The sequence below is a fragment of the Balaenoptera musculus genome, chromosome 15 (assembly GCF_009873245.2).
Source record: "Balaenoptera musculus isolate JJ_BM4_2016_0621 chromosome 15, mBalMus1.pri.v3, whole genome shotgun sequence".
Classification (NCBI taxonomy): Eukaryota; Metazoa; Chordata; class Mammalia; order Artiodactyla; family Balaenopteridae; genus Balaenoptera; species Balaenoptera musculus.
In genome coordinates, this window is record NC_045799.1 from 4,649,325 (window position 1) to 4,701,675 (window position 52,351).

At 43.8% G+C, this 52,351-nt stretch overlaps 1 protein-coding gene across 1 annotated transcript; it reads right to left on the reverse strand.

The window, feature by feature from the left end:
• Window positions 1–1,185: 1,185 nt before the first annotated feature.
• Window positions 1,186–51,118, reverse strand: VAPB (VAMP associated protein B and C). The gene is made up of 6 exons (XM_036826345.1): window positions 50,805–51,118; window positions 23,742–23,894; window positions 10,733–10,836; window positions 7,087–7,167; window positions 4,937–5,113; window positions 1,186–2,662 (listed from the first exon to the last, which is right to left on the reverse strand). The coding sequence occupies exons 1-6, from the start codon at window positions 50,860–50,862 to the stop codon at window positions 2,504–2,506; spliced, it is 732 nt and encodes a 243-aa protein (XP_036682240.1). The 5' UTR covers window positions 50,863–51,118; the 3' UTR covers window positions 1,186–2,503.
• Window positions 51,119–52,351: the final 1,233 nt, after the last annotated feature.

The following is a 52,351-nucleotide window of genomic DNA, read 5'->3' on the forward strand; positions in this document are numbered from 1 at the left end:
TAGAGAAGCCACCGCAATGAGAAGCAGCACACGCACCGCAACGAAGAGTAGCCCCCGCTCGCCGCAACTAAAAAAAGCCCGCGCGTAGCAACGAAGACCCAAAACATTCAAAAATAAATAAGTAAAATAAATAAAATTAAAAAAAAAACAAAAACGTGCATGCTTCTCCAGGTTCGAGATCTTGAGTGTTTATGGCTCTTAAAATGGTCCCTGAACCAGAGCGGCCCCTGCTCCACACACATTCTCCTCTCCTGGCACACTCTTCACTGACCAGGGTCACTGGCATGGTGTCCGGTCTTCCCATCACCACCCTCCTCCTCTCCCTGGGGCAAGGGGGAGATGTTCCCTTCTTCCACTCAGTCAAAAAGTTCAACAGGTGCTCACCAAGTCCTAGCCCCTAAAACAGAAAGAGGTTTCACAGGATGATTAGTTTTAAGAGACAACTTTGGATTTTAGATTTTGATTTTTAGCTACACACAAAATGACACCATCCTCGGAGAAGCTGAATTCCTTCTAGATGTACACGAAACACTAAGTCACTTCCAAAGACCTAAAACACAAGTGTCCCAGGTACTCTTTTTGAGAACTTAGTCACTCGACTACAGGCGCCAGCAAACTCCAGTCTCACGGGCCAAATCCCAGCAGCTGTTCTTGTGAATAAAGTTTTAATGGCACACACAGCAACATCCTTTAAGAAAACGTTTACCAACTCCTGTTCTAGAGGAATGGGACTGTACTGCACCCCCAGGCACTATTTGAGGCGCCCCCCCCCCAATCACTCTCCTTTCAAGATCATGAGGTATTAGAAGCCACATAAAGAGTAATTTGTTGCAACTCCTACACTCAGATAGATTTTACTCCACTTAGAGAAAACGGCAGAAAGCACATGCTTCCCAGCTCAGTCTTCTCAACTCCCTGTCCTAAGTACCTGGGTCCACACGGAATAGAGGCTGGAGACTAATTTACAACCGGGCAGCCGGCCTTCCACAGCTTCACGCCATGGGTGTGTGGTCGAGAACTAGGTCTGTTCAACATTCACCGTGAGTTCTCAGGATGTACAGTAAACATGTTATTTCTCTTCGATAGGGTTCATTTTTAAATCAACCTTCCAATGACAAAATAATAATGATAAACATAATGTCTCCCTCCCCCCGCCATTTAGCAAAAGTGACAAAATGACAAAAGAACTCTTAATTTGGGGGCTTTATTTTAATTTTTTTTTCTTTTTAAGATGCTACATAGTCAAACAGAATTGGATTGGTCTTTTATGGCATAAAATTAATTCACAAACTCTCAATCACTACTTGATGGATTATCTGACGTTTCTCTCCCAGCCCCTCCCAACCCCCCCGAGCCGGTTCCCTGTCTCCTCACCCCTCCGCCGCCTGACTCACCTGCCCTGGTCCCCAGCTAAGGCCACACGGGGAAGGTCAGGGCCACACTGGGGCACGTGTGCGGAAGCGTGAGTGGTGGCTGGGGAGCAGAGAAGGAAGAACAGCACAGAGACCGGCTACCCTTCCCCACAGAAAGCGTAACCTAGAGTTGACTGCCACTACGAAGCACGTCCCTCCCTATGAGAGCTGTTATTTATTTGCACAGAAAACCACTTCCTGGCAGCTGTTCTCCAACATTCCAATGAGCCGCACCTCCATATGTGTGTACAGCCCAGAACCTCCAGCAGCAATGCCAGCTTCACCCAGCAGTGTTAGGTAGCACAGGTGATTTTAGGCCACAGAGTTAATTATAATCTTGTGACAAGAAAACATGAGATGAAATACATTAAATAAGTTAAATATGCATTAAACATCTCTGAATAACAATTCAATCTCACGACATGAACCAATGGTTATCTAGCTTGGTCCCTTTAAGAGAACAAAGCCTTCACTGACTTTTATTTCCAGAGTATTGGGTCACTCAGGCAACATACACCTCCCACAAGTGACGAGCAAAGCCGATGCTGCCACAGCGCCGTTCTTCTCGGCCTCAGACTCTGTCCATCAGTCCCAGGGAACTGACGGCCGGGGTGGACATGGAGGAGCAGCCCGGAGGGAGTGAGCCGCGTGGGGAGGACGCCTTGGGGGGGACGCACTCCCCACCGCGCTGGGCTCCAGCTCCCCGAGGGCCAGCACCAACAGGCAAGGAAGAGTGTCGTGTTGGAAGAGAGGTGATCGGCAACGTGGACCAAGGCTACAAGTGTTTAAAATGACATGTACAACATGCCAGTCTCGTTTAATCACGGTTTCCCTTGTCATTAATAAGGATCATTCTTTTCCCCCAATCATTTACTATACGTGTTAAACTTTCTAAAAGATTGTTATTTTATGTTCTATGTGTGTGTGTGCACGCGTGCGGCAGCACACACGCGCAGGGAGGGGTAATTTAAAGGCAAGACCTGTGAGATGTCATCATACATTGACTTCTTTTTACACACGGTTATGATACATTTAAATCCCATGATATGGCGGAGCCATCAATCCAATTTACCATCCTTTGCCTGCTGCCTCTACAAGGCGATCTTCCCTATGATTACACCAACGATAAAGAACAAAACCACCAGCGCGAGTAGCCGGGTGCTGAGGCCCTCCTCCTTCCCAGCCGTGGCTAACGCAGGAACGGGGCTGTTGCTCTGAGCTGCCTTTCTCATCCGAAGTCCATCTTCTTCCTATGGGAGCAAACACACGTTTCAAAGACAGTCCAAGGCACCAGAGCAGCAGTCAACTGTACAGCTTGGGGGATGTGGGGGGGGGGGGGAGGGGGGCGGTGATGCCCAGACTCGATCACGTGATAAGGTCCAACCTCCTCATTTTGCAAATGGAGAAACAAGCCTACAGAGAAGAAGAGACTGGCTTGAAGCCACCAGGAAAATACTGCCAGGAGCCCCTCTTTTCTCCCATCCATCCTACACAATGCTGCTGGGTACCATTTTATACCACACATCTAAGCAGGGGACTCCCTGGTTCCCCATGATTTACAGAAAAAAACTCTTAAGAGAAAAGAATCACAAGAAACGACCAAGTGGGGGACCTGGAAGCTTTCGAAGATAGAGCTCTGTACATAGCTGAAATCTGATGAGTTACAGGTAGACTGCTGATCAAAACTGTGATGTATGTAATATCAAGATGTAACTGAGCTTGATACATGCATCTCAAATATTTTCTACTTAACGCATGGAATTCCCACCAAAGAAGTGACGCTCTTTCTCATACACAGGAAGATAACGTGGCCATTTTCCCCCGCCCACACAGACCTGTAAGAACAGAAACTTTTTCTTTCTCCACGTCCCCAAACGGGGCGCACACCAAGGCCTTCCTACTCCGGCTAGTCACCCCTCGACTCATCCCTGATGCCCGCACAGCAGCTGCACTTTCTCTTCTTCTCCTTCAGTTCGTTCACATTCACCAAGTGCCTAGCAGGTCTTGAAGACAACAGGCATCCCACCCATCGAGCAGACTTTCCGTGACACTCATGGCCATCTCGGTGGCACCACTCATCACACTGGTTATCAGTACTCGTGTCGGGGCCTCCCCGGATACCCTGGTTAACAGGAAGCTTATCTTAAGGGCAGGGACTGCCTGTGTCTGTAGCCACAGAGTGGGGTACGCGGTAGGGCCTCAGGAAATGTGCTGGCCAAACGGAAGGATGAAACAACACAAAACAAGAAATCAGCGTTTGGCAAGATAAAGAATCTTCTAATGTCAAGATTGGTCTGATAATATTTTAAAGACACTCTGCTCATGGGGCGTGGCCACTACGACTGCACGGTGATAAATGACTGGTGCTATTCGATTAACTTCAAAAAAAAAAAATGGGCACAGCAATACAGCATTTATTTTATTGGGTTTATATACAAGCTATTTCTACCTATTTATCACTTTAAATGGCACAGAAGTCTGTTTCTGAAGAGCAATACATTCAAGGAGAAGCTTTAGGCGTATCTTAGATTTTTAGCCAAAAAGTAGTGTGTCAGCTTCATAATTTACTCCTTACTAAAAGAAGTCACTGAATGAGGCAAATCAAGATTACTGCAAAGAAAGAAGATGATGCCATTTCCCAAACTCTGTCAGCCCTCCTGTATCTACTACCTTGTCAGAATTAAGAGAAGGAAAAGTCAACTGCCACGAATTTATGACGTGTACCTGGTGCTATGCAGTGAAAGAGTGAAAAAGCCTATCATGTGGTTGGGGGACATGATCACAATGAAGAGAACAGATCGGCCTCGAGATTTAAGCTGCAACAAAAGACCCTATGATCAGACGTTCAGAAATGCTCTCTTTAATACTGTGTATGAAACAGACATACTTTTAACACTGGAAGGGGCCTTAAAGTGGTTTTATGAACAGAGGCCTGGGAGCCACCGTGACTAACAAAGATTCACAGCGAGTCCAAGTTTGGCTGGTCGTTTCCACAACACCGCAGGCCTCCAAGGCCAAGAGAAGTGCACCTGCCTCCCTCCAGTGCCAATGCCAACCGCCGGGTCAATGGCCACAAGCTGGAGACTCTGGTTCCCGGCAATTTCCACCCATGTACGGCGACAGCTTCCCATCTCCAGTCTCCTCACCGCGTTAACAGCAGGATAAGACCCTACTGCCTAGACCTATTTAGGATCCTCATGAATCAGAATTATGCCTGTGTTAAAACACAGTACAGGTCAGTATTTATCCACTTAAAAAAGATTCCCATCCAGTGGGGATGGAGTGGGGTTTGAACATGTGAATTCAAGATAACCACTGCTGTTTTATTTTTAGTCTCAGAACTGAATTTCAATTTACACTAATGGATTGTTTGTTTGTTGTTTTTTTTTACGAGGTGACAAGAGTTTATATTGTGCAAATATAAAACAGCTCTACAAATTCAGGGGTCCATCAACTTCCCCACCCAAGATCCCAGTGAAAAAGCCCCTGTTCCCTGTAGATGATCAGAAATAAAACGCTGTTACCTTGAACTGCTTGTTCTCTTCCCGCAGCCTCTGAACTTCACTCTGCAGCCGCTTACATTCTTCCATCACCTTCTTAACTTCAGTGTCATCCAAAGAAGAACTCAGAGCTTTAGACACTGTTGGTGTTTCTGTCTTTGATGCAGTTGTGGATATAATTTTATTTATTTCTACATCATGCTGTTCAGAAATAAATGAAAGCCCAAGTGTCACCAACTATGTAATAAAGGACTTTTTTATGCAAAGTAAAGTAGTTCTCAGCAAACACCACACGTGGTAGCATTTCATCCACACTGTAAAATGTGACATTTACTTTTAAAATGGATCACTTTATCTAGTATCTTAATAATCTAAAGCAACTGCGCTCCAGAAATTATGGATAAGGGCAAATAATGAAGTTCAGCTGACACTAACACTTCAAAGAAAGAGAGAAGGGGCCGTGCATACTGCACTAGCAAATTCCTGCCGTGCAAAAATTAGCATACTGTAACTGTGCAAGCTCAGGAATTATCAGCCACAAATTACTGTCACCACGAAGACCTGAACACCCCCAGGACTGGCTGAGCGGGGGTGGAAGAAGGCCAGAGGGGACGTAACACAGAGGGCGATTTATTTCATGAACTTAGAAAACTTTGAAGATGGAATGAAGGTGCAGTAAGCTCAGTGTCTACAATATTTCAGTCTGGGGAAGCACCACATTCCTCCATTTCCTCGGCCAAGACTGTGCTGTGACGCACTCTGGAGACCGGCTGGGGATGAATCAGTAAGTGGGGGGAGGGCATGGAAGCACTCAGGTGTGTCGGGAAAATAAAATAACTGGGATCGTTGCCCTGGGGGTTCCATGCAGCAAACTGAAAACTAGGAGCTCTACCCTTCGTCTCCCACGTGAGAAGAGCGAGGCCCGGAAAGGCAAGGCCCCAACATACAGAGCTGATCACCTAGCACAGAGCTAGGACCAGAATACAGATCTCACAGCGTCCACAACTGACCATCCCAGGACAGAACGTGTGATGGGAAGGGGGAAGGAAAAAAAGAAAAAAAGACCAGTGCCATTCAAACCAACAGGATAATGATAGTGGTCAATTATTGAGTAGAAAGAAAATGCTACGTGGTTCTGACACAAAGCATCAGCATTCCTGGAGATGGCTATGGATAATGTTGAGAAGGTGAGCATTTCTATTTCCCACCTCCAGCTGTTAACAGCCAGGGTGGCTGAATGTTCTGCATGTGTTTTAAACTGTGTTTTTAATACAATTTATTGTAAGTTTTTTGACTAGGTTGAAGGGAGGTCCACGTTAGCATTACAGATACAGTCTTCTCTCTCCAACTGGTCACAAGCCAGGGCCACGACAGGCTTATCCCTTGGGTTTCACACAGAGAAAAGTGAGCTGACAGCTTGGAGGAAGTCGCTCCTTGCCCCCACCAGCTCGGAAAGCAAAGGGGGTGATTCTCAACAGGGGATGATTTTGCCCCAGCAAGGGCACATTTGTCAATATCCGGAGACATTTTTGGTTGTCACAACTAGGGGGTGCTACTGGTATCTAGTGGGCAGAGGTCAAGGATACCGCTACACATCCTACATGGCACAGGACTGCCCCCACAGCAAAGAATTATCCCGCCCAAGCCCAAGTGTTAACAGTGCTGAGGTTGAGAAATCCTAATCTAAAAGCATATTTTGACTGAAGAGGTGGGTGGGGTTCAAGGGGTAGAGAGGTGGTGCTGAGGGAAAGTGTAGACGGGGAAGCCTACAGGCGGCACTTTGTGAAACAACAGAACCTCAGAGCTCACCACCACCTGCCCACCAAGCACCCTGATAAACGGCAAATTATTCCGTTTTGGTCTTATCCACTGTTAAATAGCAACCTGTAACTTTGCCAAGTCAAAGAAGCTCTTTGGAATTTATGACATTTCAACAGCCAACAGGTTGCACTCTTCAAAGGGAAAAAATGTTTCAATTAGCTGTCTTTCTGCAAGTCTCTCAAAGGCAGATTTCATGAAGGCCCACTTATTTGTTAACTTCAGCTTATTTTTTTCTTCATACATCAGAAGAAGGAAAATAATTTGCCAACTTAAATCTTGGTTTTGCGGGAGATGGTATGCAAATAAGCATCAGCTTGCAACATTCAATTACTGTTAACTATAAACATACTTACTGGTTTATCATTTTCTGCTGGCAATTCAAACACACATCTAAGTTTTGAATCCATAAGGTCTTCCGGTTTTGCCTCCTTCCACTAAAACAATTTAAATTTAATAATCAGGATATTATAAAGCTGCTGGAAGAATAATTTTCTTCCTATAACTGACAATTCCAGAAAAATACTCTTAATGAGAAAGCCCTGATGTATATCAAATAAAGAACTTAAGTCTGCTGAGATTTCACTATTTTTAACATGACAAGATTAAATACACTAGCTCTCCCGAATACTTATCACTCTTCACAAACCCCCGTCCTGCCGCCTGACTCCTCAAAGTCCACCAGGGCTCCTCCTGTCGCCCGTCTACGGACAGCACGCGGGACAGAGAAGACCACCTCTGAACCAAGAGGAGTCTTCTAAACTGCAACTGGATGGCCTAAGGACATCTGGGCTCTCCTTAAGAAAACACAACTTACTCCGCAGGGCACATCCTTCTTAAGAGAGAGTAAGCACGCGCTATCTGGGAGTGGTTTTAGAACACTGCCAACTACCAACAGGGCACAAGAACTGGCAGGCCACTCTCTGTGATCACCGCTGTCTGGGCTGACCCCCACTGCCCCAGCCTGCTGGTAGTAACATCTTCCTGACTAAATCCATGTTCTGGGATGACGCACTTCCGGCTTACTCCTCCTCCCCTTGGCAGGGGAGGACAGGAATTCCAGGTGTTCTGATAATTACAGACCAGCAGAGCAGGAAGGCTGCAATACAGAAAAAGGAACGAACTCCCCCACCCTCACCCCAGAACCATGCAGGAGGCAGAGAGAGCGACACAGTACCAAGAGCCAAAAATGGGAAACAGTCTTTACGTCGAACAACAGGGAGCCACCAAATAAACCATGGCAGGTACAGTCAATGGAATAGCATGCCATTCAAGGGACACTGAGGAGGGTTTAATGACATGGGGAAAATTCGCAGGATATTAAGTGAAGAAACTACAAGCAATATTTTAAGTCTGTTCCTCTGCGTGCGCGTGCGCGCGCGCACACACACACACACACACACGGTGTACTGTGTGCCTGCGTGCGTGTGTCAAAAGAACATCGGGCAAGGATCATCTCTGGGCGCCAAAAATCACCACGTGAAAGACTGCTTGCCGGCAAGCAGGATGTTCATGTGGTCTCCCAGTATCTGATTCCTCTGAGTATCACAGATTACCTATTAACCCACAAGGGGAAAATGTGCTTTGACACTGGGGAGAGTTGGCATTCACCATCTTAACCAAGTAATCAAACTTAGTGTCACCAAAAGAGGGACAACACAGCATTAAATGCCTTCTGATATGATGCAGCATACATGACACCACCTAGGGAATATTCTTGCCAAAAAAAAAAGAAACAAAACCATTTAACCTGAATTTAATCATGAGGAAATAACTGGACAAACCCAGAATGTGGGATATTCTACACGTCAACTGGCCTGGACTGTAAAAAGGCTGAGGGTGCTCTAGCAGAAGAAAAACTAAAGGCCGTTTTTGGAACAACTGGAAAATGGTGAACATGGGTATGGGTTTCTCGATTAAACATTACTGAATTAACGTTAAGCTTCTTATCTGTGATAATAGGACTGCGGCTATGTAAGAGACTGTCCTTGCCTGAAGCAGTTAGGTGGTGAAGTGTCATGAAGTCTGTGTCTTACAGTCAAGTAGTTCAGCAAAAAAGGAAGTTTATGACAGCAACGAAGCAAACGTGGCAAAATGTTAAACGGTGCATCTTAGTAAAGGTTAGGTGAGTAGGCACTACTATTTTTTCAACTTTCTGTATATCAAAATATAAAGAAAAATATTTTAAAGTAAAGAAAAAGCACAAGGCTCTCATTAACAGTGGTTGGGTTTAGTATAAACAAATTACAGGTCACTTAGTTTTATTTTTGTTCATTTGTATATTTCCAAAATTTCCAACAATGTATGTACATTTCATATAAAAAAATTTTAACTGTTATAAAAGTTATCATGGAAGTAAAATTTGCCTTTATTGTATATAGAGTGCCTGGCCTATAACAGTGCCCAGATAAAACAGCTGCCAGATGCCAGACACTATGCCAAGTGTTCTACACACACAGCACATTTAATCCCACAACAGCCATGTGAACTAGGTTTTCATCCCCATTTTACACGTGACCAAACCCTCAAGAGAGTTAATGAACATCGCCCAAGGCCACAATGTTAGTAAAAGGCAGAACTCAGCTTCACACCCAAGGCACCCAAGCCCATGCTCTTTTCACCAAGCCATGCAGCAAAAGCCAAACAGAATATATTCTTGGATATCCCATATTTTGCATTTGCCATACATTTCCTTGATCACACAAAGTAACATGAAGTGACACATCATGTTCCAGGAAATAAAAGTAGTGAATGTCTCAACAGTCATTCCTATTCAAAGGAATCTTAAAGGAAGACTACTCTCACTGATCTCTCTGAAACCCCCCAATAGCTAGCTTACCCTTCATTTCCTACCCAGAAGTTAAACACGCATGAAGGTGGTCAGTTATGCTTTTCCAAGATGAAAAGCAGCAGCTGTGTGGTGGCACGGGGACGTGAAGGTAGGCTGTGCATGGAACAGCGCTTAGTATAAAACTTCGAAAGGAAAGCAGCAGTACAGTGTGACCCCCAGCTAACTCAAGTTTGCAGGCATATTCCTCGGATGACTTCAGGCTCTTAGTCTCAGTCAGCAAACTGCCAAGTGGTGAAAATGTTGAGGCAGTCCTGGCCTTCTTTTCCAAACTGTGAGGGCTAGACAGTCTGTCCTCACTGGTGCTGTGGATTTTAAGCTTTATCACTATATTGTGATTCACACTCACAGCACCAGGATGCCTGCTGATTTATTCAAGTGAAACCTTGGGGAAGAACTACCATTATAATCTTCTTCTAGAAAAATCAGTACGAGGGATTGATTGCAGGGCCCCGCCCCCATGGCTACCAAAATCTCAAGACCCTCACATAAAATGCTAGGACCGTTGGCCCTCCATATCCACAGATGCAGAACACACAGAAATGAAGGGCCAACTGTAATATATCAATTATTTATTTTATGAAAATGAAGTCATCTTATTTTTACCAAAATTAAGAGACAGAGTTAAACATGTATTTAAGCAGGCGGGGGGGGGGGAAATGAAGGAATCTTGGGGAAAACAACAACAACAAAAAACCCAGAATCATGCTTACCAGAACCAAGCATGAAAAAAAAATGCCTAAAGGGTTGAAGGATATTTAGTATTCAACTCTCTCCCATCCCTCTGGGTTCTGGAGGATGGGGAAGATGTGGTAGGAAGGGTCTCTATAATGAAAACTGTCCTTTTCTGTGGGGGGATGGGAGGGGGCTGAAGGGAGAGAATCCGCAGACCATTCAAGACACAATCCACCAGAACAAGGAACTGCTGAAGGAAACCAGATACAAAAGTCAGAAAAGAAGTGTTCTAAAAAGTTACATGAAATGTTAAAATCAAAGTTTTAGAAAAACCATAAAGGTAGTCAAAGCACAAACCTTGAAGGCACCATTCCCCTTTAAAATCAATTTTGACACATTTTGAAATGCATGCACCCACGATTCTGCACCTAATCATGTCTTTTAATCACTGAAAAAAGTAAGAAGCATTCAGTACTTACTACTGCTTCCATATCAGAAGTGTCAGCTGGAGCAAACATAGACTGAACCATAAACTTGTGTTTACTTTTCTCATTGGGGTCATAATCGAAAGGCTGTAACATCACTGAGAAAGAAAATACTTCATTAGGACGGTCAGAGCTTGGTTACCAGCACCCATTTGTTACGTTATTACTTGTAGTTTGGCTGTAAAGCAGTTTACCAGGATCCTCTCATCTGAGCCTTAAGAAGCCCCAGGTGAAGCGAGCAGGTCAAGATGACCAGCCTCTTCCTCCACTTTGCAGGTCTCAAACCCGAGGTCCAGGAACGTGAAGGGACTTGCCCCAGGTCCGACAGCAGGTCGTGGCAGAGCTAGGACTGGGGCTTAGGACCCAGGTCTTCTGATCCCCAGTCCACTCATCTGCCGCTAGGGCACACCTGACCAGACATCTGCTACGGGCCTTACATCCAGGTCAACCAGGTAGAAACACCTGTGCCTGTTTTGCTCAAGAAGACACATGCAAATGGTCTCTTCAGGAACAAAAACAGAGTAATCCAAGACATCTAAGGAACTGTTTTAGCTTCTCTCTGTCCCATTTCCCACGTCAAGGTCATCAAAGTAATGCTTCAAATGCAATTTTGCCAAGAATGTTAGAGAATTTTCACAACCAGCACCCTCAGAGCATGGAGAAGACACCACCAGCTTATACCCTTTTTCTCCCTAAGAACCTAGGGGAGTCTCACCTAAGGGCCCTCTTGACTGAGCACACCCACTGCGCTGAGGGAGGTGCCGTCCTGTTGCGACCGGCTGCCCTAGGACCTACCGCCCTACCCCATTAAATGACAGCTGCTTTAGAATACAGGTTTTGCTACAAGCCTTTGACTAAACCACACATCTCGTTAAGTTCCCTGAAAACTAACCTTTTCATACACAGGAAAAGCCCGTTGTAGCCCTGACCTTGATAAAGAGCTCCCCGGGACTGACCGTCTCCCTTGGGCCAGGAGCTCAGCCCTGCACTTCAGCTTTCTCATTACCTCAAAGGCAGGTAACGTTGTGGAAGTTATTTTGATGGCTGTTTTTCAGACGAAAAAACTGAAGCACAGAAAGGTTAGCTAACCTGCCCAAGGTCACAATGTGGAGGAGTGGACACTCCGACGCAGGTGGTCTGACTGGAAAGCCAGTGCTCATGGGCACCACGAGGGGCTGGCCCTCTGTCCTCTGACAGTGCAAGTCCTGTCCTTCTCCACCAGCACCTCTGCTGCTGGGCACTCAGCAGCGTTCTCTTGCCCTTGAACACACTTGGAACTTCCCAGGTGCTTAAAGCCTCACAATCAACCACCCCCTGCAGCAGAGGAAGGGCACCTACCCTAAGCCCTAGCTTATAAAGGAATCTGGGACTCGACAAAGTGAAGGGACCTGCTCAAGGTCACTGTGCTGGGAAGCAGCAAAACTTCCACAAGCAGCCACGTGCCGTCAGCACCCCTTCAGCCACCATGGACACTCCAATTCGAGACGGGGTCACATCCCACACCCCAGACCCACCATCACATATCTCACAGAACCACGCATGATGAGGAAGAGAAATACAAACATCCCCCTCCGTCTCAGAGGTGCATGGGTCCTTTCTCTCCTGGGGACAGAGAAAGTCTATCAATATGTTCAGTCTGAGGACCCCAAATCCAAAGTGTGACCATAAGCAGAGAGAACAAAAGGTTGTTTAAAACACAGGACCACTCTACTTGAAATTTTATTCTTGCAGATGTAAAGGCACAGTTCCATCCTGGAAAAGCAGTCCTTGCTGGTGGCCTGGGACCTGGCACAGAGACAACTCTGCCTCTGGCATCACTGAGCTAGCAGGAGCTCTCCTGTGGACAGGCCTGGAACATCACTACACACCTGGGCTTGACATTTAACCTCAGGGACAAATGACCAGATGAGCAGGTCAAAACCATGGACTCTTATTCTGAAGCTAAATTCCCATTGCGTTTTTTCCACCTGCAAGACTGCAGTAAGGAAGAGGCATGTGATAAGAAAGAAGCCAGTGTACCACATGCACTGTGTCCTCCCCGGACAGGAACTGTCACCTTTTTTTGGAGTTGGTCACAGTCTTCAAACTACTATCAGATTAATATTGATTTTAAAAAAATTAAAGTGAATTAGGTTTTAAGGATTTCAGATCTCACCTGGCTGTGACAAAATCACGCTCTAGGATTTTTTAGAATTGGAAAGAAAAGAACTTTGTCCTAGACCACACTTAGATTTTTCAGTAGGGCACAGCTCTAGTAGAAAAACTGCCTCATCCTTGAGGCTCTGCTTTCCCAGCTGTGAAGCATGGAGGGCTCTGAGGCTGAACGAGGATTCTCTGTAAAGAGCCCAATGCCCAGCAGATGAGAGCAATCAGAGACACTGCTAATTTTCAGAGAAGTTGGCTCTTTAGCTCCAATGACACTGGATCACACACAGAGAATGGATGGGTCCAGAGACCCTAACACAACCCCACATAAAGAGCCCCAGGAAGACCTGCTGTTCCCTTTCCACTCTTCTCCCCCTTCCTCCAGGAGGTATAAGCCAGAAAGAAGGGCTTGGGTTGCAGGCACGTCCTAAAGCAAACTGACCCTTCCTTTTTCTCTCTCTACCTCGCCCCAAGCTCCCATCCCCAATGCCATCGCAATGTCCCAAGAAAGGAAAATAACTTTTACTAGGGCCTAGTACAGACTAGGCACCAAAGAAGGAATATTTTCCTTAGTTCTCCCATCAGTCCTCACAACAGTCATAAAGATGGCCATGTCTTTATGTTCTAGATGAGAAGACAGGGCTTGGAAAGGCTAAGTGGCCTCCCTCGGGTCCCACGGACAGCGTATTAACTGATGGAACCAGAGCTCTGCACTGGCTTTGCGTCCACAGTCCAACTTCCACACCACAGGTTCTCGAAGCATTACTCGCAGACCTCGAGACCCACCCCTCAGGTGGTCCATAAAGTCAAAACTGCTCATAATAATACCAAGACGTTACATATTACATGCCTTTTCCACTGCATTGACATTCGAAGTGACGATCGGCACAAAAGCAACGGTGGGTGAAACTGCTAGTGCCTGAGCGCAGACTTTACTAAATTCCAACCCTTGACAATGCATCTTAGCACTCTGTACAATGAAATGACAAGTACACATCAAGCATTTCTGCTGCCTTGGGAGAAGCACCTGTGCAACTGTTCAGGTTGTGAGCTCAACTGGACGCTTTCTCATGGAACCATTTACTTGAAAGAACAACCGACAGAAAAACTATGGTTATTCACACCTGGGTATATGGCAGATATTCTCCTGAAAAATGAATGAAGTGAGCCTGTCACTTTAAGGAAAACAACTTATAGTTGTTGCCAGTGATAAAAACCAGGCATTCAAACAAAAGTTAGAATACTGGAAAACCTCTCTCTGCCACCAAGAGCTTCACAGTTTCCTAAAGATTTAAGGACTTTTCCAATGAGATCAGTGGGAATAGTAATGAATGTACTTTTTTGATACTGTATAATGAAATGCCAACAGTTGGAAGATCTGTATAACTCAGCTAGCATAATATTACCAAAGCCATCAAGTGCAAGAGAAACCAATACATTTTAGTGAAACAAAGTTCAAACGGTTCACTGACAGGGTGTCAGATTCTACACTGTACTAAACTTTAAGAAAGTGTCACTTGTCAAGTTTCGGTATAGTATCAAAGAATAATGTCTATATTACCTGAAAAGGCTATTAAAAATACTCTTTCCTTTTCCAATACATATCTGTGGTAAAGGTGGCTTTACTTCATATATATTCACCAAAACAACACCATTATAACAGACTGAAATGCAAACGCCAATTGAGAGAATCCAGCCTGTCTTCTATTTGGCCAGAAATCAAGGAGATTTGCAAAACATACTGAATAAAGCCATAATTTTTTTGAAAAGTTATTTTCCACTAAAAATGTTACTGTTTGCATAACTGTATTTATTAAAGTTGTTACTAAAGAATACTTTTTAAATTTCTCAGTTTAATTTGCAATACAATAAATATTGATACAACCCACAAATCAAAAAAAGCTCTTTTGGTCATTTATTTCTAAGAGTGTAAAGGGGCCCTGAGACCAAAAGGTCTGACCACCGTTATTCTACATCAAGCTGTCCCGCAGGCCTCTCGAGGAAGAAAATGCTCTGGTTACTCATTCAAGTGAAGGCACTGGTGGCTTTGTGTAGTCCCCTTCTTGCGAGAATGTGCAGTTTGAAAGAGAAAGCAGCCTCACACAAACCAAGTCTTGAGTGCCGTATGTACCCAGGCCTCGGGCGGAGACAGAAGCACACGCGCACGTGCACGTGTCCCTTACAGGGAGGGGACTGGGGTTCCCTGGGCTCCACTAACCAAACCACCCTGCAACCTCTTGCTCCACCTCTGGAGAAGGGCGCTGTCTGAGACCCCCTGCCACCCTTGGACCTTGCAGGTGGCATCAGCCCAACTCCAGGCCTAGAGCACGCTACCTGCCGAGTCGCCAGAGTGCAGAGCTAGAAGACCCTCAAGAGGATGTAACTGACATTTAGACCTCCGAGCTCAACAAGAATGTAAGCACACAAAGAAGTGGGTACTGGTGGTAACTAATCACCTTACAGGAGCACTGGACACAGCAGAGGTGGCAGGTCAAACACCCCTTCTGCAAAGGCAGGGACTCATGAAATAGAAACACAGATGCCCGATGCACTGGTGAGACTGGCAAGGTGAAAACTTTAAGCTGAGTGAAAATGGTGGCCGCTGGTGAACTTCAGGAAGCGCGGGGTGTGAGACGGGTGCTCGGCCCCTCCCCTCTGCAGCAACTCTCCTTCCGCCTAGAGCAGTAGGTGGAAAGAAGGCGTTTGCCACCTACCATCGCTCCTTCCTTGTGGGCTCCCCAATCAGCGTGCAAGAGGGAGGAGGTCAAGTGGCACCGAGACTTTGTGAAATTTCATAAACCGTCGCTGGGCCTCAGCAGCTGCACCCTGCTGAACTAACACAGCCCCCAACTCATGTCCAAAAGTTTGTATTTCTCAGCTACGATCATCTCATGTCGAATTCAATTTGTTATACCCTATTAGCTGGAACTTTACGAGAACATGACAGAACAAATGTTGTTAAACGTTTGTTCTTTCAGCTGCATACATGCAAATTGTGACAGAAATTATGTACTTTTTTCCATGACAGGCTATAAAAGAGTGTCCCATTAACTTAATTTATTTCACTTGAATACCAGAGACACTGATGATAAAACCCTCTTAAATGAACCATCTATCCTACTTTTAAAATGTATTGCTGATACTACACTAAAAAGAAGCCTGTTACCAGGAGACGGCCTGGAGACCAGGTCACCACTCACCAGCGTTAACGCTTTGTGATACAATGTCTGCTATACTGCAGACTGCGAAAGTGAGATCCTGTTAGGAAAGGGCCTTCATGGTCGTAAAACACTGGATCAATAAGATCAGACTTTCTTCAGAAGAAATGCAGAATATATGCCGCTTACCACACACACACACACACACACACACACACACACACACACACACCCCACCTCGGAGAAATGACTTGATTAAATGCGGCATAAAAGCTTATGAGAACCCGAGCAAGTCACAGATCATTTTCATCTGCAGCATAATGGCAACAGAGCAAATGAATAAAAATCTAACAAGCACCTCGACACACACTTTATTATTATTTTTTTATTTTTTATTTTATTTTTATTTTTTTAATCTCAGAATTTTATCTTTAAAATGTCCCTCTCCTTGCTCACGTGACCGCGATCTCAGCTCAGCCCCACCCCCCAACATCTAAGTTTCTCCAGCTAGATGTCCCCGCCTCCTCCCGGTCTCTCTCAGACAAGCTGCCCCGCATCGCCCTGTAACGCTACAGATTTAATCTCCCCCTAAACACCCTACTCACCATCACGATATTCCTCCGACCAAAAACCCGCTACAAAAAAGCCTATTTCCCAAGTGAAAAACAATCAATTCAAGTCCACAGCCTGGTTCTCTCACTTTACTGATATGATCCAACAATAGGCTTCCCTGCTGGTCCAACAGGTGTGCACATGGTGCTGGCCACACCCCCGCACGCAGGTATTCTCCTGTCGTTACCCAAGTCTCCTCTTGTCATGTTGGGCCTAGGAGGCTGGCACATCCCTCTCGGTCCCCCTGCCCTACTCACATCTCAGTATGTCACACCTCCCTGGCTTCCTCTGACTCTGAACCTGCCACTAGTCTGACTCTGTCATGAGGGGGTCTCCAGCTTCAGCGTGCATCAGACCCACCTGGAGTGCTTGTTAAAACACAGGTGGCAGGGTCCCACCTCCAGTTTCTGATTCAACAGGTGGGGCTGAGAACACGTATTTCTAACCTGTTCCCAGCTGCTGCGGCTGGGCCAGGCGCCCTACCTGGAGAACACGTGCTGCACGACGCCTCCTCACGCCGCAGCTCCTACTGGAATGCTATTTCACTCTCTCATTCTTCCTGGGGATCGTATTCTATCAGCGGACACTACTGATACAGAGCTCTCCCCACATGTTCGCCTTTTCTACCCAATTAAGCTGAGACCAGGACTTCATGCTTTGCTACCTCACATTCTGGGAACTAACCTGCAGCTTTCCACTGGTTGAAGAGTATGCCCCTTCTTCCCTTCCAACATTCAAAGCCCTCCAGAATCACGCTCCCTCCAGAAATCTCCCTGGGCAGCACAGAGAGAGGAAACCCTCTTTAATCCTCAACCAGCTGTCTTCTCTTCCGTCCCACTTCCCAGAGCCACTCACTCTTCATCTCGTGGTTTAAGACAGTGGTTTCCAATCCTCTCATCACCACTGCGCTCTCTCACTCTCTGTCTTTGCTTTCATGCCTCTGTCAGAAGACTGTTCTCTACTAAACTGCATTTACAATGCCACTGCTCCACTTTTTTGAAACTAATCAGAGAGAAACCAGAACTCTGCCATCAGCTGATGATAACCAGTATTCCACAGTGAGGTGACAGAATTCTAGCCTAAAGCAAAGCGGACATTTTAGTTAGACTGGGTGCCCTTATCATGAGTAAATTTATTATTTCCTTTAGGATGCTCAAAATGTTGAAAACATGACTACTTTCCTGGACCTCTGCCTATTCAGGGACCCATGGATGGAACTAAGAGTCTAGAGGGTAAATAATTAATTGTATCTATTTATAAATTAGTTGACATTGAATTGTCTTTGTGTTCTCTACAGGATTTTCCAGTTCAGTATAGCCCATCTTAGATAACAAACTCCTCAGAGTCTCATTAATTTATTTGTGCAGAGTTTACAGTACAAATGTACCCCAGTATCACTGGAAAATGAGGTGTGCCATATACAAGCACTGGCCAAAGAACATGGCTGACTCACTCTTTTTTGTAAATATCTTTTAAAATGCACATCTTTTTTCAAAGCTCCAACACACTTTCCTATCTCCATTAACACTTTATACTGGAATACCACACAGCCTTTCCTGAGTACTCTCGTGATTATCAACATCCATTACACGCTACCTTAATATGACCCACAAGCGAGGTCTCTTGGGACTGATCCACTGCCCAGGGAGAATGGTCTGCCCTGAGGCTCAGGCAATTCCAGATCCCTACTGTTCTCTCTCCCGTCCTTGTTCTTTGAGGTGTTCCTGTCCAGGCCTTCACTGTGGCCACCGCTCGCAGCCCTTGCCCTTCACTCTGGCCTGTGATGGGCTGGACATCAGAACAGGGTTAACAGAGAGTCTAAGGTAAGAGTGTAAACAGGAGAGTCAAGACTAGGGAGCCTAAGTGTATAAATGTGCAAGGTGCCGTAACCAGGGAAAGGAACGTGACTTCTGGCTGCTCCGAAGTCACGCTTGGTTTTTGCTCCTCAGCCACGCTGCAGGAGCTGAAGCTACCTTCAGCTGAGTGAGGGGTACTGAATGTTCTTGGATAAGTCCTCTTGCTCATGATCTTTGAAAAATGTAAAGAATAAGGAAATTGTGTTACACTCATAAAAAGTGAAACAAAGGGTTCTCCTTAAGAAACTTAAATATTACAGTAAACTTAAAAAAAAATCTTTAAAAGCACGATTAAGCTTAATTACTGTTGGGAATTTCCCCCTTTTTTTTAAAACCAGAATCTCATCTGGTGAAAAAGATTAAAGACATCTTTTAAGTATGAATGTGAGTTGTTCTTATCTGAGAGTCATAAAGCTGGTTCATGAAAACCACTTATAAAAAGGTTCTGTTTATCAGAGACTTCCAAAGCAAACGATCAAACGAAGAAGAATGTGGCTGTTAAGATGCCCAAACCTCCAAATTTAGCTCCCACTATCAGCACTTGGCGGATGAATCCCTGACTTCCTTCTCTAAGGACGGTGCACGTATACTCGGACGCTAATCACCTAAAAGCTGCAACCCAAGGCTGGCTGGTCCAGGGCAAGCAAGCAGCTCCTTTAAACTCAGTCAGCAAAATCTTAAAAGGATTAATTATCAATTGCAGTACTACCCAATTACATTAATTGACCAATGTTTCCATCCAAGAAGAGTTGCTGATATTCATTCTCTGTCCTCGGGATTTTACTGGAAGAACTTTATGCTTTAAATGTGATTGAAATAAGTGCTGAAAAGGGCTATATGTCAGGAATAAACACTGCTCCTTAATTCTTTGAATTTTCATTTAAAACACAGATTCAGACACTAGAAGATTTGTGTTTGTTTGTCGTTAATCCATTTTCAATTCCCAGGGTACACTTAGTAAAGTGTATCTGTACCTAAATACTGGTATCTTCAATGACTCTTTCCAATGCCCCCCCCCAAACAGATATTTTGCATTTCTAATTTCCTTGGTACAAAGGCAACCAATATGCATAACTGAACTGCAAATGGAAGCGTGCTTGCTACTTTAGTGAAATTAGAATTCAGTGAAGGTTATAAAAATATTAAACTTAATATCATATTACAGGAAGCGTAAGTATTTTTGATAGGCCCATAATTTTACCACTTCACCTGCTGTATCCGCTGGCAAACATGGTTTGGAATATTAATGGAAAACTCCCTCATTATTAAACTGCAGTATTAAAAAAAAAAATCCACAACCACTAACAGCTTACCACAAAGACATTTTCAGAAATTATCTACCTTCAAAATATTTTCCCACCAGACAGTTCAGAAAACAGATTTAATTTTGTAAAGCTAGAACAAATGGAGAGACCCCCCACTGCTTCAAACAATTCATTAATTCAAAAAGTTCTATTTTCCTTGCATCTAAAATCTCTAGAGGAAAAAATCCAATCTCCTCTTCTCCAATCTCCATTTAAGTGTGCCTATTTTGCTGAGGTCCAGATTTGAATAATTCAAAACCGTCTCTAGCAGATGGTGTGTATCAAGGGGCAAGGGGCCAAAACCATGGCATTCTGGGCCAATTAATGCAAACACAAAGCAGCCAGCACCCTCCCACCTACTGCCTGCCTCATCCAATAGGCACAGATCCCAGAAGGGGCTGTCAGAAAGAGATGCAAGGAGCACCTACCTAAAGGACAAAGAAAAGGAGTCAATCAGAGACCCGAGTGACCGGATCCCAAAACACCCCTTTGCGAAGTCCACATGTTTTCACCTACCGACACAAGAAGTTTAGGTTATACCTGTTTCCAACTGTAACTTTACCACCTGAGTTTATAAAAGAGTTGTTGTTTTTTTTTTTAAGGACCCAATGAGTGATGTGCCATCTTCTGAAGAAAATACATGACAGGTCAGCGTCTGGACTTTTGATGCATAATGTAAGGTCCTGTGAATATCAGATTAAGCTGACAGCTGAGAAGAGTTTCACAGGGTGTGTCTGAAAGACATCTGACAGCTAGAAAGTCTCAATCCCTCATCAAAACCATGATTTGTGTGCCTTCAAACCTCAGTCTCTCTTGCCAGCTCCATGGGTAGATACCATCCTCCTCCTCCTCCTCCTCCTCTTTCCCTTCCTCCTTGCCCCCCTCTCTCAAAGAATGATTTATAACCTTTCCTATCAGCTAGCACATCCCAAGGGTTTTCAGAAATGGGAAAAAAATAATGTACTAGTCATGTCCTTTTCAGGTATGCTGTGACATTCTGTGTGGTAGGCAGGGCAATGCTGGTAGTAGTTTCAGTTGATTTGATGACCTCCTTTTTATAGATTGTATTTGAAAATTTACTAGTGACTTTTCACTATAAAACAAATGCATATTATAGAAAGAAGAAAAACAAAAATTCCTTCTTAAATTAGAATTAGAAAAATTTCATAAGTTAGTAAAATGTATAGAATTGATTTATTTCTAAAAAGGCAATTCAAATATGTACGATCCACCTTCAAAAGAAACTAGCCAGTTTTTGTCAAAGCTAGTGGAAGAAAAATGCAATCCCACTCTTGTACCACACTTCCCGTTAAAATTCTTCAGCACTGGTAAATACTCTGTGAGGTGGATACCATTCTCTCCACCTTACAAATGAGAAAACTAGAACCTAGAGTGGTTAGAGTATTGGCAAAGATCAGCCGACAGGTGAAACAGCAGGGTTGGGCTTCCTGTTCAGGTTTCCGAACCCCAGATCTAATGATCTGAGTAGAGTGGGTGCAACCAAGCTCGGCCACTCTCGCAGGCGGGAGAAGGGAAGGCTGGCCTCTGAGCCCTCTGCACTGCGCGTCTGCTGGGCTCCTCCTTCCCCTGAGGACAGTCTCTCTCTCACCCGCAGGAACCCAGGAACTCCACGTCCTCACCTAGATGCCATCACGTGGCTGCATCTTAACAGGACCCTTGGAAAAGTGCAGTGCTTTTACCCCAAGACATGAGTGTCTAATGATACAGTGGCCCCTGAGCACAGAAAACAACAGCCAGTGGAGGCTGGCCTCCTCTGCCGACTGATGAGGCTGTCCCGAAAACGCAGTGCAACCCGCTCTACCCAGGTGCGCCCCAAGCACTGAGACCCGTACACAGCAAATAAAGACAAAGGCGCCCTTTCTCACGCGTAAACATAATCCTGTCTCGTTAGGGGGAAGGCCTGCAGACACGCGGGCATTTTGTTATTCAGTGACTTCCTTCCCCAAGTGCGTGACATTCTGAGAGCCAAGGTACTTTGTTCTACATTCATTTGTAGGTGGGGCCATCCCCTCACACTGCTGAGGCAGTTTAGTGTCACCAAAGAGCCACTGGATCAGGACAGACACCTGGCTTCAAATACTAGCTCGGCCACTAATCACCCATGTGCCTGTAGGTGTTCACGCCCACTCTCTGAACCTTACCTTCTTATCTGCAAAAGGAAGGCCACAACCACAAAATCTTGGTCTTCCTTAAGGAGGCAAACATAAATCGAAACAAATGCCCAGGGTTAGCTATTACTTTAAAAAAACATTCCTCTGATGGGGGAGGGGTGAATCTTTCTGAAAGAGATACACATATACTCACACACGTTTATACTTCATATTGGAAAGCACACCTACACTGTACAACTGCCTGTTGAGACTATTCAGAAAACGATGTTGCTGCCCCATGTTTACTGTGAAAACTTCTAAGTCTCAGCTACTGACAACCTTACTCAAATTTGACATGGGCAAGGAAATCAAGAGGTAAAAAAGAAGTCAATTTTAAAAAGGGAATAAAAGATATCAGCTGCCCTTGATTTCAGCGGAAAAACTGAAACCATACGGATCCAAGGAACACCGAAATGCCAACATCCTGGGCCCCTTCCTTTACCAGCATGCTGCAGTTCAGAGAGTCTGGGCATCAGAGCCAAACAGGATGGTCCACATCTGGGCTCTATCGCCGGCCAGCTTTGCGAGCCTGTGGCCACCGGCCTCCTTCTTAGTACAACGGGGTAACGGTGCACTCTGCACAGGGCAGGTAACAGAAGTTACATGAGATAACGTGTGTGCAGGCCCAGCACAGAGGAGACCCTCAGTAAATGCTGGCTGCCACCCTCCTGAGTCCTCCCGGGTAACAACCCGATGCGAGAGTCCAAATCAGGTCTTGCAGCCTCAGAGACAAACACACAGGGGACAGCTGGTGTGGGCGCACCATAATGAGAGAGACCGATGGATGCAGGGAACAAGAGTTTGCAGAAATGATCAGATAATGAAACACCTTATATCTTTCCAAAGAGGTGAGTCATTTTCTTTTAGGTGTCAAATGAATAGCCAAATGTATCACAATCAAAATCTGTCATGAAAAAAGCCAGCCAGGTACCCATTTCAAACGAGCAGTAGCTTCTAATGATGCAGAACCTTCTGTGACAGTCTCCTGATACTTAAAGGATTAACACACACTCCCCCAGAGCTCCTCCAGAAATACAAAAAGCACTGTTGGATCCAGAAGTTCTAATGAGCTAAAAGTTTATTCCATTTCTAAAATACATTTAAACTCAAACCCATCACTTACATCTCCTTAATTCTGAAATCCAATTCTCAATTTGGGCACTCTACCAGCATCTTTTCAAAATTTGGACTTTGGAAAATATATGCCCTCTCAGACAGAAGGGGAAAAAAACCCATCAGACATGCACAAAACTTGCACCCTTGAATATATTCCAATTTCCTCAGCCTTCATCTCCCTTACCCTTTCACAATCAGTAAAGTGCAGTTACCAATCACTGGAAATGACATGAGCTTAATGTCAGAAATCATTTAGCTTAAATAAGAAAATAACTCCATTTAGCTTTCTCCCACAAAGTAAAATTAAGTTTGTTTAGCCCTTTTTTATTTACTGCCAAAGGGCAGATTTAATTTCAAGGGAGTGAAAACCAAACTTATTCTGAAGCAAAGTCTGAAGTTACCACTTTAATTTTGCTCTATTGAGGCACGAAGGCCGTAAGCATTAAACTAAAGAGACTTTAATTATGGAAGAACAACAGGTGAGTGGGACCCACAGAGCTTTTTAATCAGAGGGTGGGGGCTTGTGGGGGAGAAAACGACCATATTATTTTGCTATACTGCACATACAAGCTTTAAGAGATCCCACTACTTCTAGGGGGCCTTTTTAGCCCACCCTGTTGGCCTTCATTCTCAGAACTTACCAGATACGTTAATAGAGGCCCCTGCATCAATGATCCCACTGTTGGGCCTCACGCAGTACCTACGTGGTGCCGTGGTCTTCACTTTAAAACACACATTTCGGTCTGTCGGGTTGCCAAGCTTTAGGTTGGTGGTGACAACGTCGGTGAAGGGACCTGTGGAATGAGACAAGAGACTGATTGGGGATCTCAGGAGGATCGTTTAGAAGAAAGACTGATTTATGGTCTGGGGTCGGGAGGGATGTGGAATATGGTTAATCCAAAACCATCTCATTATGATGGATAGGAGAGACCGGCTGAGGCTGACGCACTGACAGTAAGAGCTAACATTCACCAGGTTCTCGCCACGCCACCAGGCACCTGGCCTAGTGCGTGTTCTAGCATACAGTATCTCCGTGACACCTCCCAACTTCATGATTACTGCCAGAGGAGAAAACTGAGGCTCGGGAGGACACACTACTTGTCTAAAGTTTTCATGCTAGTTAGTGGTAGTTCGGATCTGTAACCAGGCAGCCTGAATCCAAGGCCAGTTCTTAACCTATGCTGAACACTGATTTCCGCAATAACAAGATGAAATCTAACAGGGAGAATGTAAAGGACTAGACCTGGGTCCAAAACGATTATCAAAGGCAGAGTGTGCCAATAGTGGTAGAGATGCAAGAAACACGTTGAGGTGTTAATGGTCTATCCACACAAACTGCCCCCACAGCAACACAGTGTCGCTGCGGAAAAGCTAACATCATCTTCGGTTACAGCAAGTTCAGCGTCCTGCTGGGCAGCCCACACCTGAAACATCGCGTTCAGTTTTAACTACCCAGGGTACCAGGAAGATTGAAACAAAGTGCCCTGAGGGTATTTTTTATGATTATTATTTATTCATTTTCTACTTTATTAGATTTTTTAATTAAAAAAGTAAAACATGCTTCTTAAAACAAGCCAAATAATAAAGGATGTATAAAGAGGAAGTTAATAAGCTTTCCCTTGTCCCCTGAGGTAACTAATATTCACAATATGGGAGATCTTTCCACATCATGTATGCTTACACAAGCAGTACACACATACATGAGTGAGGAGGGGGATTAACAAAAATGGGATCATACCATTTACATTACTCTGAAACTTCTCCAACACCTGACCACTAGAGTTTATCAAGAAGTCGGGGGGGGGGTGGCGGGGGGGGTGAACTACAAGGTCTCTTAGGTCCTCTTCAACCCCTTTTCAAATTCACATCTTTTCACTATGTAAATCAATGATGTCTTTGTGTTTCCTCCAGGCAAGCTCTTTACCCCATCTCTACATTCACAAGGAAGTAAGAGGTGGGGTAGGGAGGTGTGTGTGCGCCTGTGTTCACAAACTAAGGCACACACGAAGTTGGTTCATGTGCTCCCTAAGAAGATCCACAACCAAGACGTTTAAATCTGCGCCTTGAAAATTTTTCAATGAGACTCTAAGCTCCTGAGAACAAGAATGATACCTTACCAGTTTCTATGTCTCCAGCACTGTGCCTGGCATGCGGTAAAGGGGTGTGTGTGGAGAGAGGGGTTGGGGAGAGAGACAGAGACAGAGACAGAGACAGAGAGAGAGACTGACTGAGAGTCACTCGCCAAGGAGGAAAGTACCTCGTGGATTACCACTAGCAAAATTAAAATCTCAGGCTGCTTTCTCGCCTCTGGAGGTGCTCTGGGCATGAAAAATCAATCTGATATGGGCTTAACAAATATAAATTAAGAAATCAATAACGGTGAAAAGAAAGAAAGGAAAAGGGACTCAATTCCAATAAAATAAACTACAGCCAGTTCTGCTAGAAAGCTTATTTTGAAAACGTGAATCTGTTTCAATGTGATTGATGTGCATATTATGGGGACAATCTGAGCATAAAATGAATTTCACATTTGCTTATGTGTGATTTTGTCTGCAAGAAACGCTAAGTGATCACAGAAAACTGCACCCACCTGCACCGGGTGGCATAGAAATACACAAAATACACAACTACACACACCTCAATCACCCACCAGCACCTCCGTTCACCGTGTGGGACAGGGGCCACACCCATCCTCACCTGGTGTCACCTTCCCTGTGATTTCAGGTAACCCTCCTTCCTCCATTTCAGTACCTCACAAACTGCAACTCTTCCAACGCCCACTTCCACAGGCAAACTTCAGGTCTTTTTCAAGGTAAAGTGCCATATTTATTATAGTATGTATATATTTCCGAGCCATTTAATGTGTGCAAAACTATGCTTCTGCTTGTATTAGGTTCCTATCTTCGTGTGTGCATGACCAACAAAGTTTTTGAGTGTTATGCACCTAATCTCATTTCCTCCTCTTAAGTCCTATGGTTTTTACTGTGCTATTTTGTATAGGATGGCGATTTTTAGGAACGCATATGCTGCATTACAGCAGGACTGATTATACTACTAGATCATCTATTGTTTTGTAGTTTCTTATACTAAAAGCTATTCCCATTCTTTGAGCAATGACACCTTCAAGAATGAAATGCCTAGGGAATTCCCCGGTGGTCCAGCGGTTAGGACCCCACACTTTCACTGCCAAGGGCAAGGGTTCAATCCCAGGTTGGGGAACTAAGAACCCACAAGCCACGTGGCAGAGCCCCCCTTCCCCCCCCCCCAAAAAAAGAATGAAATGCCTAGACAGAATTTCTCCATTTGCTTACCTTTCCAATAAGCCCTGCCTTTGGCCCCGTGGCAGTCAAGCTGGACGCCACAAGAGGGAGGCACACTGTAGGCCCAACCGTGGCCAGGCGTGGGGAAAGGCAAGGCCTCTGCTATCTCATCCCGCCTACTGACTCCATCACACAGAACCCTCTCTTGAAATGCTAAGTCATCTCCTTACTGAGAACTAAAAGCTTACGCAGGAGGGTGGGTACGCTGTGGTCCAAGAGGATTTTCAGCCACAGTGATGGACAGCCAGATGCTGACGACGCTCCATCCTTGTATCAAATTTTTGGCCTCCAGGGAGGAAAAAGACACTTGGTGCTGAGGCAGTCTTTTCGGGATTATGGAGGCAGCAGCTCTCCATGACTCTACCCTTTTCCACTCTCCAACACATGCAGTCTGGCTCAGAATGAAGATGAAGAAAGTCTGATCTCCCATTAAGTCTCTTTGCTTGAAGTGGGTATCACTTCAGCAATGGTAAAAGAAAAAAAGAACAACTAAACACAACTCCAGTTTTCTGGAGTCAAAGAAAGCAATTAAACAAACACACAAACACAAGCTCAGACAGACCTACACGGGCACAATCACGATGTACATATATTCCTTGGCCCTCACGTAAAAGGTGCCAATCACAAGGACTTACATGCCAATCATATAGGCAGAGCTCCAGCTCAAATGACCCCACAATGCTGGGGGGAAAGGAGAAGAAAACAGACAAAAACTGTGAGACACCTGAAAAGGGGTGTGCTTTCAAATATAAGGCCTACGGGGGAAAACAGCACTCTCACTGACAATCTGAAGGTGCTTCATAAACTAACAGGCCTTAAAGCTTTCCAGATATAAGCTTAAAGTTATTTGTTTCAACAAAATTCTGCCTCAAGAACATGGAAACATCATCAGATCAGAATGCCAAGAATTCATAAGGGCCCACAAACACATCCAAAAAAATAGAGGATTTTCTAAGGTGGTTTGAAGTATACTAAGCAGAAAATGGGGATGTTGGCAAGATTTCACTGTGATGAAATTAAGAGTACTTACTTGTTTCCAGCCCAGTTTCTCCTGTCTCTTCCTCCTCACCCTGCCTCATCAGAGGGGGGAGTTTAAGTGTGTTTATCCTTTACAATGACCTTTTCTTCTAGGTATTCCACAAAAATAAAGCAAATTTAACTGTAAACACTAATCTGCTTTTGGAAATTCCACCAGTTAACCCATTACATAGCAATCTAAATAATATTTCAGCCTATAAGATTCTCCTAAAAAGTAGTCTAATTTATTGAAAGACAAACGATATTTGTGTAATAAGAAGAATAAAATAAATATCCCAGATCTCTCCCTCAACACTCAATCCTGAGCCATTAAGTGTTAGAGATTTCTTGGGCTTAAGTAGGTTTTATTTTTAAAAATCTGGAGGCAACTATACTAAAAATATATGCAAGTGAACAACATCATTGATAAAATAGCAAAGTCTCGTGTAAAAATCACGACATTTTGTAAAAACAGGCCAACCCTTCTCTCCTCACCCTGGGCAATTTACTCTAAGAATTTTATTGAAAACAAATTCTATTCGATTTGAGTAATTATAGGAAATAAACCATGTTAGTGTTCTCCTTTCCCCTGTATTAATGAATTACAATACACAAAAATCTCAATAAAAATGATGTAATAAGGGCTTATGAGAATCATTCATATTTTTACTAGTCATTTTCATTTCATAAAACTGCCATTTCCATTAAAGCATTATGTAAAAAATGGGATTTTACTATACCAACATGCATATTTATCACCAATGAACTTAAACATTGCTTATACAGTACAGACTCAATTTACAAATGAAATCTACAAAAATTAGACTTTTTTCTTTTAAAAGATAAAAAAATGATTTGGGATCTCTAGTACTGCAGCACCTCCTTTTAAGCATTTTTCTTCTAATCTTCTAGTCCTTATTTCAGATAGTTATACAGATATTTAAGAATTAACATCTAACGTGAAAAAGGAGATCCAAAAAAATGAAGCAACATGAATTTGGGAGAAATTAGGAATATTCCTTAAAGATTTAATTTTTCTTCTTTTTAACAATTTGAATAATGTTCTTCATGCCCTATATTATGCATATTCATCTGTGAAAATTCTTGTGAGTTTGATAGATGCTCATGAATAGCATTAACTAACGTGAATATGAATTCCGTGACATGCTCTAAAACATACTAAGATAAAACTAAGCACAGTATAAACTATTTCCTCCACCCAGGTTTGGCTTATTGTCATTTTAAAGTGTGTATTTTAAGACAGTAAGAAGATCTAGAATTGGCCTTAGAAAGTAAATAATACAATGTCAGCAGAAATATGCATAGCATTAAAACTAAAAGCAGGAACAGTTAATTTTTCAGTCTTACTTACAAAAATGGAGTCTCAGAATTATAAAGCGCTGGTTTTAAAGGTCAAAGAAAGAAGGTCATAATCCAGCAAACGAGATTCTCAACAGTAAGACCTCAGGTTGCAGGTATGGACAATTTCATCAAAAATGGCTAGATAAACTTATCAGTCAAGAAACACAAGAGCATTCTGTGGAAAAAGTATTCCATTAAATTTTTAAACATTTTAGCAATCTATGCACGGTTCAAGAGTACTTCCTTCTTGTAATCGTTCGTTCCAAGATCCATGGAAGAAGACTATAACAAAACTCTTCCTTTCAGAAAATGCAAATAACCATTTTCACAAAAGAATAACTTAAGCATTCAGGTCCCAATGACTGTAAAAGATGACAGTGAAACTCCAAGTGAACTCAAAACTCAATCTTGACCTTACTTCTCTGTGTAACCTTAAGCATATCGTATCACCCCATATGTAAAGTGCAGGGCAGAATTTAAGGGGTATTATTTTTACTTTGCAATTCAACTAGAAAACAAAGATAGATATATACACACACACACACACACACACGAAACTATAAAACTCCTAGATGATAACATAAGAAAATCCAGATAACCTTGGGTTTGGCAATGACACTTCAGATACAATATGGAAGGCACAAACCATGAAAGAAATAATCGATAAGCTAGACTTCATTAAAATTAAAGATGTTTGTTCTGCAATGGATACTGTTAAGGAGAATGAGAAGCCAAGTAAGTCACAGACTGGGAGAAAATATGTGCAAAATATTAAAAGTATTTAATAAAGGACTGTCATCCAAAGTACATAAAGAACTCTTAAAACTCAACAATAAGAAAATGAACAACCGAACTTAAAAAAAAATGGGCGAAAGATCTGAACAGACACCTCAGTAAAGAAGATATACAGACGGAAAAAATATACAAGTGAAAAGATGTTCAACATATGTCATTAGGAAATTGCAAATTAAAACAACAAATGAGATACCAATACACACGTATTAGAATGGTCAAAATTTAAAACACTGACAGTATAAAAGGCTGGCAAGGATGTGGAGCAACAGTTCTCATTCCTCGCTGCTGCAAATTCAAAATGGTATGGAACTTTGGCGGACAGTGTGGCTGTTTCCTAACAAACCCAACATACTCTCTTGCCACACAATCCAGCAGTCACACTCCCTGGTATTTACCCAAAGGAGCTGGAAACTCACGTCCACACAAAAATGTGCACACAGATGTTTACAGCAACTTTATTCATACTGCCAAAACTTGAAAGCAACCAAGATGTCCTTTAGTAGGTAAATAAACTGTGGTAAATATAGACAATGGAGTATCATTCCACACTAAGATGAGCTATCACACCATGAAAATTCAGACACAGACGAATCTTAAACACATATTACTAAGTTAAAGAAGCCAATCTAAAAAGTCTATAACCTGTATAATTCCAACTATATAACATTAAGAAAAAGGCAAAACTATGAAGAGAGTGGTTGCCAGGGGTTACGAGGGAAGGGAGGGATAAAGAGACTGAGTACAGAGGATTATTAGGACAGTGAAACTATTCTGTATGATACTATAATGGTGGATACATGTTATTATACATTTATCAAAACCCACAGGATGTACTATACCAAGACTGAACCCTGATGCAGACTACGGACTTTGGGTGACAATGACGTGTCAATGCAGCTTTATCAATTGTAACGCACGTACTACTCTAGTGCTGGACGTTGACAGTGGAGGAGACTGTGCATTTGTGCGGCCGGGGCAACTCTCTGTACTTTCTGCTCAATTTTGCTGTGAACCTAAAACCGCTCTAAAAAAAATAAAGCTTTTTCTTTTCCCCCAAAAAAAGAAGGAAAAAAAAAAGTATTTGGTCTTTATATTAATTCACTTTTGGTGGCACCCCCGAAGTTTCAGATAATAAATATTACTGATTTTAATATACTGTATATGTATAATTGAATAAATAAATAAGTGAATAAAGATGCTTTGTTTTGCTTTTCTTCCATTTTCTGGAGTTCATGAAATTCTGGTGTTGCAAGTACATATCCTTCCTTCATAATATGTGTCCCGATGTAGGCACAACACTTTGGAACTCAAACTGTGTGTTACCAAGCAAGTTATATGCCAATTTGATACATAATCTGTCAGCTCTCAGCTTTCCAGGTATAAATTTAAAGTTATTAGCTCCATAACAGTTTTTTCCACTCTGCATAAAAAGAGCTATATTATTTTATACTCTTTTATAAACACAATTTAGGTACAATATCTCTCTTTTCTTCAACACTTCCAAAAAACAAGTTACCATATTTCATTTCAACTCTGAAAAGATTACCTTCTGGGAAGGTAATAATCTGTCTCCAGAAGCCCAGGACTGATGATGGATTTTGTTAAGACAATGAAATTATGCTTGAGGTTTCAATACAATAGACTCTGATACACAGAGTCTATTGTAAAAGTATATTAAGATGGGAGAAATGGACACTGTAAAGTGAAAATCTGTTGGATATCTTTACAGACGTCTTTAAAACTTATCCTTTGACAGTCTATTTTCATTAAAGGTATCCTATTGCTTCCTACTCTCCCTAACCATCTGCAATGCACCAATCCTCACATTATTTTTGTTTATGTAAGGCTTCCACTTTCAGAATGTAAACTCCAAAAACACAGAGACTTTCCTGTCCCTCTTGCTCACCACTGATCATCAGTTTCCAGAACACTTCCAGACACAGCGCACATGCGCAATAACTATGCTGAACAAATGGGTAAAACGGCCATGCCACACTTCTACCTACTCTCAACAATGTTTCCGGTCTTCCCGCGCCCTCCCTCCTGGATGCACCGCCAGCTCCGGGGGAACGCGCGCCGAGCTGGCTACGGCTCCCTCCGCAGCATCATCCCCCTTTCCACCTTCTACATAAGACTCACCACTGACGGACAGCTCATGCGTTCCTCTCCTGCCTGTTTCCCACCTGGAGTGAACCTCCACATGATTCAGCACTGGAAGGTCTGAGCCTAGAACAGCGCAACACACTGTTGCATTAAAGGGCTCAGTAAGTGTGTGCAGCACAAACGAACACCAGACTTCCCCAGAGGCGATTCAACTCTGATTCTGACACGTTTCCTATAAACGAACGCCTAGTCCATAACTCTGATCTGAAATCATGATATATTTTTGTTCATACACAGGTTGAAGGTACTAAAAATGTTCACTTGTGTCAATAATGCCTTCGTCATTATTATTCTATGATAATTTTGTCTGAAGTTGCCCCCTCTAAAAAAATGAAAAGCAGATTTCATAGTAACAGCTATTCAAAGACGGTAAGCTCTTAAATAACCATGAATTCAAGAGTAAGGACACTGGGAGATAATTTTTTTAAATCTATTTTCTTGATTTAATTCTTAGCTCACACATTAATTCAAAGCTTTAGAAACAAAAATAAAGCTTTGCAACCAATGTGCCTTTAATGGCAGACAGTGGATTCCAATATTTCAGCAGAAAGCCTAATTATGTATCTCTTATTTTGAAAGAACCACACATAAAGAACCCTACACATACACATAACTTTCCCAAAGAAATCTCAGAATGCAAAGTGTTCTAAATTAATAAAGTAACCTACCTGATATCCTCGGAGAAGGCCAGCTACTAAGAAACATCACACCCATTATTATAGCAAGAAAAATCAAAACCCAAGAATACCCACTAATGACGCCATCAAAGGCACACTAGACGCCAGCTTGATTGAGATAGACTATACCAACCTTTAAGGCTGCTTATTCAACTCACTAGTTTCCTAGCTCCTTTGGAGCAAAAAGAAATAAAACTCAGTCTCCCATCAACTCCATGGGTGGGAAAAACTAGCCCAAAAGGCACCCTACTGTAGTGTAAGAATCTAATGGATAAAGTACTATGGAAGTGTAAGATCAAACTGAGGAAAGCTACCTGCAAAAGACATAAAGCTGGACAGCAAGGAACACCTTAGGAAACTGAAGGATATTTGGAGCTTATGTTAACAGATAAGCAATTACTATTAGAATATACAAAAAACTCTTATTAAGAACAAATGTGTTGGGACTTCCCTGGTGACACAGTGGTTAAGAATCTGCCTGCCAATGCAGGCAACACGAGTTATGATCCCTGGCCTGGGAAGATCCCACATACCGCAGAGCAACTAAGCCTGTGTGCCACAACTACTGAGCCTGTGCTCTAGAGCCCGTGTGCCGCAACTACTGAAGCCCGCGGGCCTAGAGCCTATGCACCGCAACAAAGAGTAGCCCCTGCTCGTTGCAACTAGAGAAAGCCTGCACACAGCAATGAAGACCCAACACAGACCAAAAAAATATATATATATATGTATATATATATAAAACAAACATGCTAAATTCTTATGAAGGAATACTATACAGCAATTAAAATGAACTAGATCTGTATTTCAACAATAGATGGGTCTCAAAAAACATGTTAAGTGATACATACACCACAATACCACATTAGGTGATACAGAAAAAAAATGGAAATAGTTCACACTAAATTCCTCTGGAAAGTGAAGAAGAGATCTGGAGCATGACTGGGCAGATGTGGAGGACAGACATGTCTTCAAATTCTTGGTGAAGGTTTATTTATTAAAGAAAAACTTTACAACAAGTCTAACAAATTATTAACATTTAATTATTCTGTATTTGGGTGTTTATTAAATTATATGTATTTTTGTGTACTTACATTTTTTTCCCACAGGAAAAAAGCAATAGTTTAAGATCCAGACAATGTTCTGAGAGAATTTTCTTCTTGTCCAGAATGCTTTGTATACATAAAAATACTAGAATCCTGAATTGTGGAGTTGTTGAAAACCAATACACATACATCAATAGCCATTCTTGTGTAATTTTTATAAAAATCAAGGTTATTATTTGAAACACGTTTAGAGTTGAAGTGGTCTCATTAATTCAAGACAAAGACCCAAACCCAAAATTCTGACAAAATCTATTGTAAAAACTTTGAAGACTAGAAGCCTTTACCCATCTAGAGATAAATTCTTTTTTTTTTTTCCTGAAATTTATTTATTTTATTTATTTATTTTTGGCTGTGTTGGGTCTTCGTTGCTGCGCGTGGGCTTTCTCTAGTTGCGGTGAGCGGGGCTACTCTTCATTGTAGTGCGCAGGCGTCTCATTGCAGTGGCATCTCTCGGTGCAGAGCACAGGCTCTAGGCGCGTGGGCTTCAGTAGTTGCGGCACGTGGGCTCAGTAGTTGTGACTCACGGGCTCTAGAGCACAGGCTCAGTAGTTGTGGCGCACGGGCTTAGCTGCTCCGCGGCATGTGGGATCTTCCCGGACCAGGGCTCAAACTCGTGTCCCCTGCGTTGGCAGGCGGATTCTCAACCACTGTGCCACCAGGGAAGCCCTAAAGATAAATTCTATGACTACTTTCGTTAATGCAACATTTCTTTTCTAAATAGAAAAATGGCTAAAAGTATTATATAAGAGCTGAAGTTTCGTACATTCTACCTATATCCAGCACTAAAACAGATTATTTTAGGTAATGGGACACCTGTCTAGTGTGAATTTTATATCAGTTCTAAAAGTATCTTAGACTCAGTTTTTTTCCAATGCATAATCTTTGACCCATTGACTAACAAACATCTAGTAATTTTTCTTTATTTAGGAGACCAAATTTGTGATTAGGGTGATCATGAAATTAAACAAAAAGATAAGCAATATTCTACTTCTATTAAAATTCTACCTGTAAAGGAGAGTGGCAAAACATGACATTTTTTTGCACACAAAGCAGGAAGAATCAAGACAGATATTATGCCCAAATGAGTTATATGCATGATTAGAGAGCAAGGGGTCCCAATTTCTCATGGTCATGGTTGTCGCTGGAACTTGACTGAGCTATAAATTAACAGTTCAAGTCAAGTGCCTAGAGTCAGTATCAGCAGAAGTAAAAACTTCCCCAAAGTGTTCAACCTTCAGTGGAGATGACAACACATGAAAAACCTCCACACCAAAATCAACACGTCCCAATTCACAGCAGACACAGAGGAGTGAAGCAAAAACACACTTAGCATTCTGCACCTCTATGGTCCAAGTCGAATTTTCAATTTGTGAACAATGAGAAATAGCAGAATGTGGTTTATCAGTTAGTATGTAATCTGCTCTGGTTTCCTTTTCAATAGAGAACCTAAGTGGCTACACAAGTGAAAAGAGATTATCAACCAGGTCAGCAGCTTCTTAAACAAATTCAACAAGAGGCCAGGGAAAAAGGCTGTGACACTTGGATGAAAAATATCTTCTATTTTCCCCTTTCTCTGACTTTGGAAATCATACTCATTCTTCAAAGTTTTGCTCACATGTCCTCTCTTTTGGAAAGGCTTACCTCATCTCTCAGTTGGAAAAAATTATTCCTCCCTATACTGTGTTCTAACGATAAGCTGAGAATTGCCAAATTTATATCCACAGCCTGACCCTCTCCCCTGATGTCCACTTACAGCTGTACTAAGCATCTCAAGTTTATCATGGCCAAAGAGCAGACTCCCATTCCCCACCCCCAAACCCACTGCTTCCCATCTCAGGAAAAGAAACCACCATTCACCAAAATGCTTGAGCCAAAAGCAGTTACCCTGGTTTCCTCTCTTCCACTCCTGCTCCACATTTAACCTTTCAGCCAGTTCTACCTTCAAAAGAGATTTGGAATCTGAGCACTTCTCATCCCATTCTCTCCACTGCCACCACCCTGGTCCAAGCCACAGTCTCTTGGCCTGGGTTATGGATAACTGTATGGATTATGGATGGATAGATGGATTATGGACAACTGTGTGGATTATGGATGGGTGGATGGACTACGGATAACTGTATGGATGACGGATGGGTGGATGGATGACAGATGGGTGGATGGATTACGGATAACTGTATAGATGACGGATGGGTGGATGGATTACGTATAACTGTATGGATGACGGATGGGTGGACGGGTTATGGACAACTGTGTGGATTATGGATGGGTGGATGGACTACGGATAACTGTATGGATGATGGATGGGTGGATGGATTATGTATAACTGTATGGATTATGGATGGGTGGATGGATGATGGATGGGTGGATGGATTATGGATGGGTGGATGGATTACGGATAACTGTATGGATGACGGATGGGTGGATGGATGACGGATGGGTGGATGGATGACGGATGGGTGGATGGATGACAGATGGGTGGATGGATTACGGATAACTGTATAGATGACGGATGGGTGGATGGATTACGTGTAACTGTATGGATAATGGATGGGTGGATGGGTGGATGGGTGGATGGGTTACGGATAACTGTATAGATGATGGATGGGTGGATGGATGACGGATGGGTGGATGGATTACGGATAACTGTATAGATGATGGATGGGTGGATGGATTACGTATAACTGTATGGATGACGGATGGGTGGATGGATTATGGATGGGTGGATGGATTACGGATAACTGTATAGATGACGGATGGGTGGATGGATGACGGATGGGTGGATGGATGACGGATAACTGTATAGATGACGGATGGGTGGATGGATTACGGATAACTGTATGGATGACGGATGGGTGGATGGATTATGGATAACTGTATGGATGACGGATGGGTGGATGGATTACAGATAACTGTATGGATGACGGATGGGTGGATGGATGACGGATAACTGTATGCACGACGGATGGCTGGATGGATTACGGATAACTGTATGGATGATGGATGGGTGGATGGATTACGGATAACTGTATGGATGATGGATGGGTGGATGGATGACGGATGGGTGGATGGATTATGGATGGGTGGATGGATGACGGATGGGTGGATGGATTACGGAAAACTGTATGGATGATGGATGGGTGGATGGATTACGTATAACTGTATGGATGACGGATGGGTGGACGGGTTATGGACAACTGTGTGGATTATGGATGGGTGGATGGGTTACGGATAACTGTATAGATGATGGATGGGTGGATGGATTATGGATAACTGTATAGACGACGGATGGGTGGATGGATTACGGATAACTGTATGGATGACGGATGGCTGGATGGATTATGGATAACTGTATGGATGATGGATGGGTGGATGGATGACGGATAACTGTATGGATGACGGATAGGTGGATGGATGACGGATAACTGTATGGATGACGGATGGGTGGACGGGTTACAGGTAACTGTAGCAGCCTCATGGCTTCCACACATACCACCATCCACACATCTCCCATAGCCTACTTTCCCCACACCGGCCATGGTCTTTTAAAAAGACTCCTGGTCAGAATCCTCCATGCCTTCCCACATCACAACAAAATCCAAAGTCCTTCCCGTGGCCTGTCTACCAAGAGCTCCTCCTTCCTCTCTGAGCCCATCTCCTACTGCACCACTCCATCATTCCACCGCAGGCAAAGTGACGTGCTGCTCCTTGAACACACCAAGCCCATCACCATCCGAGGGCCATGCACTTGCCGTCCCCTCTCTCTCTAATGCTCTTCCCCCAGCTTGCACACTCATTTTACACAGGTCTCAGTTCAAACATCACCTTCTCGGAAACTCAGCCTTCCCCAGTTACCCTCTTTAAAACAGAACCCACTCCCAACCAAACCCCTTTATCCTGCGTCCACCCCGACCCCCCATTCAGCACCTACCATTATCTGCTACCATATTATACGTATTTCCCATCCTTTTATGTACTGCCCATCTTCCCCACTAGAAGGTTTTGTCAGTTTTTTCATCTCGGTGCCTCAAGTAGCCGGGACAATATTTAGCACATTGCAGGCATTCAGTAAGTAACTGATGACTGCAGAGTCCAGGTACTGTGCTAGGCTCTCAAGCTAGAGAGATGGCACTGCTGCTCCTGGCCAGAACCCTGAAAACACAGAGTAAACACACTTGGAGAACCATCCCAGGACCCATCCAGAACTAATGAATAAGAATCTCTAGGGTTGAGGCTCTGGAATGATGTATCTTGAAAAAAAATTATCAAACAATAGTAACATTAGTTAATACTTAACAGGTCTATTCTAAGCACTTTACATGTGCTAATTCACTAATCCTCCTAACATACCACAAAGTGAAGAATCTGAGGAACAGAAGTTAAATACTTCATCCCACGTCATATAACTTTTAGCTGGTAGATCCAGGATTCACATCCAAGCATTTTAGCCCCAGAGTTCACACTCTTAACTGCTGGGTTGTACACTACCTCTCATGGCACTGAATACCATGTGAAAGATAATATATAAAGTTTTGTGTAAACACAGGAGGGTGGGGAGTTGAACACTGAGGGGAAGTCCCAGAGTTTGAAAAGATGAAGGAATGTACATTCTGAGTCGGAGGAAAAGCCCTGGTGTAAGCACAGTGTGGTGTGATCAAAGTGCAAGAGGCCTTTGTAAGGGAGACCATATGGCTGCAGAAGAAGGGGTTTGAGGGAAGGGAATGAACTGAGAACCCGGGGTGGGGGGGGCGGGAAATCATGTCTGCTTATGCTTTTTAAAAGCTTATAGTTTAAGTAAAAGTAAGCTGTAAAACCGTAAACTTACACAAGTCTGGTAATGAGCTCTGTGGAAGGAAATGAAAGGAAGAATATTAAAAATGACTCTAGGAAGGCAGGTATGAGGAAGGAAAATGGGTTTCCTTCTCCTCATGGGTTCTGAAAAGTATTCACCGCCTCTGCCAGCATTCAGGAGAAACCAGATATAAGAGGAGATGTACTCACACATCTGTGTGTGTGTGAGTGTTTAAATATTTTAGTTGTTTAAAATGGAGAATAAAAGCCGAGATTGTTTTAAAAATAAAGAAGTGTGACCCAGTTTTGAAAGGCTGTGATGCTGGCCTAAGAATTTTGAACACTAACCTGTAGGATTGAGGGAGCCAACGAAAATAAAGAAATGACATGATCAATTTCAATTTTTAGAAAATAACTCTGAAAAGTGTATCCAGGATAGCTTGAAGGGTGAGGGAAGTAGGGAGTAAATTAGAAACAGGGAATTGAGACATGGGGCAATAATACTGAAGAGAGAGGGCCTACACTCAGGATATGGCAGTGGGCAGAAACAGAAGCAAAGGGGTGCAGGAGACGCTGTTGATGAAAATGGACTGACTAGATGTGAGCAGCGTGGGATAAGGGCAGGGAAAGACGAGGTTAGGATTTCTGGCTTACCCCTCTGGGTGCAAGGGCCATTCCCAAGATATGGCAGACACGATCAACGGGGAACGAGAGCATAAACCATGAATGCAGCGTGGAATATGGCAAGTCCTGAGGTGTTTTCATGACCACCAGATAGGCAGGAATGACGGGTAGGCAGACAGCCTAGAGATCAAAAGATCTGCTTGGAGATGGAGATTTGGAAGTTTTCTGCGTAGAAGTGAGAGCTGAAGGGATTATTAATGAGACAACACAGAGAATGCTTAAATGGAGAAAACTGAGGAGAGAAGTTTGGGGAATGTCAACATCCAGTAAAAGATGATAAATGGCTGGGCAGTTCACCAGAAAAGTCAAAGACAAAAGTCACAAAGAGAAACCTGGTGAACTGAGAAGGGCTTCAGTGGAGGGGTAAGGAATGAGAATTAAAAGGAAAGTGAAGATGTAAACCAGTCACTGAGATTCACTGCTTCCAAAAATTTACCTGTGATGTACGACCAGGCATTTGCTTAAGTGGGGGAAGATCTGGAGGAACGTGATTTCTTTTTAGGAAGGGGAAACTTAAGCATGTTTGTAGGCACCGGGAAAGCATCAAGTAGAACAGAAAGTTGAGACACCAGAAATAGAGAGGCTGACTAATGGAGCAAGATACCACAAGTGATGGAAAAGGAATGGGGTAAAGCACACTAGGTGAACAGGTGGTGGAGGTGGTGCTGAGTCTCTGAAACAGGAGGGGAGGATGGTGAAAACATAAGTTTGCAGAAGAGAGAAAAGTGACCAATACTTGGTAGAATATCTTTATTTTATGAGTGAAAGGCACTATGTCCACATCGATCAGCGGCACACAGCAGGCCTTGTTGATGGGTTTCACCATTCCTTTCCACAGAAAGTTTTCTTTTCTTCTTCCCTTCTCACATTTCTCAACCTGGACATTAACTCCCTGAGAACGTGCCTCGTGCCACGCATTACGCTAAGCACTGGGATCAGGGATAAAAGACATAGTCCAGAAAAGGCAAAGGCCTTGTTGACTAACAGGGAAGGCAGGCAAGTAACCAAACGCAATTCACCACGGTAAGTGCAGGGGCACAGGGGACAGGCACAATGTGAGTGGAATGTCAGGAAATGACCTCAAAGTGCAGGGGGGAGCAGTGCGACAGGAGGAGGAATGAACTCACCTTGAGTGATGGAAACAACACATGCAAAAGCTCTACAACCAGGGAGGACCAAAGGCCAGAGCACAAGCATGAGGAAAGGTGATGCTGGAGAGGTCAAGGGCACAAATGATTTTCCAGGTCTTGTTAAAGAATTTAAAAGTTATTCTTTTGGCAATGGGTAGACATTTAAAAATTTTAAGAAAGCAAGAGAACTAACAAGAACCTGCTGTATAAAAAATAAACAAAATAAAATTCAAAACTTCAAAAAAAAAAAAAAAGCAAGAGGTAAGCTGAGATTCACACATTTGAAAGTGCCATCAATATGGAGAGAAGAAAGAGGACTCAGACAGGAAAACCAGGTAAGAAACTATTACAGTCATCCAGGAGAAAAATGAGGCAGCCGTAGAGGGGACAAGGAAGAAGGGACAGAGCTGAGTCATGCGCTTTCTCAGTTTGAGTCGCTCCACTGTGTGGATGTGGGTACCATTCAAGGAGGTATGTGTAAGAAGAGGAGATTTGGAGAAAAAAGGAAAAGGGAGTGGGGAAGAATACATTTTGGGGCATGCTGCATTTGAAGTATCTGCAGCCCTACATATGGGCTCGGGTCAGGCCTAGGATCATTCGTAAATGCTGTTAGAAGCCAAAGGTACTGGCAGAAGAGCTCCCGGACGGGGAAAAAGGAAGACGGGTGGGGACACTGAGAGACAAAGAGAAGAGGAGCAAGAAGAGGGGGGGAAGGAAAACCTGTACCCCTCAGCCTCATCCACAGGACTCCATAAGGAGTGGGTAAAAATGGCCAAATGGGTGGAAGAAAGCAAAAAGAGGGTGATTAAGGAGGTGAAGGGAAGAGTGTCCAGTAGCCCAACGGCAACAGGTGTCAAATGCTACAGAGGGTACACAGGAGGTAAAGAATAAAAATACAACAACAGATGCAGTAATGAAGCAATAAAGTTCCCAGGCAATGACTTTGGGAGTGAATGGGTGGTGAGAAAACGGTGATTAAGACTATTTGCAGAAGCTTGCTAGGATAAGCTACTTCCAGAAGGGAGTAGCTAGGGAGAGCAAATGAGACAGAAAGCAGTTATTCTTTTTTAAAGGCAGGCAGGACAGTACTCAGACATTTACTGAAGAGGACTAATTGCCAAAGCGCTGTGCTCAAAGTTAGGCACGTAGAGAAAAAAAAAGAAACAATCTTACTAGGCAGGGCAAAGGCAACAAAGGCGTTCATTTAAAAATTTTTTGAAAGAATAAAATAAGAGACCCAAATAAACTGACCAAGTTTTCTCTGGATTTCTCCAGATGACCTCTCATGTTTCTTCCACCTCCGCCTTCTCAGCAAGATTAGAGGTCAACTAGGCACCCACAGTAAACTGTGATCCTCCTGTCCCCAAGTTACATGAGAAGTTTTGAATGAGTGTATCTGCAGATCTTCCAAGGAGTGATTCATGGTTTTTCTTCATCCAATTAGTAAAGCAGTGTCTGACTTAGAAAAGGTCAAAAAGCACGGATTTAGATTTTCAGAGCAGTCCATCAGGATACACTTATATGCCAACAAATCAATTCAACCAACAGAATGAGAATTCAAATAAGCCTCCACAAGGACAAACTTTTGGTTTTTCAGCAAATCCCTCTTTTTATTCATGTGTATGCTTCTATTTCAAATGGTCAAACCAAACACCGAAAAGATGACCAAGTCCAACTTCTTTGGGGTTACTAGCAGAAGAAAACAATTAAGAAAAGAATATATTCTATTAGCTACCACTAGGGAAAACTAAAGAAACAAAACCTATAGGAGCTTGCATTCTATAGCATGGAAGACAAAGCAATCAGTAAATAAAGCACAAGGAGAGGATAACATAAACAAAACATGCAGTGGTACACAATTTGTACAGTTTGAGGTGATGCAGAAAACACTGGAATTGGATAAGAATATCCAAGAATACTCAAGAAAGGTTACTAGAATATAGTGAGCTTTGCAACAGGAACAAGAGGGCTCATTAATTAAAGATTTGAGAGCCCACTAGTGCAAAGCAATGGTAGGTTCTAAGAGAAATACAAACTCCAGTTTCTGCCCTCATGGGCTTTCCATCTTTCTTCTTCAGCGAAAATAAATTTTAATCACATGTTTTCAAGACTAGCGCTGGCAGGAACACCAAGCGGCACTGAGTTCAAGCTTCCTCATCCAACAGAAGAGGAAATCAAAGCTGGGTGGGGAGGTGAGCTGAGCGCCTCTAAGTGACGGCCAGAGTAGGAACGGAAGCCTCCCTTTGTAATACAAAGCACACAAGCCGTAGAGGCTTGAAAGCCTGAGGTGCAAATTATGCATTCCACCAAGTGCTGGGCCCAGTTTCTCTCATTTTTAAAATGGAGATGATGATAATACTGGCTGTTTACCTAGATTTGAACTGCTTGTGATGTGGCTTGGAACACTTAGTTCCTTGGGTTCTCTAAAGGCTGGAGGGGGCTCTGAGAATGGAGAGGAAGAGAAGACTGACCTAGGTACCATCCCTTTCCTTCCCTTTTTTCTACTATACTGCAAATGTTGCTGAGTGATGTAATTAAAAGGCAAAATAGTACCCAATCAACCTGCACTGTTTGTGATGACAGACACTGAGGTAATAAAGGACTTGGAGTGGGTGGTAGAAGGAAAGGTGTGGTGATAATATTAGCACATAATTTTCAACATTAATACATGAATGACACAATCAGAAGTGATCAAGTTAGAACAAAAGTTCTAAGGGGAAAACAGAATTAGTACAAAGATTTTTTTAATCAGTCGCTTTAACGTTCCAGAACAACTCTGCACTTTGTGGAAGCAGTGACAAAGAAGCCATTACTAGATTACAATGACAATTAAGCACCTTTCCTTCCTTTTTATATCTCGTTTCTCTTTCACGCCTCCTTCTGAATTCCCACTGTCCTATTTCCAGTCCTCCTTTCATCTTCCTAACAACATAATAAATAAGAAAATCCCGGGCCTTCCTAGTGAGCCACACTCCCACTAACTTTTTAAAGGGAGCAATACAGCCAACGTAATGATGAACAACATGGGCTTTGCAGTCAGACAGATCTTGGTTCCAACCCCAGTTCTACCTCTAGTTCAGGTTATGAACCTGAGGACCATAACCATCTACTTCCTAGACCTGTTTTAAGAATAAATGAGCACTTACAGAAAAACGCCTAGCGCACATCACAGATCCCAAATCCCACCTTTCCTGTGAGGCTCAAACCCCAAAGCAGAATTAACAGTTTTTTCTAAGCTCCCAGGGAGGGACAGCCCATAAGTGTCCCTTTTCCACGTTCTCCTCCATCCCCCCACCACCTGGAGGCTGGAAACTCTAAGGGCCGGGACTCCTCTCCAGTCCCCACTCCGGGGCCTGGCCCACAGGAAGCTTTCAGGATGCGGTGACCAAACCAACCCTCAGTCACAGGTATGCTATGCTCCGTCAGACAAGAGGGGGGTCATCTGTTCATGAAGTAAACCTCAAAGGATGAGCTGTGGAAAAGGAAGAAACCCCAAATACTCCCAATCGGACAATCATCTGTTACGCACACAATCATCATACCCATGCATGTCTCTAAACCCTCTCCAATCTGACTCATATGCATGGATGCCATCATTTGGGGGAATGATGACTTCCCAAAGTATACCTCCTACAGAATAAAACAGCACTTTCTGATATTCACCTTGAGTTTTTCTCTTTCAACATCTGAGAAATCTCTGTTATATGTTAATTCACACTTATTTGTTTCTCTGCCTTTGTAGTCCCACTTGTAAGGTTTAAGGTAGCACCTATGAAGGTCACTTATTTCAGACCTTCCTATCTTAATAAGCACCCTTTTGAACTCTAAATTCCCACTTTACAAATGTGCAAACCTGTGAAATCTCTACCTATAAGTTTCACCCTACCTTCCAAAGACTTCAGAGCAGATCTGCAAATTACTCGAAAATTAAATGTGTTCTAAATATACAGAATCATTAAACACCAACAATATCTGTTATAAAAAGTGAATATTCACAAGGTAAATCAAAGAATGCTTTGGAGTCACCAGCATGAACTTTTTAAAAAGTATGCTGAGAAATCCCTCCTAAACATTCCACAAATAATAATTCTTAATTAATTAATGTTCTTAAGAAATTATCCTGACAGCTCCTAACACTTCCTTAATGGTTAAAAATTCTCTGCCTCCCTCCCTCCAAAACGAAGCCCTTTATGAGTTCATTCTAGAGTCGATGTGAAAGAAATGGGCTTTGACGCCAGACAAACCTGCGTTGCATCCTTGCACCACTGTTTACCACAGTGGCCTCATCCAGGAGCCGGCTCCCTAACCACTGAGTAACTCACATCACAGGACTGTGTTGTAGATTAACTAATAAGATGAAGAACTAAAGCATCTACCACAGTCCCTAGACTTTGTGGTCTACCCTCTGGAAACTAAGCATTTATCGTCTAGAAATGTTCATTCTTCCCTTACCTTTTCTTTCCTCTCATATTGCAAACTGAATGTCAGCTCCACTATGGCCACTGCTTTTAACTCCAGACCCACCCTACTGCGGGGTCTACTAAGTGGTGGACCTCCACCACTTAGCCCCTTACAAATATGCCCTCTGCTCCCAGCTCCCTTGGCACGGGGTTCTGTGCCTCTCCAATCCTTGAGGACCCTCCAGCCTTTAAAGACAGCCCAAGCAACTTACAGTCATAAAGGTTACAAGCCACATCACACGCAATTCAAATCTAGGTGAACGGTCCAGGGGGCCATAACATTGTCTTCAGGTACAATCCAAAAGACAAAACAGTCTCAATCTCTTTCTCCCCCAAAATATTTATTTCCCTAACACCCCTCCCAAATAGGCTAAGGTTGTAAGATCCTACTGAAATGCCAACTGGATACTAATTCAAACACATCATGGGTACCTGTGAGAATGTGTGCACACCAGCAACACTTTAGGTGCCCACATGGGCGTGCACACACAAACACAGCCAAAAGCCTGACTGAAGACACTACTTGACACAGATGAAAAGAAACAGTAACCTGCTAGTCAAAAACTGATAATAACCCCTCTGAAAGGATGAAGGAAAACTTTAGGAAGGTATTTCTATACCTTTACAGTTTTGTGCCATTAATGCTAAATTATTAAAAGAAAGCACTTCAAGATTTTTCCCTTGGGACTATGGCATTTTCTCAACGATTTTTTTTTTTTTTCCATGCAAGGGGGAAAATCCAAAAACACATTAAGGCATTGTTTCTAGACATCAACAGCTTTTGTTAAGACAACATATTTAACATTTTGAAAAACAGATATTCTAGAGATACTATTTTGTCACACTGGTATTTTTAAAAATAGTCTTAAAATGACGGTCAAGTTCAGTAATTTTGTTCCCATAATGAAGTTCTTTAAACAACTGTTGTTTTTGTAAAGCTAGCAGCCTAGGCCTGTCAGGTAAAAACTTCAAAGAATGTGCACATCCACCGAGCAAGGGCCAAAGCAATGCTGGATATGGTATGCTGATGACAGCCTGAGAGGGGCCTAGAATGATAGCAAAGGAGGAAGCAAGCCTGGAGACCATAATGCAACTTTGTTTTTAACACAATCCCCAGTGCAAAATAACTGCTCAGAAGGCTTTTATTTTATTAAAGACACTCAATGGCAACCTTGTCTTGACTAATGGAACTCAGCACTCTTTGTGTTCGTCTTTCTTGTCATCTTGCTGAAAGCTTTGCTCATTTGTTCCAAATCATGGTCATCCTGCAGATGGCAAATTTTTCAAATACAAGTGGGAGATATATGATGCAATCTTGGAGATAATTCCTTATGTCAAAATTCAAGTTTCAGGTTCTAAAAATCAAGCCTAAGGGTAGTATTTGAGTATAACCAATATAGTTTACTCCCTTGATTCCTCCCCTAATTTTCAGCTACTTAGTGGTAATATTACAGGGTCAAAGTTCTCAGTATTTTGCCTTCAGCACTGGAAGGAAAGATGCTATATAATTTTAATAAATAAAAGATAGTGTTAATAATGTTTAAGAGTTCACCTCTTTAATAAGCATCAATTCAGACTAATTATTTTAATAAATCCACACTTGGATGCAAAGCTACCAGGTTTATTATAAAGAAAACTGTGTTCATGTTACAACCGCACACAAGGAACTATCACCATATAAGCACATAGCCGAGAACTATCCATTTCTTCCTTAAGGAGTTAACTGTGAAGAAGAGAAGTAAATAAGTGGGTAAAAGTAAGTTAACTTCTACTTCACATTCTTCTCCCAGGAACAAAAACTCAGAAGTAAATAACACAATCTATGAAGATTTAAGTTTGACTAAAGGTTGGTAAGTTTAATGCCACTTGCTTCTGATAAGCAAGCTGGTTAATAATTAAATAAATGAAGATAATCTATTCAGGATGGATTTAAACCACTACCATAAAGAATCTTAAGCACACTGCTGACATTTTGTTGTGCTGTAAAACACAGTCTCCTCTACGTGATCATGAAATGTTAAGGAAATCAGTGCTATGCTAAAACTAGAGAATTAATGCTGTAATTAGCATCTGAAAGATAATTACTGCATTGAACAGACTATATCTACAAGGTGTTATATTTTTTAGCTTCCTAAATACTAAACTTCACGTTAACTTAAGAGGGTGAACTAATGATTCTAAGCACACTTTCCTTATACAAAAGAGACTGTCCCTAACCTATCTACCCAAGTTCCTATTTCCTCCCCAAAGTGGTAATCAACCACACCAATCCAGTGGTGCTACCCCACCTGTGACCCACACTGACCAACAGCAGGACTACCTGAGACTTCTAGAAGGCCACTGGTTTAGTCACACAACAAAGCAAAAGTAATGGGTCCACAGCAGGTTTAAATCTTAACTAATCAGCTCATGAGGACAGTTAACTGACCATTCTCATGTGACAGTATCACGAGATGGGGGAGAATGCTAGGATGTGAAGAAGGATTAAGAGTCCTGGGCAATGACCAAGAAAATACAAGACATACTACTTACCATGGATGGAATCACTGGAAGGGGGAGGGGAGGAGAAAGAAAAGAGATACAAAATGCCCTGAGAGTGACTCATTCAAAAAGCTCTCATTGAGGGGCTTCCCTGGTGGCGCAGTGGTTGAGAATCTGCCTGCCAATGCAGGGGACACGGGTTCGAGCCCTGGTCTGGGAAGATCCCACATGCCGCGGAGCAACTAAGCCCGTGCGCCGTGACTACTGAGCCTGTGCGTCTGGAGCCTGTGCTCCGCAACAGGAGAGGCCGCGATAGTGAGAGGCCCGCACACCGCGATGAAGAGTGGCCCCCGCTTGCCGCAACTAGAGAAAGCCCTCGCACAGAAACGAAGACCCAACACAGCCATAAATAAATAAATAAATAAATAAAAATGAAAAAAAAAAAAAAAGCTCTCATTGAGCTGGGCAACAAGTGGGACCTCAGAGTGAAAAAGAAAATGATTTGGCCTTGGAAGAGGTAAGAGCAACAGAAAGGGCAACAATGCAAAGCACACACTTCACAGGTTTTAAAAGCCCTTAACTCTTTCAGAAAGGTGTCCCCAATCCAAAGAGATCCTACTGTTTCACCAAGGCAAATGTCACAGTGTCATGCTTCTTTCAGGAGGCCAGGAATCTTTCTCCTTTTGACACTTAACACAACGCAGCATGGCACTTTCTATAAGACTGAACGGGGTCCTGTAAGTCTTTGTCCTCTTTTCTTCTGCAACATCCTTAACTTCAAAAGAATCACACAAAATGCCCAAGACGAAAAAGAATCCAACATATACAACCCCATATCATTTTAGGCTGCACTTAAAAGATGACTAATTTTTTTCCTCTGGATGACAGGCATGTTAATTATTATCTTCTTAAGAAAAGTCAGCTTACAAGTTTGATTCACCTAAGTGAACCGTCTGAAGTCAGAATCATCACCCCAAGTAATCTGGAAGACACCAGTTAAATGTGCCAGTTCTCATCCTGAAACGAAGGCTGTCTATACAGCAAAACAGGGTATTGAGCCTCTATTCTGATTTCACAATCTTAGTCCTCAGTTTAAAACTAACCAACAAATAAATCATAAAGTGGTTTACATATGCCTGCAGATGCCTCTTCTGAAGCCACAAGCCAACAGCCTTCAACAATTTGACACCGTAACTTTCCTGGATCACTTCCCTAGCAAAAATATCCAGTGACTTTGGCCATCATTACTTTGGTCAACCCAGGGCCAGAGACAGATCACTCTTCTTTGCCATACCTTTCAGGTAAAGAAGTTGAAATGATGAAGCCAGTGGTGTAAATACAACCAATCTCTGCATAATGTTGCACATTTACAAAGCAGCTGAACAGCCATAATACCAACAAAACTTTCTACATGAGGCAAGGGAGATATGAGCGCCATTCCCATGGAGTAAAGAGTAATCCCAGGCTTTGGGGAGCAAAGTGGCCAGCCCAAGGTCAAACATCACTAAGTAAAAGAAATGGGACAAAAACTTTAATTTTCTCCAATTAGTGCCTCTTTCTATAACATCACATTAGAGGAGAGTGTATGTACTAGGGGTGGGGTTAAGGTTGCAGGGGATCAATCAAGGAAGAACTAGCCGAGGAGACACGACACAATATGAACTTGGACACTGGCTGTGTCTGTGCACAGAGGCCTTAGAAGACCTGGTTCCTGTCTACTAGCCAGCCTCATCTCCTCCTCTGCCTCGTGACCCCAACAAATGCTCTTTGTCACTGTCATTCCGAAATACTACTGGCATCCCAAAGGAGCCCAATCATCTCAGTCTTCGTGCCTCTGTACATGCAATTTCCTCCACCTGACATGCTCCCCAACCATTTCTTCTTTTCACCTGCTTCCATTCGACCTTTAAACCCTGCTCAAATGACACCTCCTTCAGGAGCTGACCTCCTTAGAGCTCTCAGAGTACTCTGGATTACCTTGTATCACTGCACTGTTCTGGCTGATTCTGTCATCTGCTCTCTTCCCTAGACCTAAGTTCTGGGGTGGGGGGTTGAGGGAGAGCAGGGGCCTACACGTGATGTGACTCATCTTCTCCTGGCACCTGACACGTGGAGCAGGCACTGAAATGCCTGTGGACTAAAGGAATGAACGTGCCAGTCCCCAGGAGTAGCTAAGCCAGGCTTCCAGGGTAGAGGACTTCAGACAACTCAAGTGGAAACCATCACCCTCCACGTTCACCTGAGTTACCTGGATTCCTTTCTCAGGCGGGCTGCTCTAGAAGGCCATGAGAACATCCCATAAGCTACAGCACGGTGGTGGAATTATAATCCATGTTAAGTTTTTGGGGTGTTTGTTTTAACTGGGAAACCTTCAGTTGTTTATACATTTGCAGTCACTTCCAAATGTGACAAACTGGAGATTGTTAACCTGGGACGCTAAGTGACAGCCACAGCACTGGAGTATTTCCCAGGGGTCGGACAGCATAACCGTTAAACAGCGTGAACTCTTAAGTCTGGGTTCAAATGTGCCATTTGCTAACTGAGTAACTTTGGGTCAGTTACCGGACACTACCTCCTGCCGGTACATTTAAAGAGGGGTGCCTTGTGGCCAGCAGGCATTCCCATGCCACAGACATCTATCGAGCGGCTACCCTGGGCCAAGTACTGGCGACACAGCGGCGACCTGGCCGTCCAACGCAAGCATAGTCTCACCATGCCAGCCTGTCTTATTTCCTGCACAGCACTTATTACCACTACCTGAAACACTCTCGTGTGCTGGCTTGTCGCCCCTCCCTACAAGGTCAGCTTCACAAGAGCAGGGGTCTTGTCTGTCTTGTCCATTCCTCTCTCTCAAGGGCCAAGCGATGTCTGCTACACAGTTACTCAGTCCCTTTGGAAAGAAGGAATGGCCAAGTCAGATGAAATCCCCCGGCGCTGATGTTTTGCTGGAGAAGGTAGGGGGAAAAGATTAAAAATAAAGGTACACATTTCAAGGGGCTCTGGCTCGCCACAAACACATGTGGCCCCCTGGGCTTCCTCGGGCTCCAGTCCCAGGCGGCTCCGGGGAGAAAAAAGATCTCGCCACCCTGACAACCCCGCACGGCTGCAGAGACGTGAGCAACGGGCACGAGGAAGGCAGGAGAAGGAAAGCTGGGCCACACGTCCCGTCGGAACGTCTGCGGACGTTCCTTTCGTTCATTTGCTAAACAGGTACTTATTAGGCTCCTAAGGCGTGCGGGGCATAAAGCAGAGACGTGACAAAGTCCTGCCCTCATGGAGCTTCCCTTCTATCATACAGACACGGTACACAAGTGCGTAAAGTGGTCCTTTCAAGGAGTGGTAAAGTGCCGAGCTGCCACGAGCAGTTACGCGACAGGGGACGGCCGGTCAGCGAGAGGCGACCTCTGACCCGGGACCTGCGCCTCCTCGGCACAGGCGGCCGCCGGGGCCCACACTCAGTGAGGAGGCCGCATACGGCACAGGAACGGCCACAGCGGCAACGAGGCGACTGTCTCGAGGGCGAGGCGCGGGAGGCTGCGGAGGAGCAGGCCCTGGACTCCCGCGCCGGACGCCGGGCCCTCGGGGCCCGGGGAGCGCGGGCGCGCGGGCGCGCGGGCGGGCGGGCGGGCGCCGCGGCCGGGAGGCCGACGTCACCACCGCGCCGCCGGGCCCTCCGGAGCGCGGGCCGGAGCGGGGGCGCGGGGCGGCGGGCCTCCGGGCTTACCTCGGAATTTGAGCTCGTGCTGCGGCTCGAGGCTCAGGACCTGCTCCACCTTCGCCATGTTCCTCGGCGGCGGGACACCTCGGGCGGGGAGACCCCTGAGAGGTCACCTGAGGCGGCAGGCGTGAATGCTGCGCCCACTTTAAATTTGGAAAGGGGCGGGGGCCGGCCGGGGCGCGGGCGGGGGTCGCCTACGGGGTGCGCGCGGGGGGGGCCGACCTACGCGGTGCAGGCGCAGGGGCGGAGGGCGAGGGCGAGGCCGCGGTGCCCAGCGAGCGCACGGCACGCACGCACGCACGCAGCGACGCACGCACGCACGCAGCAGGCCGGCCGCCACGGCCCGGCGCGCGCTCGGGCGGTGGAGAGCTGAGCGCGCCGAGCCCCCTATCGGGCAGTGCGCAGGCGCGGCGCTTGCCGCGGGGGCGGGGCTGTCGGACGGCAGGGGGTGGGGCGTTGCGCAGGTCCGGGGGAGGGGCGGGTGCGGGACGCCCAGAATTGAGGACCGTCCCCCTGAAGATTATTTTTTCAGCGCCTGTGGGGGCCAGGCTTTGTGTTAAGTGCTTTACTCAATAATAATAATTAATAAGAATGAACTTCCACTTTCCCCTGCTAATGTGGTGCCAGGCATTTAGAGATTTTGAATAATAATGAAAGTACTATTTATTCTTATTATAAATATGACGTTTATGGGTGAATGATGTGTGCTAGGCACGATGATGTATGGTAAACAATAAATATAAATTTAGTAAGCTACCAATTATTGCTTGCTTATTTTGTGCCACTCTGCTGAACACTTTGGATAACAACAGCATCAATTATAATAAATAAAAGCTACTCTACGTTAAATGTTTACTATGTAACAAGCACTGTGCTGAATCCTGTGCTACTAAATGCAGCAAATATTTAGAAATACAATGATCAGAAACATTGACCTGGTTCCTACCTTCTCACTAGAGCCCATAGGAGGGGCAGCCTTTGAATAAATAACTGCACAAAAAAAGTACACGATTAAAAATTACTGAGACCCCTGGACTTCCCTGGTGCTACAGTGGTTAAGAATTCGCCTACCAATGCAGGGGACATGGGTTGGAGCCCTGGTCCGGGAAGATCCCACATGCCACAGAGCAACTAAGCTGGTGAGCCACAGCTACTGAGCCAGTGCTCTAGAGCCCACGAACCACAACTACTGACCCTTTGTGCCTAGAGCCCGTGCTCTGCAACAAGAGAAGCCACTGCAATGAGAAGTCCACGCACTGCAACGAAGAGTAGCCCCTGCTCGCAGCAAGCAACAAAGACCCAACAGAGCCAAAAATAAATAAATAAATAATTTTTTAAAAAAAGAAAATTAGACCCCATATCTGCTTGGCCTCAAAAGTGAGCACTCTACCTCATTATTGACATTTAAATTTTACTCCGTTATGTAATGTTTACTATATAAAATATGTATTAATATTCTCCTTTTCATATATAGACGAAACACAGCAAATAGCTAACACTGACCCTACATGGCAGGCATATGGGGATTCTTTGTACTATTTTTCCCACTTTTC

Coding starts and splice junctions, on each gene's coding strand:
- VAPB (XM_036826345.1), bottom strand. CDS start 50,862: ATGGCGAAGGTGGAGCAGGTCCTGAGCCTCGAGCCGCAGCACGAGCTC. Junction 23,895..50,804: donor GCACGAGCTCAAATTCCGAG/GTAAGCCCGGAG, acceptor CTCATTCCACAG/GTCCCTTCACCGACGTTGTC. Junction 2,663..4,936: donor AAGAGAACAAGCAGTTCAAG/GTAACAGCGTTT, acceptor TTGCTCCCATAG/GAAGAAGATGGACTTCGGAT.